Source organism: Podarcis liolepis (assembly GCF_965112155.1).
Source record: "Podarcis liolepis genome assembly, chromosome: 17".
Taxonomy (NCBI): domain Eukaryota; kingdom Metazoa; phylum Chordata; class Lepidosauria; order Squamata; family Lacertidae; genus Podarcis; species Podarcis liolepis.
Genome location: NC_139571.1, coordinates 30,353,457 through 30,425,545, shown reverse-complemented (window position 1 = coordinate 30,425,545; position 72,089 = coordinate 30,353,457). Strand labels below are relative to the sequence as shown.

At 42.7% G+C, this 72,089-nt stretch overlaps 2 protein-coding genes and 1 long non-coding RNA gene across 4 annotated transcripts; 2 read left to right on the top strand and 1 right to left on the bottom strand.

The window, feature by feature from the left end:
* Positions 1–36,743: 36,743 nt before the first annotated feature.
* Positions 36,744–38,845, bottom strand: LOC310696659. The gene is made up of 2 exons (XR_014520678.1): positions 38,728–38,845; positions 36,744–37,647 (listed from the first exon to the last, which is right to left on the bottom strand). It is a non-coding gene; the product is annotated as an uncharacterized lncRNA (long non-coding RNA).
* A 75-nt stretch (positions 38,846–38,920) lies between these two features.
* On the top strand, positions 38,921–43,625 carry LOC310696658 (E3 ubiquitin-protein ligase Topors-like). Its single transcript, XM_083482398.1, has 2 exons — positions 38,921–39,071; positions 41,767–43,625. Exon 2 carries the CDS (start codon positions 41,770–41,772, stop codon positions 43,507–43,509), a length of 1,740 nt encoding a protein of 579 aa, XP_083338524.1. The 5' UTR covers positions 38,921–39,071; positions 41,767–41,769; the 3' UTR covers positions 43,510–43,625.
* Positions 43,626–48,227: 4,602 nt separating this feature from the next.
* Positions 48,228–50,966, top strand: LOC310696657 (uncharacterized protein). Of its 2 annotated transcripts, none has more exons than XM_083482396.1 (2): positions 48,228–48,319; positions 48,570–50,966. In XM_083482396.1, the coding sequence occupies exon 2, from the start codon at positions 48,573–48,575 to the stop codon at positions 50,736–50,738; it is 2,166 nt and encodes a 721-aa protein (XP_083338522.1). In that variant the 5' UTR covers positions 48,228–48,319; positions 48,570–48,572; the 3' UTR covers positions 50,739–50,966. The 2 variants fall into 2 exon arrangements, with proteins under 2 accessions (XP_083338522.1, XP_083338523.1); XM_083482397.1 differs by lacking the exon at positions 48,228–48,319 and adding an exon at positions 48,328–48,350.
* The last annotated feature ends 21,123 nt before the right edge of the window (positions 50,967–72,089 follow it).

Sequence of the window (72,089 nt, the reverse complement as noted above, 5' to 3'; positions counted from 1 at the left end):
CTTATTTCCCGATGATCGTTTTATTTTAGGAATATGGTTTGGACTTAGGTTTTTCATAAATGGTTTTGTGGAAATTGAGGAATGAAATGTAACATCTGTTCTGTTTTATCTGTGTAGAAAGTTCAGAAGAGAAAAGGAAAGCTTGCATAGTTGTGTGACGAAAACACATCCCTGTGGCAATAAGCCTTCAAAGCCCTTGATAAAATAAAAACCAAATTCGTGACAAAAATGTTCACAGCTGGGAAGGGTGAAGAAGCGATAGATTATGCCTTCTTGGTAAGATTAGAACCGACAGTCTGAAAGTGTTTTTCGTACCATAAGCACATCCAATACATCACAGAAATCTGTAAACTGATGTGGGGAAATTATGAAGACTGTGCTAGTAACAGTAAAGGAAGAAAGAGTTGCCTTAGAGAATGTGCCCTGTTGCACCAGAACATCAGCCAATTAACTGATGTATTAAAACCACAGGGGCAGAGGGTTGAGATAACTTAGACTTTACAACGAGTTATTTCTATCCCCTCTTTCATTTTCTGCTTAAATGAGGCTAGCTTCCCATGATTTTGAAAAGTAAGCATGCAATGCTATCTGCCTTGCTCATCACTGCAACTCTTTATGCGTACAAAACAGATGACTAACATTCATGTATGTACTATCTCATCTAGGGATGTTGAAAAATTCTGATGGAACTGGGTGTGTGTGTGTGGAAATTGCTTGTGCTAATTTACTCATCCCTTGTTCAGAATGGAAATGGATGCAGTAAATATGTTCAGTATTTGCTGTGGTTCTTTTCAGTCTGCAAGCAATATGTAATTGATTACGTTTCCCCATTTGCATTGTGCTTCATTCCCGTTGAAATGAATGGTGTGGAATAATGTAATGGTAACATGATTAATTACACAAACTTTCACCATAGCCAATGGTGTCATAATATAAAGATGAAATATAAATAAGGAGAAATAATATGGTTTTCATCAAAAGTGCAGTACAGTGGTACCTTGATTTTAGAACAGCTTGGAAATAGAATGCTGCAAACCTGGAAGGAGGTGTTCCGGTTTGTGAACTTTGCCTTGGAAGCGGAACATATTCCACTTCCTGTTGAGTGTGTTCTGTTTGTAAATTGAGTCCCCCGCTGCTAATCAGAGGCTTCCTGTTGAGTCTGTCATCTATTTAGGACCGAGCACCCACGCAACACAGAGGTGATATTTGGAGCTTTTGTTTTTGCTATTTTTTGCATTTTTGTTTGCGTGGCTATTTCGTTTTTTTTTTTTTTTTACTGTGACTTGTTCTTCATTTCATGGGACTGACTTGTGACTGTGGCTTGTGACTCCATTTTTGTGACTTTTTTGTGACTGTGTGGAACCCAGTTCAGCTACTGATTAATTGATTGTGTGACTGCAGAAATGGATAAAAGCCCTCCATCCAAACAATGACTATCATCAGTGCACGTAAGGGGGGAAAATTATTATTTTTTAATCATCTACAATACTATCTTTTTATTTTATAGTACAGTACAATGATTATTGCTTTCATTTTATGAATCAATGGTCTCGTTGAATAGTCAAAATCATGTTAAATTGCTGTTTTAGGGGTTGTTTTAAAAAATCTGGAATGGATTAATCCATTTTGCCTTACTTTCTATGGGAAAGCATGCCTTGGTTTTAGAACGATTTGGTTTTGAAACAGACTTCCGGAATGGATTAAGTTTGGGAACCAAGGTACTACTGTAGAATGGAAATAGCTATGCATGTGACAATCACAGAACAGAATAGATGTCTTCCTACATCCCTTTGGAAGGGTAATTGATAAGGGTTTTTGGACTCTCTTCACCCAACCACTTAATCCTTACCCTGCCTTTTCCTGCCCAGTTCTAAACTTTCCCATATCCCATTCCTACCCTGGTGGAGTGATATGACTTCACTGTCCCTGAAACCTGCAGCCAGGCCTGCTGCATTGATCCTGCATGATGGATGTATTTGAGGTCCCATTGTGTATCCCCATAACATTGTTCTGGGGCATTGTAGGAAAATACCCCTGGTAGCTGCATGCTACCAGGACAAGATAAGCCTGCCAACAAGCACCAATTTAGGAAGTGTTCAACCAGAAGATACTCTGAGATTTCCTCAAACCTGAAGCTAGCCTTTTTCCACGTCGGGAACTAGCTTGATCTCATCCAAAGGTCTAGTTGTTACTACTGAGTTTTCCTTGAGCTCTGAATGTACTACCATAAATGCTGGGATCCCTTAAGTCTGCTAATAGGGTTAGGTCTCCTAAAACTATTACAGAAGGAACAAAAATCTGGCACTAGCAGAAAAGTCCTTAACAGGGGTAGCAGATCATTGCTAAGGCTCATTTTCTTGGCTGTTATTTATATTAGTGTTTTCAGGAAAGGAAAGCTGATTTCCCCCCCCCCCAGAAAACAGATTAAATGGGGGGAGGGGGTCACATTCTGCTGAATATTCAGACTTTCTCTGACAACCAAAAACGTGGGTATAAGATCTAATCATTTCCTGACCACAAATCAGTTTTAAAAGGAGGAGGAGACTGCCATCTTCTGCATGTTTCTAGCCCAATGGTTTATTTCTGTCCTTTCTATAGCTTTCATTATATCCACCCCTCACTCTTGTCATGTTGTTTCCCTTATGTCTCAGAAAGATAGTTAATCCATCTTTCATGGGAGAAGATTTGTCCTCCTCTTGACTAATCCATGGCATTAAAATCTAATTTGTTAGCTGCTCAGTATTCCTGCCTTTCTGGTTTACAATGAGGATACGATGATGCCTCATTTTCTTTCTTTATTCTGTACTTATGCAAACAATCCATGTGTCAAAGCTCTCCATGTAATTGCATAATAACTAATGTTAAAAGCAAAGGGCAGCTCTGTGGAATGACATGGGTCAATATATTATTTAAACTTATCTATTAATAAAACACAGACTGATATCAAACTTTACCCAGATGAGAGAGTGCTATACTAAGAATGCAAACCTTGTTTGTTAGCAACATTTTTAAAAGTCCCTACTTTGTTTGTTCCACAGAGGATCTCCAATCTCCCCTGCAGAAGATAACCTTGTTTTTGCTAAGCCTGGACTTTATCTAACATGCATTTCTGATATCACTTGATCCCTTCTGCTTTCTGCTGAAGATGCACATATTTGTAGCACTGGCGGAGGAAGAGGAGTGCGGAGGGAGCGCACCACCCCCGGCGGCGCGATCCCCAGGGTGCCATCACAGCTGCCCTCCACCCGTGCTGGGAGCCCCGTCCCCGCAGGTGGCACACCCCACCCCCAGGATGCGCAACAGCCCCGCCCCCGCCTGCTCTCCACCCCCAGTGACGGAACATGAAGCTCCACCACTGATTTGTAGTTGTAGTGTACCAGTATATATATACAGGGCCGGATTTAGGTTTGATGGGGCCCTAAGCTACTGAAGGTAATGGGGCCATTTAAATGTCCAGCTGTCCTTTGTCAACAATTGTCACTGTTTTTTGTGTTGAATATATGGTATATGGTAATTTATGGACCTAATAGGTATCTAAAGCCATTTGTACATGTTGCCATGTAACCAGTCCATACAGAATGTAGGCACTCTATATATAGAAATGAATAAACCAGTGATATTTTAGGGAGCAGGCTAGTGGCAGTGGTGGTGGTGGGGTCCCATTACTTACATCATAGTTGCTGTATATGGGTTTTATTTTATTTGTTTTTTATCTTATATTTTGGAAATGTACATCCGGTTGTTTTTTCCTTTAAATTTTTTTTGGGCCCCCAAGAGAGTGGGGCCCTAAGCTATAGCTTGTTTAGCTTATACGTAAATCCGTCAGTGTACATATGGGCCAAGCTATTAAGATCACTTAAGTATTCAGCATAAGGGACAAGGGAGAAAGAGAGACGACTGATCACTCTGGGTGTTGTCTTGAAGGAGCAGAACTGTGGAGGAAACTGTAGTTGATAATTGCCTTCCAACCAGAGAACAACAGAAACAGCAGTGCTGAAAGGTAACTGTAAATGGGTATTGGTGTTGTGATAACAAGAATAATGTTACACAAATAAGTATACCAAGTTTTCTCATGTCATTTGTATATCACAAAAATAGCATAACAAATGTGGGAAAATATCTACAACGTATGTTTCATTATGTGGTCAATGTATAAGTTCTTGGTTTATGAATTGGTTTAAACAATGAGGAAGAAGAAGAAGAAGGAAAGAAACGGGGAAGGGGGGGGAGTGGCGAGGGGGTGGGGTGGTTATGCTTCTATTATTCTACTTGGGGGGGGGAGGGTTGTGTCAGCATTACTTGTATGGGTTCTCTTCCTTCCTTTTAAACTTTCCTTCCTTACCCATGCCCAATCATCTCCTAAAACCCCTTTCTGTCTGAATCAATCCCTCTGCCAGCTTTTATTATTATAGAATCAAAGCAGCAAAGAATGTTAGAGTTGGACAAGTCCCTGAAATTCATCTGGTCCAATGCGCCGTTATGCAAGAATCTCAAGCTTGTAGCAATTCAAAATTGAGAGGAAGTGTGGGATATAAGATTAATTAATAGGAATAAATAAACAAAACCACGAAAAACAAAATATCTATCTAACTAATGCCACAATAAAATTATGTCACATATAAATGTGGTGTCTATACGAGCATTTGCAAGTTATAGAAAAAAGGAGTGTGTTGTTTATACAGTCTTCTTTCTTTGGATCCTAACCAGTAATGTTCTCATTTGCGGACTGCCTATGCTTTTATCTGTCCTACCAATGTTTACTTTACTGAGGGTTTATGACTAGTCAATTTCATCTGTTACCTGGACTCACCCCCCTTGTGACCGGTAGCTCTGCTTGGCAGATTGTGCTGAACACTGATACAGTCTGTTCTGATGCAGGGGTCTTGCCCAGAGCAAAACGACTTTGTGCATTCATGTGTACCAATGGTGCTCTGAAATGTATTCCTGCTGACATTAAATTCCTCTCCGATTTGGAGAGTTGTGCTTGGAAGCCTGCAGCATACTGCGAAAAGCTCTTCTCTTGAGCTGCGAACAATCTGGAAAGGATAATTTTAGAAGAGCTACACAATTAGCAAGAAGTAATCGTTAGCGCAGAGTTTCCTTGGGGGCAATTCCTCACCTCCCCAAACAAAAAGTGTTTTCAGCATTTGGATTTCAGCTGTCTTTATTTCCCAGGAAGGGTTTGTATGGCTTCAGTTCTCAAACCATTTAACTCCAGAACAGCCTCAGCCATGTTTTCGGGGGTGGTTGGGAATAAAAACTATAAAAGGATCTCGGAAATGACAGCCTAAGGGAGACACACTGACTAATCCTGGCCCTCCATGCTCACATAGGCTTGCAGCTGCAACGGAAGGATCATCCAGACTCCCTTTTGTTCCATGTTTCTAGGCACAGAACTGTACTTCAAAGTGATGTATCCAAGCACTTTATTCCCCTTGGCACTTTCCCCATGTAAACCTGCTCCTTACTGCTGAATCGGAGCAAATGCGTGGAGAAGCAGATTTTATTTATTTATTATTATTAGAATTTATATACCACCCTATACCCGGGGGTCTCAGGGCGGTTCACAGTATAAAATCAAGCTACAAAACCACAAAATACCGTATTTTTTGCTCCATAAGATGCACTTTTCCCCTCTTAAAATCTAAGGGGAAATGTCTGTGTGTCTTATGGAGCGAATGTGTGGTCCCTGGGGCTGGGGGGGGGGCCGGACTTCCCCCGCCAGCCTCGACAAGCTCTGGGAGCAGCGGGAAGGCTGCACGCAGCCTTTCCACTGTTCCCCGAACTGCTCTTTGAGGCTGGCGGTGGCTTTCCCCAAAGAGCAGGTCGGGGAGCAGCAGAAAGGGCTGGCAGTGGGGGAAGCTCGGCTTTTCTCACCGCCAGCCCCACAAGCTCGGGGAGCAGCGGGAAGGCTCCCCGATCTGCTCTTTGGGTTGAGCAACTCTAGGATAGCCCGGGAAGCCTCTGCAGGGCAGTGGGGAGCCTTCATCCTGCTGCCCTGGGGAGGCTTCGCGCGGCTAATCCTGGCTTTTGCGGGAGGTGGGGGAAGGGACAGAGCGAGGCCACATATTTTTTTTCTTTAATCCCCCCCCCCCAAAAAGTAGGTGCATCTTATGGTCAGGTGCACCTTATGGAGCGAGAAGTACGGTACATAGTTAAAATAAAAAGAACAACCCAATAGCCCTCCCCCCCAGAAACACATTTTAAAAGGCATGGGATGTCAGTCAAATGAAGCAAGGAATGTTTTTGCCTGGTGCCTAAACATATGTAATGAAGGCACCAGGTGAACTTCCCTGGGGAGAGCATTCCACAGATGGGGAGCCACTGCAGAGAAGGCCTGTTCTTGTGTTGCCACCCTCCAAACCTCTCAAGGAGGAGGCACACAAAGGAGGGCCTCAGTAGATGATCTCAGGGTCTGCTTAGGTTCATATGGAAAGAGGTGGTCCTTGAGGTATTGTGGTCCTGAGCCATTTAGGACTGTGCGGCTAGCCCCCCCCCCCAAATCTGGCCACACTCTTTAGAGATCTATCACTGGCACTGACATCTGCATACGAAAAGCCTACACTTCAGGAGATACTCTCTTGTAGCCTTCCTTCCCCACAATCAGAAGTCCTGCATAATGGGAGTTTCCTATTGTCTGTGATCATGTATGTGATCTGGTGCTTATGCACATGCTTTCCATATGCAGAAATCTATGTACACTGATGCATAGACATCCAGAGTACACCTCCAGCGGGACGATGGGGGAAGGCCATAATCACATTCCTGCTATCACAACACATGTAGCTTAGACAACTGAACGGGGCTAATATCTGTGCTTAAAACTTTGAGTCTGCTTATATATATAAAATGCCATATGTTTTTCTACTCAGAAAATTGCCTTTTGCAAATCCAGCATCATAATGTTTTTTTTTCCCATTTGCACCTAGCCATGAGTTATGAGATCTTAGCATGATAGCTATGTGTATGTCAAACAAGAGCTCAAATTACATCAGAAAGTTTCTTTGGGGGCCTAAATTGGTGGTTATCTCCTGAAAACACATGAAATTGCTTTTGAGTGGCCAAATTTACTACTCTTTTAGTTATACACACACCTCTAGCAGGATACGACTAAGGTAGAAGCTGCTCTCGTCTCTTTTTATGACTCCATTTCCTAAGGAAGTCATCTTCCATAATTGTTTATTGAATGACCCCAGAATATTTTGTGCGCTGATGAGCTGCTCCACACATTCATTATTGGCTTCCAAAAAACACCCCATTTTCATGTGCCTAGTCCTGATTTATTTCTCTAGGTGCTATCTATTTTATTCTCTCCCTGTGTCATCAGAGCCACACAGGAAATAGCTCTTCAAAAATGACATTTTCTATTCCAGAAGAAATTGCATAATTCCTCCTCCTCCTCCTCCTCCTCCTCCTCCTCCTCCTCCTCTTCTTCTAAATCTTCTCATTTCATTTTAAATACCATCTCAGGAATTCTTCAGTCAGGTAAAGATATACTGTAAGGGCCTTGGACTGTGATACAAAAACAAAATAAGCAATAGGAAACATATCACTAGTACTTTAGGAGGAAATTGTATGCTAAGAGGATTGGTCTGGAGCAAAGGACAAGAAGGTACTCTCCTTCTACATGCACAGGAGCTGGCTAGGCTGAGGATTGGAACACTGGTAACCGAATAGCATCCTTCACCACACCTGAGGACAGCTAGCTAGCTTAAAGAGTACATGAAGGCTGTGTAGCACACACATACAACTTCGCTCCATCCATCACCTCACCAACACTGCCTCATTCTATCTAATGGTAAGGCAGGCCCTGTATACTAAGAACACAAGTCTACATAAACAACCTAATAGTTAGGCACAGTGACCCACACGCTGAAGACTTTGCAATGGTGGTGGTTGGGGTGGAGACCAACAAGATCTTATCTGGAGCCCTCCTAGTCAGAGTCGCCCCCCCCCCCAAAAAAAAACCCCAACCCTTTATTTCACTTCAGGAAGGGAGCTTGGTGAGTTCCTTGATTTGGGAAGTCCAGGACTCCTCTCCCAGCTGGCTCTCCTCTTTCCCCATAAGCACAGGAACATAGGCGGATGCCTGAGTCACATCACTGGTCCACCTAGCTAAGGACTGTTTACACCAACTGGAAACAGCTTTCCATGGATTCAGAAGAGGATAATTTTTCAGCCTTACCTGGAGGTGCTGGGGATTGAACCAAGGACTCCTGCATTGCAAAGCTGATGTTCTCCTGCTGAGCTATGGCCCCATCCCCTATAGATGTCCTCCTGCCCCACTTTAACCTGGTCCCTCTTCCCTATATTATCAGCAGACCATCCTGTATCTCCTTGATTCCAAGCCTTGTTACATCACTGTTTCCTGAAGCTTCAAATGCTGTTTAGAAATCTGTCTCTGCTATGGTAATGATGAGTAATAGCTTGTCTTGGCTGAGGAGCTGGTCTCTCCCCCTCCCAGCCACCCCTCTCCTTTGTGTGCTGCTGAACAGCAATGAATCCTGGTCATGGCTAGTTTGGCTAGACTTGGTGAGATGTGGAAACTAACATCAAGTGCCACCAGCCCCTCATTGGATAGAGAAACTGGGGATATATTTCACCAGAATGTCTCTTAAGGAGATCTCACTATTAGAAGTGGCATTGCTTCTTTATTTTTATTTTTTTTCTAACATTGCCTGGTGACAATTTTGCATTCATAGCAGTACCCTGAACCTAGCGTCATTCCTGGACATTGTGCAGGAAATAGCAGCTGCCAGTAAAAAAAAAAAATAGTGGTGGAGAATATTAGGATAAAATTCTGCAAAATAGACTTCTTCTTTTTAGGGGGTTGATAAACAAGAAAAACCTTGGGGAAATGTCTTCAGAGATATTTTATCTCAATACTAGACTGTAGACTGTGTATTTTTAAAAGGCAATCCTAGTACTGCATTTAGGCTCACTAGTTTGTATTAGATATAGGCTTAGAGTATCAAAAAAGGTCCAAGAAAGAGCCAGTTTGTAAAGCTAAATGTATCTGAAATTTGCTTACATTTTGTTTAATTTAGAATGTGAAACTCTGAGTGCAAAATTCAAAACTACATTTTGAATGAGAACTTTTACTTTGGACTTGCCTGGGAGGCACCAGAGATGGCTTCTTCTAGCTGTTGATGGAAAAGATTATCAGATATTAAGTGTCATTGCATGCCATCCATCAAAAGCTGTCAGTTATGAAATGTCATTAAAGTCAATTAACAAGTACAATCAAATACCAAATACAATTGCATGTTAACTATCAAATAAGGTCAAGTTCTAAATGTCATTTAATACCAGCCATCAAATATTGTCAAGTGTGAAATATCATTGTGCGTCATTTGCGGGGCAAGGCTGAATGGAAGACAAAAGCACATGTTGTTAAATAGGCCATAGCTTGATTCTGGGCTTTTGCATTAAGATAAAGGTAGGTAAAGCTGGATTAGCAAGTCAAAGAGCCATAACAGGTACCCAACAAAGAAATTCTGCTCTGGTTCTTAGGACAGCATCATCTGCATCTTAGAACTTCCTGCTCCCCAGTACCACCTCAACACCAGTGGCGGAACAACATGCTGCAGCCCCCAGAATGGAGAACAGGTGGGGGTGTGGCGCGTGACAAGCGTGGCAGGGGTATGGCACGTGCCGTGGGAGCGTGGAGCGCCGCCCGCAGGGGTGTCCCGGGGTGGCGTGGCATGGTGTGTGCTGTCTGTCCCGGGAGGGTGCGACATGCATCCCAGGGGTAGTGGCAGCGATGGCACCCTTTCGCCAAATGGTACCCGGTGTGGTGTGCTCCCCCACCCCTCTGTATGCCAGTGCTCAACACATTAATGTATTTTCATTGGCCTAAGGGGATAGCTGTGTACTAGCCTCAGTAAATGCCGTATTTTTTGCTCTATAAGACTCACCCCCCCAAAAAAAAGTAAGGAGAAATGCGTGTGCGTCTTATGGAGCAAATGCAGGCTGCGCAGCTATCCCAGAAGCCAGAACAGCAAGAGGGATCACTGCTTTTGCTGTGCAGCGATCCCTCTTGTTGTTCTGGCTTCTGAGAATCAGAATATTTTTTTTCGTGTTTTCCTCCTCCAAAAACTAGGTGCTTCTTATGGTCTGCTGCATCTTATAGAGCAAAAAATACGGTAGTTCTGGAGCATAGCATGGGGCTTGGGCTGCTGGGGTGATTGCCCCAGGCACATTTGGGGGGGGGCGGCGCTGCTCACACTGCCCTCCCCGAGCCAGCCCTGTACTGCTTTGTGAGGGTGGCATGAGAAGGATGCCATGCACCCTTTGAACACAATCCCTCAAGGGTGAGGCCGGGATTATTCCAGCCTCACAAAGCAGCTCGGGGCTGGTGTTGCTTTGGCGGCGAGGGCTGGGTTGGTGTGTGGTGGGCTTTGTTTGCCCTCTGTGCCCCCTCCTGCAAGTACGCCTCAGGAAACAGGACGGCACACTCCGCCACTAAGAGAATTATAAACTTGTGAACATAGGAAGCTGCTTAATTTCAGTAAGGCCATTGATCCATCTGGCTCAGCAATCATAATCATAATTATTCATACCCTGCCCGTCTGACTGGGTTTCCCCAGCCACTCTGGGCAGCTCCCAACAGAATGTTAGAAATGTGATAAAGCATCAAACATGAAAAGGTTCCCTAAAAATGCTTCCCTGACCATTAACCCTGCTGGCTGGGGCTGATGGAAGCTGAACCCAGGCAACATCTGAACAGTCGCAGATTCCCCATGCAGAATTGTTTCTTTATTTGTTTGTTTGTTTGTTTATACCCTGCCCATCCGCCTGGGTCTCCCCAGCCACTCTGGGTGCCTCCCAACAGATTAAAAACAGAATAAAACATCAAACATTAGAAACTTCCCTAAACAGGGCTGCCTTCAGATGTCTTCTAAAAGTCAGATAGTTGTTTATTTCCTTGACATCTGATGGGAGGGCATTCCATAGGTGGGCTCCACTACCAAGAAGGCCCTCTGCCTGGTTTCCAGTAACCTTACTTCTCGCAGTGAGGAAACTGCTAGAAGGCCCTCAGAGCTGGACCTCAGTGTCCGGGCTGAATGATGGGGGTGGAGACGCTCCTTGAGGTATATTGAGCCGAGGCCATTTAGGGCTTTAAAGGTCAGCACCAACATTTTGAATTGTACTCGGAAACGTACTGAGAGCCAATGTAGGTATTTCAGGATTGGTGTTATATGGTCTCGGTGGCCACTTCCAGTCACCAGTCTAGCTGCCGCATTCTGGACTAGTTGTAGTTTCTGGGTCAATATTGTCAACACTGCCAGGAAGTGACTCTCCAGGTTTTCATACATGCCCAAATCTACATGGAGATATTGGGGATTGAACCTGGAGCCTTCCACATTCAAAGCAGATGCACTACCACTGAGCTATAGCCCCCACCCCAAGGATCAATCTGTTGGGATTCGCAGGATACTGGATAAGTCTGCAGGCTTCAACAGGATGATGCAATACTCTGCTGGGTCAGAGTGACTCAGCAGGAGTGTGATTAGTGTAATTGGCTATCACCTGTTTTAAAAAGGAAAGCCTGTTTAACAGGGGTTGTGGTGGTTGTGCTGTAGTGTGGTGGTGCTGTGGTGGAGAGTATTCGTTTGTAAGTACTCTGTATGGACTGTTTCTTTTGTAAATGCCTGTATATAGCTCACATTAAAAAGGACTGCACTGAAAAACCTGGAACTCTTAATGCTTTGCTGAAAACGCCGCGTGGAATACGCGACAGGGTTATGGGCCCAGCACGCTCCCGCTGCGCAAGAGTACAGGTGGCAGTTGTCTAGCCGTGGGTGCTGGAGGTGAGCTGCAGGGATGGAGCAGTCCAGAACTGGCGTGTTGCTGGAGAAGCTGACGGCCACGAACTACAGCACCTGGTCGGTCCGCATGCAACACTTCCTCAAGCGTGAGGGCCTGTGGAAAGTGGTGGAAGAGCCACCGCAGCCCCCTGAGGAGGATGAGGACGACGATGAAAAGCTGGCACTAGCAGAGGCCCAGCTTGAAAAGGATGAGAAAGCGTTGGCTACGATCATCCTTGGAGTGGACGACAGCCAGCTAGTCTACGTAGCTGATAAGGTGACGGCAAGTGAGGCGTGGAATGCGCTCAAGGCTGTCCATGTGCGAGAGACAGCTGGCTCACTGATAACACTGACCAGGAGACTGTACCGGTGTCAGAAGAAACCGGGGGACTCCCTGGTAAACCACCTAAAATTCCTAACAGGCTGTTTCCAGGAGCTAGCCTTAAGAGGGAGGCCTGTGGGGGAAGAGGACAAAGTCTTTATAGTCCTGAGTTCCCTTGATGACAGCTATGATATGCTGGTCAACTCCCTCGAGTCTGTAGAGACTGATAAGCTGACTCTGGAATACGTGACCGGACGGTTGTATGCAGAGGAGGACAGGCGTGCAGAGCGAAAGATGACCTCAGCCCAGCTGTTGGAGCATCCCAGAGGGAACAACAGCCGGGAAGAGCAGAGGTGTCAGGAGCCGGAGAAACAGCCAGGAGGAGCTGCTGCAGACCAGCCGGTGGTCAACAAAGTAAAAAGGTGTTTTTGCTGCAAGTCCAGTGGACATCTGCTGCGGGACTGCCCGAGAAAGCAACAAAAACAGCGGAAGCACAAGTGGCAGCAGAAGGAGTCTACCGCCTGGGTGTCTGCAGATGGTCAAGAAAATGAAGAACTGTGGGTTTTGGACAGTGGAGCTTCTCAAACCTTTTGTAAAAGAAAAGGATTGCTAACTGATGCTAGGGCTTCAAACAAAAAAACATGTAAGTCTTGCTACGGGCCAGAAAGCTAATGTGGTTTGTGAGGGGGAGGTTGTGTTCCCACAGCTGGGACACACATTCAGGAATGTGTTGTGTGTGCCTAGTCTGCAAAACAATCTCCTGAGCATTCCTGACTTGGCAAAAGCAGGCTTTGAAGTAAATTTTGTGGGAGATCAGTGCCAGATAAAGCAAAATGGGGCAGTGTTGGCAAATGCTAGCCTTAGAACTAATATGTATGTACTGCAGTGTGAATCTAAGGTTGCAAATGTGCAAAATGTCCCGACCCATGATATGTGTATTCATCTCCTGCATAGGCGTCTGGCTCATGCTAGCTATAAGGTGCTAAACAAAACATTGGAGTTGTGTGGGGGGATGAAAAACATAAAAAGTTGTGATAATTACTTAGACTGCAATATCTGCAAGGAGGTTAAAAGCAGGGCTTGCCCAGTAGCAAGAGCAAGCCAGAGAGAAACCAAAAAACCACTGGAGTTGATCCATGCTGATGTAACTGGTCCTTTTCCACCTAGTGTCTCCCACAACAAGTATTGTTTAATCCTAGTGGATGATTTTTCTAGATTTGGCTGGGTCTATCCATTAAAGCAAAAGTCTGACGTTGCCCAAACTTTGAAGTTCTGGGTAAGAAGGGTAGAAAGGCAACTTGGTGAAAAGGTGTCCTCTATTCAATCAGATAGGGGAGGGGAGTTTATGGCAAGCTCCCTAAGAAACTGGTTGCGTTCCCAAGGGATTAAACATAGGCTTACCAATGTGGCCACGCCTCAGGAGAACGGAGTAGCAGAGCGTAGAGGAGGTGTCTTGCAGACACAAATGAAAGCATTATTAGCAGATGCAAATCTTCCAATTAAGTACTGGGCTGAAAGTATTAAGACTGCAAATTATATTGGGAATCGCTTGTGGTCAAGGGTACTAGATGACATACCCTATAAAATTCTCTATAACAAAAGTCCCAGTTTGCAACATTTAAGAATCTTTGGGACAAAGGCATGGGTTGACATACCTGTGAAAAACCGAAGAAAAGGTGGGAAAAGGGCACAGCAGTTGCTATTTCTTGGGTATGAAAGTGGTACGAAAGCCTACAGGTTTGAAGATGATAAAAACCTTTTGAGTTATAGTCGATCAGCCAGCTTTAATGAGCAAAGAAATTGGCCCAAGATACATGCAAACCTGCTGCCAGAAAAAGTTTTACTGCCGAGCATACCTGATAAGGCAGTTAAAACAAAGCTAAGAATTGGCAGCTCTCCCAGAGAAACTGAAAGGGAGGAAGTAAAGGTTGAACATTTTTCTCCAACTGCTAGCATGGAGCAGGGGAGAGAAGAAAGTGCAACAGGGACAGGAGGAGGTAAATCTCCAGAGTCAATCCACCCCAAAAGCAGTCCTGAAGGTAGCCCAGGGGGTGAGATTAATGAACCAAGGAGGTCTGCAAGAAGTAATAAAGGTCAACCTCCAGACCGTTATGGGTTCCCAGCCACCATAAACCATGTTTGTGTAACTGAGCCAGAAAACTTTGAAGAAGTGCAAGAGTTACCTACTCTAGAGAAAGAGGCGTGGTTAAAGGCAATGCAGGCAGAGTATAACTCTCTGCCAAACAACAATGTGTTTGTACCTACAGAATTGCCTGAAGGTAAAAAGCCCATAAGCTGTAAGTGGGTTTTTTAAGTGAAAAAGCTGGCTGATGGTAGTTGTCAGAGGAAAGCCAGGTTGGTTGCACGGGGCTTTACACAGAGGAAAATGATACATTATGATGAAGTGTTTGCCCCAACAGCAAAGGCTGAAACAGTAAAATCAGTTTTAGCAATGGCAAGTCTGAGAGGGTTAAAAGTTAATCATTTTGATGTTGCCTCAGCATATTTAAATGCTCCTATTGACGCCGAGGTATATTTACAGCAAATACCAGGTTATGAGCTAGAAAAAGACAGTATGGTGTTAAAACTGCAAAGGGCACTATACGGTTTACACCAAAGTGCACGTCTATGGCATGAATGCATAGACACAACTTTGAAAAAGATGGGATTCAAACAAAGCCTGGCTGATTCCTGTTTATATTCAGCGATGGTGCAAGGAAGTGTTTGTTATTTACTTTTGTATGTTGATGATATCTGTCTAATAACAACTGCACAAAAGCAAGTGTCTTGGTTTATAAACAGCCTAGGTAACAAATACAAACTGAAGTATTTGGGAGAGATTAAGAATTACTTAGGAGTAGAGGTTCAGAGAAATGAAGAGGGTGTTTACTCTCTGAGTCAGAAGGAAAAAATCGAAAAGTTACTGAAGACATATGGAATGGAGAGGGCAAATGAGGTTGACACTCCCATAACTACCCAGTACAAAAATGAACCAGAAGGGCAAAAATGTGAGAATGCAACAGCGTTTCATTCTCTGTTGGGTTCTCTGTTATATTTAAGTTGTTGGACAAGACCCGACATAACATTGGCAGTGCACATGTTAAGCCAAAGAAGTGCAGACCCGGCTCAGAGAGATTGGGTAGCACTTAAAAGAATCCTAAGGTATCTGAAAGGCACAAAAGATTACAAACTGGTGCTGGATACAGGACATGATCAGCAAGTGTATGCATACACTGATGCCAGCTGGGGAGACAGAGAAAATGGAAAGTCTACCACTGGCTATGCCATATATATTGGAAATGCCCTGGTTCAGTGGAAATCCCAGAAACAAACATTTGTTGCCACAAGTACTTGTGAAGCAGAGTACTCAGCCATAAGCGAATGTGTATCACAAATAAAGTGGTTTGCTTGCCTAACAAAAGAGCTTGGAATACCTTCTGAAATGCCAATCACTGTGCTAAGTGACAACATGGCTGCACAACAGCTTGCTAACCAACAGAACTTTAAGAGCAAGAGTAAACATATTGCAATAAGATACGGAAATGTGAAAAATGCTTTGGAAAGAAATGTGTTAAAGGTACAGCACTGTAACACAAAATGTAATGTGGCAGATTTGTATACAAAATGTTTGGATGCTCCTAAATTTCGAGACTTAAGAGAATTATTGGGTCTCAAGCCTTTGACTTAAGGAGGAGTGTTGGGATTCGCAGGATACTGGATAAGTCTGCAGGCTTCAACAGGATGATGCAATACTCTGCTGGGTCAGAGTGACTCAGCAGGAGTGTGATTAGTGTAATTGGCTATCACCTGTTTTAAAAAGGAAAGCCTGTTTAACAGGGGTTGTGGTGGTTGTGCTGTAGTGTGGTGGTGCTGTGGTGGAGAGTATTCGTTTGTAAGTACTCTGTATGGACTGTTTCTTTTGTAAATGCCTGTATATAGCTCACATTAAAAAGGACTGCACTGAAAAACCTGGAACTCTTAATGCTTTGCTGAAAACGCCGCGTGGAATACGTGACACAATCCCCATTACTGAAGTCATTCAGGAGCTTCATCCCACCTGCTTTGGTTTTGCATTCTCACTTTGCTGCTTTCATATCCAAATTTAAATCTATTTAATTCACACACACACACTTCGTTTCCTAACCTAGACTGTATCCATGTCCAGGCTGTGACTGAACACATAACATTATAGCCAGCAGCCAAACATTAACAGCAGAATCAGTGAGAATTTGATCCCTTCCCCCATAGTGCATTTGGCAAGCTCAAAGTGGCGAGAGAAGCAACCTGTCACCACATCACTGAACCCATTGTGGCTTGCCTGTAAAGAATCCTACTGAGCTCTGACAGTCAGCAGTGACTGCCAAGGTCTGCCAGGCCATGTTTCAGAGTAGGAGTGAGGGGAAGAGCCAAGGACCCCACTTGATCAGGGGCGAAGAAGGAAGGAAGGCAGATTATAGAAGGAATGCTGTGGAAGGGGTGCTGCCAGGTTTCAAGGCACCTGGGGAAAATGCCCACTGAGGGAGCTACCACCACTATTCCATTTTCTCCTCCTTCCTTTTATCATCTGGGTTGGAAGGGGGGATGAATGAGTTCCTTTTCTTTTTGATAAGTGAAAAGGAGAGAGGATCGGTGTGCTTGTCCCCACCCCGCACCTGCTGCACAAACAGCTATAGATCCCAGTCTGTTATAACAAATAATCTTCCCCTCTTGCTCTCTCTCCTGGTTTTGTTCCAAGTATTATAGCTGAATTTTTGATTATTTGCTTACACATGCAGCCAGTTAATTAGGGAGGGCACAGCAAATAGCCAGTTGTAATTGGCTTACTTCTTGGGTTTTAAATTTAGCCACCCAAAGACGTGACAATTCAGTGAGAACAGAGCCAAGGAAAGCCAAATTAATCGTATTTATTACCATGAAACAAAACGATTCGAGACCCAAGTGGTCCATTAGGACATTAACAGCATGCTCCCCATTGTCATTTAGTATGTCACCTTGTTAACAGTAATCATCCGTATGAAAAATATGTTATAAATAATTCTCATCTTTATCCTAGAACCACAGTGGAATTAGCATATGCTATCAGACCAATGGCTCAATATTTCACTGTGCGTTTTTCTTAATGCTTCTCAAAGTACATTGAGGGTGTCCATGAAAGATGAAGAAAGTACTTTGGGATAAGTTGGGAGGAAATAATTAAAACCTTGGGGACAATTTACACATTCTACACAAATGCAAGCTGTTAAAAAAAAAAAATAGTTATGAAAGACAGGGCTGCGGGAGCAGGGAGATTACTGATCCTTTCCCAATTCATTGGTTTTCTGAGTCAAAGTGTAGCTACCACTATCTTTAGCCCCATCCTGAGGGATTCAGAATTATGGATATTGGATAATTTTGATTGATATGTGGGTAGAAATTTCCATATTTCTTCCATGTATGGAATGGAAATCAATCAAGCCAATACAGTTGGTATTCATTGTTGCTTTCAATCTGCAAATAATAATAAATTGATTACTGTCCCCCCTCCCCCTCCCCACATTTGCAGTGTGCTTCTTTTGCTTTGAAATGGATGGGGTGGAATAATATAATGACAAATTTACATAATAAATTATAAATTTACAATATTTGGTTTTTGTCACAATCAGGTTTCTTTAGCTGGCAATGGACATCACTTCGCTTATGCCCAGGGCCAGATGTAGGTTTGATGAGGCCCTAAGCTACTGAAGGTAATGGGGCCCTTGATATGTCCAGTTGTCCTTTGTCAACAACAAATTGTTGTGGTTTTTTGTGTTGAATATATGCTATATGGTACCCTATATATAGAAATGAGCAAACCAGTGATATTTTAGGGAGCAGGCTAGCAGGCGGGGCCATTATTTACATCATCGGAGCCTACACAACACAAAACATTGTTGCTGTATGTAGGTTTTATTTTATTTGTTTTTTTATCTTATATTTTGGAAATGTAAAGGTAAAGGGACCCCTGACCATTAGGTCCAGTCGTGGCCGACTCTGGGGTTGTGGCGCTCATCTTGCTTTATTGGCCGAGGGAGGCGGCGTACAGTTTTTTTCCTTTTAAATTTTTTTGGGGCCCCCAAGAGAGTGGGGCCCTAAGCTACAGCTTGTTTAGTTTATACGTAAACCCAGCACTGCTTATGCCAAGATTTGGTCAGCCAGCCCTGCAGTGTCTGGGTGTGTGTGCTCTTACTAAATTCACTGTGTGGGTCCCTGATGGCATGGCACCATTGACTTAAATGATGAAAAATGGCCTGTTTCCTTGACAGGCTTGCCAGGAATCTCATTAATATGCAGGTATATTCTAGCATGCAGCAGTGGTATAGCATGGGTTGTAAGTGCCCAGGGCAAGGCAAATATTGTGTCCTACTAACCCATGGTTCTTGTCAGAGCAGGGTGGTGGCCTCTCAGGAAAATATTAAACACACACACACACACACACACACACACACACACACACACACACGACATCTTCTGCACAGTTACCTAGAAGTAAGCTTCTCTGAACATTGTGGGGGCAGACTTTTGTTTGTTGTTTCATTCCATTGGTGTCATTGGGGTGAGTTTGTCATGTACCACTCCCTTGCTTTTGCCAAAGTTAATGCCCCATGGCTGGAGACTTACTCTTGCTCTCTAATGGAACATGATCTCAGGACTTGAATAAAACATGGACTTCTTGGTTGAGATGCTTTTTAGTTGAAGTGAGCAGAGCCAGTGTCAATGCCACTGCCCCTCCCAATGATGAAAACCTTGCCCTACATTTGTTGCAACTCATAACTCAGGAGGGAAATCTGTCTTGGATTTATTGGCCGGTGTTATCTGTTCCTTGTAAAACTGATGGCGTGGAAGCACATAGCCTATGCCAAAGAATATTCTTTCTGAGCTCCCGTTTTGCATGCACTGGCTAAATCCAGATAAATCCTAATTAGCCAAAATTAGAAAACATTTCTACTGTGCAGCAAGAAGTGGAACAAATTTGAACAGAAGTATTAAAAACATAAGCTGCTTATGGCCACAGGATCCCACCATCTTAAGGTAGAGAAAGAGAGAGACGTCTGAAAGTTTGAGGATTGCTTTTTCTTAAAGCAGAAACTGTAATCAAAGGCCTTCACTGAGGGTTCTGATGAGTTCCTGGGAACTTTATAAATCAGGCATGTAGACTTATCTTGTATTAACTGTAGAGTCCCAGTGCCAGGATACATTAATGTCATCCTATGTCTGGAATTGGTTCTGCTGATCCAAACCAGGTAAAAGTTTTGTTTTGTTTTCCCCATCTCCCCCTTTTCTTCATCACTAGGTTTCATTTACAATGGATGCACATTACTTATTTCATACACGCCTTGTTTATGCGTTTAGCTGAAAATCATGATGTGCTAACACATCCTAGCACAGTGCTCATCCTTGATCAGATGTGTTGTGCCTTTGATTTATGAACATTAGAAATATTATCATTGAATAGCACAAAACTACTTAATCAGCAGCTTAGCAGTTTTCTCTCTGTGTCTTGTGATGGCAGGTATCAGCAGAATTGGTATGTAATCCTGATAGGCATCATCCAGCAATCATTGAGCACTGACGACGAATGAGGAGGAGGCGGAGCTAGCACCACAGCATTAAGCTGCTACACACGCCCCCCGGAGGCACCTGGTTGGCCACCTCCGGTGGGCGTGGGCGCCAGCCAGGTAGGAGGGGGCTAATGCCCCCTACCAGGGGCGGGGCTTGGTCTCCCGCCCACAACCACTCCCCTCTCTTCCAGGGAGGAGAGTCTTTGCTAAGCAAGTGTAGTGGGACACTAGTGGCGCTGTGGTCTAAATCACTGAGCCTCTTGGAACTCACCCCATCTCAGGGATTCGAACCACCGACCTTCTGATCGGCAAGCCCAAGAGGCTCAGTATAGCTATCATCCACCTAGTAACAGTGACTAGGCTGGACTTGGCCCAGCATTAGAAATATCATTGCTATTGTACTCCAAAGTGATGGTGGAAGAAGATATGACAGTCAGCAGCTGCAGAAAAAGTTACAACATGTAACAGACAACTTAGAAGGGTTAAAGTCTAAAACATCATTCTCTGTTATTTGGTTTCCATTTGCAGACCTTCCAAGTGTCCCTATTTTCCAGGGACAGTCTGAGATTTACAGAAGCTGTTCTGGTTTCTGATTTGATCCTGGAATCTCCCGCTTTTCCTCAAGGCGTCCTTATTTTCATCGGAAAAATGTTGGAGGGTATGGGGTTATCCGGCCCCCAAGCCGGATAATAAGGATCTATACAACCTTTAGAAGACATCTGAAGACAGCCTTGTATAGGGATGTTTTAAAATGTTTTATTGTGTTTTTTAATATGTTGGAAGCTGCCCAGAGTGGCTGGGACAAACCAGTCAGGTGGGCAAGGTATAAATAAAAACATTGTTGTTGAATACGATGCCCCTGTTCATCAGAGGAATGTTGGAGGGTATGCATTTGTCAAATTTCTTTTGTGACTAAAGGGAGCAGTCCTTCCACTAGATCTTCATTGTCAATTACCGTTTGCTATTATACCTAAACATGGTTTTTTAATTACTTTAAATGATCTTTGTCAGCCTTCCATATTTCTATTTCTACATCTTCTCTGTGATTGTTTGGATTTTTTCTACTTTCTGTGGATTTACAGTCTCATCACTCCAAGGAGGGATTGTAGAATCATATTGTAGTTGAAGTGTGTAGTGGCAAGGAGCTACCTGATATCCACTTTGGGTGACTGGAAGACCTGTTTCTGAAGGCAATAATAATAATAAAAAAACTCTTGCAAGACGAGAGGCAGATTTTATGACTCAGAAATAAGTCTCATTGATTTAAATTAAGTTTACTTCCAGTTAAGCAAATGTGTATAGATTTAGAACACTGATGTATACATTTAATTAGCATAATTGTATGCACTGGTGGATATAGAGTGATATCTAATATCAGTGATACTCAAAGCAGAACCATTGAAATCCTAGTGCAACTACTCTGGGTACTTCTTAGATGGATATCTAGTAGGTTCTTAGCAGACCTTGGGATCTCGTTAGAACACCATAAGATGGTAAGCCTTGTTGGCTTCTTATGTGCTCATAGCATAAGCAACGCTCCTTGAACTTCCAATGCTTATTCTGCTGCTGCTGAAATATATTATTCACATCTGCTTTGTTTAAGAATCAATTGTCCTTTACAAACCATTCCCATTCATCATAATGTTATCTCCTCTAGCATCTGATTCCATCAACATGCAGCCAATGTAGAAAATAACTGTTGTTTATTTTTCAGATATCTCTGGGATGTGCACGATTTCTTTGAGAGCATCTACTACATGACTAAGCTGCACACCTGTTTTGAACAGATTAAGAGGGGGGGACAGGACCAAAGTTTTGCTGCTAACGTCGCCACATTTGAATTTTAAAATGAAATTGGTTGCAAACTGATTAGCCTGGCTTTCTTTGATGGCTATTGTCTGATTTCTACTTAAGGTCCCCAGGATCCTCTGAGCCTCAGGTTGCGTTTTAGTTTCAGAGACCACCTGGGGGTACTCCTTACCACTAGGGCAAGGGTAGCCTTTTTTCAGTTCATTCTCAGCATACTACTAATAAGGTCCACCCCCCAGTCTGCTGTTCTCTTGCTCTCTTTCATGGTTTGCCACAGGGCTGACCAATCCAAACCTGATGTGGAAATGTGGCAGTCTCCCATACTGTTAATGTTTAGACTTCAGTCGAAGACATACTTGTTCACTTGGGCTTCCCTGGTATGAGAAGTTCTGGTCAAGAAATGTTTGATCACTCAGAAGTAGTCATTGTGAAGTTGTTTGCCACCTGGCCCTTTATTCCACCAATATCTGTTCATGTCACTCAGTCTTCGCCTGGTGCCTGACTGGCTTGTAAGCCCCTCCCTTCCATTCTCAACAAAGATCAAATGTCCATAGCCATTCCTACATCAATTAGCCCCATTGACCTGGATAAGACTGCTCTATGGTAAATGATTGAAGAGCAAGGCCACAAGCATCTGATGAACGAAATAGAGGGCTGACATTTCAGGTTAATAATATTGTGCTGAGTGAACACCTGTGAGGGAGACCCATTACATTCATTTTGATGGGTCGCAGAAAATGCCTTCCCGTGTTTTATTGTAGCTGCACTGAAGCGAAGTATAGAGCAAAAGTGACACAGCTAAATCTCTTGGACAGTAAACAAGCAAAGGCTATTGGTTACCCTCCAGCAGTCATCAAACTGCACTGAAACTAGCAGAAGTTTTGCAACTGACTAAAGCAAGGGTAGGGAACCCAACTGGGCCTCACCAAGATTCTCTATCTTGCCCCCATGCCACACCCCTCTCTAGCTCTTCTTTACACCCTCCTTGAGTGTTTTTTGCTTGGCTGAAATGTGTCCTTCAACTCTGGTTCCTAACTGACATCTACATATTTACCTGCAGTTCAAATGGGGACAGTCCCTAATGGATGTGACTGGGTTAAAATGAGCGTTGTATTATGGGCTGCCTTGGGGAAAATCTTTGCTAGTTTGCATTTCTTAGTGCAGGAAGTATTGCTCTAATGTGTAGGTATCTTTTCTATTCCAATTCATTCAAGAGGTTTCTGGAAGTTTCTGGAAGCTTCTCTGTATGGTAGAAGCTTCATGATTATTTGGGTTATACTTTCAGAGAAGCTGAGTACAGCTGGCTTAAACTGGTTCTCTTATCTCTTCCAATTAATGTCATGCTGACTATAAATATAGGCCAGAAGAAGCCTGGGTTTTACTTTCTTTTCTATCTCTCTTTCTTCTGATGTGGTGCTCTTTAGATGGTATGCTTAGTCACACGTTAATGAAGCTGTCTACACAACAGATAATGTACATCCTCATGAACAGATAATGAACACTATTCCTTGCTTTCACCATCACATTATTTGCGTCATCAGGTGATACTGACTGAAATCAGCACAGAACGTCAGATGCCTAAAGCCTTGTGACTTGAATAGCAACCCTCCTGTCAAGGGAAGACTGGAGTGACTTCATCCATCAAGTGGGAGACAAATCCTTACCAGCGGGCAAATGATGCTCCCATTTCTCCAGGCAGAATAGACTTGGCTCTGGCATCAGAAAACAATTCACTACCTGGAAAATAAAATGTATCCTCAACTTAGGAAGAAGTAGTATGGCACTTCAATGTGTTTTGTTAAACCCATCTGCAGTTTATCGAGATGTACTCCGACCCACATGACAGTTAGGCTAATGAGATCTTGCATCTGAGTGAACATTTGCTGTTAAGCTGTTTTGAAATTTAAATTAAGTACCAAATTCAATCTCTCTGCCTCCTCCTGTCTTCCGTTGTTTATGAGCTCATGGCAATTTCCTGAAAACGGCTCTGCTATGTCTGGGCGTTAGCTCCCATAATGATGATATTCTTTTATCATCAACAGGGCTATGGGAATGGAACAGAGAAGGAGAGAATGAATCCTCATTCATGTGGTAACAGGTGAAAGAACTAAATTAAAAAAATTAAATGGCAGAAGGGATTTCTGAGTCAACAGATTCAGAACCCAATTTGTGGGGAATTTGTGATCCTTGTGCAGTTGGGAGCTTAGCAAATAACTGGGACACCCTGCAGAGATTTAGCTTTTCATGACTCCTTCAACACTAGAAGAGGAGGCGGGAGCATGCTGCTAAACTCCTTGTGGTTGCCTTCCCTCAATCAGATGTTAATTAGGTAAAGCTCTCCAGGAAAAAAAAACAAGATTCTGTGTATTGGGACTTAGCACTTCATAGGCTTGTGGCTTACTGTGTTTTTAAAGAAGATAAATCCATTTTCTAAAACAGAAAAGAAGCATTGAAGAAGAACTCACATATGCCTCATCTTTCTTATTAGATCTAGAGCAGGGGTAGCTAACAGTTGTGCCCTCATTGCAAGATGTGAGGTTACAGGAACCAAGCAGAGGGCCGTCTCAGTAGTCACATCTGCCCTGTAAAACACCATCCCATTAGAGATCAAGGAAATCAACTATCTGACTTTTAGAAGACATCTGAAGGCAGTCCTGTATAGGGAAGCTATAAATGCATGAGGTTTTTTGTGGTTTTATAATTTGTTGGAATGTGTGATGTTTTATTGTGGTGTTATAATTTGTTGGAAGAGTGACTGGGGCAACCTAGTCATATGGGCAACATATAAATCATCATCATCATCATCATCATCATCATCATCATAAATTTTGGGCTGTACAAGTTCCATCAGTTCAAGCCAGCATGGCCAATGGTCTGGAATGATGGGAGTTGCAGTCCAAAACATCTGATGGGCACAACGTTGGCTACCCCTGATCTACAGTGATGAAGATGCTAGCAAGTTATAATAGAAGCATCGTGTTGGCCACTGTGGCAGAGATTGTCTTATTGTGTCCCATAAAAAATAGGAGGGTTCTGATGAACACCATTTCAGATTAACACCATGCCCAAAGGACTGCAGAGCTGCTGGGACTAGCTCCTGGCCGTGCTACATCCACCAACTACACATTTAACAAGTGTGAGAAAAGGCTTTGCTCATGTTCTGACATTCAAGTGTTGAGTTCCTCCATTGTGAAGGTATAGCCTGGGCCAAGAACAATGCCCCCATGCATGGAGGAGCTCCCTATTGATACATTCTCATCTCAAAGCTGTCAAAAGACGCATCTGTGGCAAGGCTAGCCTCCACAGCCCCTTCATGCATGCTTTTTAATGCCTTAAGGTGCTCATCAGCATACAGAAGGTCACAGGTTCAACCACCAAAATCTCCTGGCAGGGCCGGAAGAAGCCCCTACCAGAAATCTTGGAGATCCACTTCCAGTCAATTGAGACTGGAGGTCTGGGATTGAATGCAGCTCTCCATATTTCTCTATATGGTCCTTGGGAGCTCTCTTCTGATCATGTCTCTCTCTTCCTTTTTAAGTTGACCTTGAACATTTTCCTGGAACTTTCTCTGTGACTATAAGAGAACCTACTGACTTTAATAAAAGAAAAGTAAACGAAAGCATAGCTTCTCAAATTCTGCATCAGTTTGCCGACTCACATCTTTTTGTGTCTTAAACCTGTGGATGCACACAGACAACCTTTGCAAGTGTGCACCTGGTTTTCCTACTTTTGCTCTGGGGATTTTGCTTTCTCACTGGTACTGCTAAGAAGGGGTGCGTCCTTTGATGCTCTCCATCCATTCCTTGCAGTGGGACAAATGTTAATGGGGTCTTCCAAATGCAAACACTTTTATCACCATGCCAAGGTAAGAGACTACTGCTTTATGTGACAATGTTTGATGGCTTTGGTGATGTTTTATGTTCTCATCACACAAACTACTTCTCTCTCTCTTTTTTTGTCAGGCTTTGAGGATCAAGTCATTTCATTGAGCTCCAGCTATCTATTTACTTATATAGTGAAAACACACACAGCATTTCCTAAATCCTTTCAGAGAGTGCAGACTTTTTACGGGATACCTATAAATCATTCCAAGTGAGAAGGAAGCACATCAGAGGGGCATCTTGTTCAGCAGGAACAGAGTGCTCCATCTAAGTACCTTGTAGGTAATTTTGGAATTGAATGTAAAGATTGATTTCTAAACTAGCTTCAGGAAAGGCAAATTGATTACAGTGGCACACACTGCAGCAAATTGGCATAATATATATGGGAAGAAAAGGGAAGGCTAAAACATCCTTTTGTGGAAGCATCCATGGGAATTACTAGGAGGGAGAAAGAGACCATTCAGAAATGCCTCCCCATCTATCAATACAAATCACCCACTTAATGTGAACCAGGCCTCCTTCACACCTCCCACAGCAATGCACGTGGTTGCTATTTTCTTGCTAATACAGAGTGAATCATATGGGTCTTTCCTACCTGAACTTCCCTTCCACGTGGCAACTATCAGGTATGAAAGAGTTACCACATTCAGATTACTCTGGCCTTTGTACACAATTCTCAGCCACATCAGACAAGAATGGCTGCTACTACAACAGGTATTGAGACAATGTGATCCTCTGCATTTTGTTGGACTCCCATCACCTCCATCACCCAATGGCCAATGGAAGTTGGAGTCCAGAAACATCTGGAGGACCACAGGTTCCCTGCCCTGTCCAACATATCACTGCCAGTGCATGTTAAGGGAGTCCAGTTCATATCAAATGAAAACTGTACTGATACACACAACAGAATATCTTACAGCAAGAAGGGGGAATATGCAGCCCTCGAGAAATTGCTGGACTATGACTCCCATAAGCCTCCACCAGCAGGGATGATAAGGGATGCAAGTCAATGTCTGGAGGACTACAGGTTCATAGCACGGACCTCCTAGATTCCATTGTGCTGAACTGGGAATGATGAGGATCCTGCACAAGGATCCCATTGCAAGAAGATATTTTGGCTTGCTTTCCTACCAGAGCAAAATCACAACTACACAGGTATGTGGAAAGTTTCTTCACTAGATCTATACCTTCAGGAGGATATCTGGGTTCTTTTGAGGGAGCCTGATGATACTCAGAACACCACCTGATTAAGCAGCTGTGGCAATAGTCCTTGTAAGTCCCGGAAATGCATGTATAGATCCCTCCTAATAAATTTTGTTAGTCTGGTTACATTTGTTGTTGTTGTATGGCTTCATTTGAAATTCCCGAGTGCTTCTCCTGAGCTGGAACCTTTGAGCGGATACCAGCTAGCATGAGCAAGAAATTGGGGGACGGGGAAAAAGTTTGGTATTCTGCTGCACAAATGGGAAAAGAATTTGCAATATAGTATAAACCTCCACCTGACTTCTTTTTACTTAATAAAATGTAATATTTTATGTAGCATAAGCACTTACCTTTAATGATCCCCCCAGCTCATTTGCATTAGGAATAAAAGTCTCCAAACATTAACATATTCTGAATTTCCATGGATGATTCTTAATGGCAAGGGGATCCTCCTTTATAAGACTCCTGATTAAAATCTTCTCTCTTTGCATTGCAATTTTAAGTGTGTAATAATGTACATAACAAAAGTGATACCTAGTGACCAGTTACATGAATCCTTAGGCTACCTTTTTCTTTTGATACACACATAATTCATATTAATATAGATGTATCTCAAAGCTAGAATTGTATTTTGCCTCATGGGCTGCAGCTGGCTCTGAACGCGCTGTTCCACTTCAAAACTGGCAGCCAGAATTAATTTGGGCATCAAGTACTTGCTGATTTCAGCATTTGCAGTATATATTTCTACTGCAAGAATATATTTTAATTATTAACTCTGTTTCAGCACTGGAACATGCTCTGTTCTACTTGAATCTTGCTTTTATGATGCTCACCTATTCTGCTTTCCATAGTATTTTTTTCTTCTTCAAATAAAATTTGCCATGTTGCATTTGACCAGTCTTCACCATCCTAGGGTCCCCAGATGTTTTGGAGTACAGCTGCTGGCTGGGACTGATGGAAGTTGTAGTCCAAACTATCTGAAAGGCACCAGATTGAGGAACGCTGGGCTATACTTTCTTCACGTCCTCCCATTCTTCCCCTGAAATGCTCCCTACCCCAAGGCTGCTCATCTGCTACATTCCATGAGAGTACATTCTTTGTACCTCTGTACACAAAGAGTTGAGCTATACGCTTGTACAGTTATTTGTGTGTAACGTTCAGTGAGCATACAGTCTCTGTACCTATGCTCACAATAATTTAGCTGTAGAAATCTACAAATGGACACTCATGCAATCACTTCTCGGTATATAGAGATAGCTTGTGTATGCATTCACTGTTGTGTGTAAACAAGCCTATTGTCTCAGCATACACATCTGGGAACACACATTTGCTAAGATAATGGTGACTTCAGACTAGTATATTAAGATGCTAGACTTATGGACCACAGCAGTTCAGACTATAGTTAGAGAGTATTTCACATTTTTTAATCCCCCCCCCCAAAAAAAAACCCTCCCCAACCTGGAACATCAAGAGGAAATATTTAAGGTAGTCCTCCCTCTGATGTGATAGTTGCTACAGAGCATTAGATTTTTATTTTTAGATTTTGAGCATTCAAAAATGCCTTCCATTTCATGTCTGAAATGGTTCAATCCAAAATTCTACCATTACACCCTGCCTGTTAGGTAGAATGGCTCTGATACCAAGACAGAAGCAACGGTCCCCTCTGCCCTGTAAATTTCAAGAGCAAAATTAACGTGGCACGTGCATGTTTTATGCTCAGTCTGTGAATCCCTAAATTTAATTTTTCCCTTTAGATAATTCTTTCATCTACTCTGGAGAACTTCCTCTGCTTCTGAAAAATGCCCGAAGAATATACTTCATTTCTCTCTTTTATTATCTCGTTCCTTGATCCTGTAGTCACCCTTGAGGGTTGTTTTATTAATGCAATGCTCTGTAACGGAGGAAGCACTCTTGTATATAATTTTCTGCTCATTATATCATTCAGTGGCCTATGTGGAAAGTAAGGGCCGAGATTGATAATCGACTCTTTAATGAAGAGAAGTCAGCAGAGAATGCAACCTGGAGGAAGTACGAAATAATAGACTTTCCTCCTACCTTGAATTAATTGTTAGAGAATGAAAGGAGCAGTTTGATGTGACTTTCACTGGGAGAATATTGTTCTGTCCATCACGTTTAGGAGTGCTGCAATTACAGGCACCCTCCAAGTGCATGTGCTGATGGTCTGTTAAGTTTTCAGATTAGCAAATGATTTTTCCGTAGCTGCATAATAAGGGTGGTGAAACACGCAAGAAAAGCTCAGTTAACAAAATCAACTTCATAGATGGGTAACCTGACTCCAGACTTCATGGGACAACTGCTCCCACCATCTTTGACTATTGGTAATGCTGGCTGAGGATGTAGTAGTACTAATAATACTTTAGTACCCCCTGAGTCACACAACTGTATGGTTAACACAGCCCCAACAATGAGTGGCTTGTGGCCTGTTCTCTCTTCTCCCTCTCCCTGTCCCATTTCCCATACCTTTCCTGGGTTAAAAACTGTTATAAAGAAAGATGTAACCATATTTGACTGTTGAGTGAAGTCTGGAAGAATTGCTTGTTGACATTTAAGGAAATAAGCAATTCCCTCGGTGGCCTCTGGTTTAAGTATGTGTCTTGCAGATTTAAGAACAGGCTTAGCTGCATCTTTGGAGCCATGGGACATCTGAAGTGTGCTTACTGTGGATAAGGAGGTTTTACTTACCAGCGTTACTCCTTCCTTCTGCTTCACTCAATCTCTCAGCCATTTCCTGGAATCTGGAACACCCCTCCCCACAAATCTGCAATTTAAGTGCCTGGTCGCCTCTACAGGACAGGAAATGGCTCTAAAATGTTTCAGCAATGGTCACATCAAAGGTTGCAGAAAGGTGTGCCTATCAAGTTTTAAACACAAGATAGAAAATGGGCTATAAATTGTTTACCTTGAGCTATATTTTATTTTATTTTATTTTTGCAGTAAAATGTGCAAGCTCAGTGAGAAAAGACCCAAGTTCAAAAATGTCTGTTTCTTTTCATCCAAGTTCTGATCTCTAATTGAAGCTTAGACAGAGCTCTGCAAAAGCCCCATTATACACACAATTTCTAGTTTTTAATGGTCCTGGAAGCTTTGTTCTATGCCTTTCAGGCTCTCAGGCTGATTTGGGAGGGACAGGAGGGATGCAAAATCATCACAGATCATGCTGGTATCCCCAAACAAGTAGGCCACCCCAGTCCAACCACAGAGGCTGCTAACACCCAAATGGTAGTGTTCTCCATAATCTCAAAGCATAATTTCAAGCAGGAGTTATCACAGATGTTGTTTATCACTGTCTCGCTTTTTGTAGTTAAATCTTTATGAGTTTGTTTTTATCTGTATTTTTATTACTACTTATCATGTTGCATAAGCTGCCATAGGGAAGCTATTCATGCATTTATTTTAAAACCATTTGCGTACTAAAAAGGTAAAGGTACCCCTGCCCATACGGGCCAGTCTTGACACACTCTAGGGTTGTGCGCTCATCTCACTCTAGAGGCCAGGAGCCAGCGCTGTCCGCAGACACTTCCGGGTCACGTGGCCAGCGTGACAAAGCTACTCTGGTGAGCCAGAGCCGCACACAGAAACACCGTTTACCTTCCCGCTAGTAAGCGGTCCCTATTTATCTACTTGCACCTGGGGGTGCTTTCAAACTGCTAGGTTGGCAGGCACTGGGACCGAGCAACGGGAGCACACCCCGCCACAGGGATTCGAACCGCCGACCATGCGATCGGCAAGTCCTAGGCACTGAGGTTTTACCCACAGCGCCACCCGCGTCCCTTATTTGCGTACTACCCTTTATCAAAATAGATTCCAGCACCCCAAATTTGGGACATCATTTCTGAGAAAGCCCTCTCCTTTGTGGCTGCGTAACACACTTCCATTAATGAAGGCATGTGGAGTAGGGCCTCAGTAGAAGACGTTCAGATACTGGTGGGTTTGTATAGGTATTTGCTTCCCAATTTTTTTATTGATTTAAAGGTAAGTTGGATCTGGAAACAAATAAACATCCGGTGTAATTATTTCAAGATTGATATAATGTGATCTGATCTAGCTGTTCCAGTTAAAGTTCTGGCAGGCAAATCTTTCACTAATTGAAACTTCCAAGTCACCTTTTTCCTTTCTTTTTTTAATGGCAGGATAAATATTCCTAAATTGAATGAATAAATAACAAGACAAGGTAGGGCAGGCCTTCTATTCACTGCTGGGAATTCAAGGTCATTTCTTAAGTAAGGATGGAGGAGAAATTCAATTCAGTATGCATTTAAAGCCAAATCTATCAAATTCAAATTTTCCAAAATAATATGTGAACCAGAAAACGGCTATCCTGTGAAATTTGCACTTTTCTGAATTTTGCAACGCAATTCTCCAACCAAGCAACGTTTACAAAAATGCATATGTTTGGGGAAAGTGTGCATAAAAATGAAGGCTTTGGTGAAAATAACATGTGGAAATGCATTGTGTTACGGGAAATTGCCTGCAAAAAATGTGTACCTTAGTCAAAACTGCATATTAAAGTGTCTTTATTAGAAGAAATTCACACTATGTCAGGGACCGTGCTGAGGAGGGCTGCAATGAGGAATAATAGTGGGAGCCACCCCCTCCCCATGATCCTGATCCTGAATCTTCCTAGGAGCAGGAGGACAGTATAGATTTGGAACAGTGGTTTGCATAGGGGTATAGTTCAGAAGGCAGAAGCTGGGAAATATAGGATGGGGAACAGCTAGCAGAAGAAACACTAGAAGAGAGAGTTAACAGATTCGCAGCTTCTGGACAGCATTCACGCCCGTTCTCCAAAGACACAGAGAGCTCAGAAAGTGCAGAGGGTACAAACTCAGATTACAAAACGTAGGAATGATGTAGATTAATAGGGATGAAGAGGGGAGTAACCCTTAACTGGGAGCACCGCCATTTCTAGGTAGATGTCTTCTTTATCTCTCACTGTGATTATTAAAGAATCTAACTGGTAAGACGTTCCTTTTGTTTGATTTTCTTATCTACTGCCATGGGGGAGGAATCTGATTCTCCGAAGCCTGACACACTAAAACGTTGGTGAATTTTCATGTCATATAAATGTGAGGAAATAAATCTAAGATTGGAAAAATGAGAGAATCGATATTGACCAATACTTTCATCCCTATCCATAACCAACACCCATGTAAATATGTAAAGTTTTTAGCTCAGGGATGGAGAACCTCAGACCCAGATACCAAATTTAATTTCTGCCCTGGTCTGTTAGCCTGGCCTTTGGGACTCGCCCATACTGTGCCTACTCCCTAGGCCATGCTGTTTACCAGCCTTGCTCTGCATCCTGTTCAAGAGCATTTGTTTGGCTGGAACATATCCTTGAATTGTGTTCATGCCTCCTGCTGTGTGTGTGTGTGTGTGTGTGTGTGTAGAAATTTATTAAGTGTGATTGGAATGTAGCCTATTGTATGGCTATTGTATCATTTGCTTTGCTGACTTAAATTTCAGTCACTGTTTAGAAAAACTGAACGACTTTTAAAGACTGAATTCAGTGGATCTGTTTTCAGCTGCCTGAGACCACATTTTCTAAGGTTAGTGCCAAACCCCAGGAAACAAGGAAGGAAAACAAAACAAAGCACCTTTTTGTCATTCTGCACACTCAGCAATGGACATTTTGCCAAATATTCCGGTATCTTACCCCGTGGCTAAGCAGAAAATAGCTCTGGCTACCCAATGTATATTGCTGCACCATTAGGTTTTGTGACTTACTGAATGAACACCATCCTGAGGCAGTAGCATAATGTTTGCTAAGGCTGCTTTCTCACTCCGGCTTGGATTATCTGCACTAGTTCAAGTAGCAAGTAATGTCGCCTCTGTTAGATTTCATTTATGACACCAGTTCAAACGACACTTAATGGCAAGCTTTTATTTAGCTGGGCAAAATGCTCCAGCTGAAGCCTTGTTAAAAACAACACACTGCTGTCGTTCTTGAGAGCAAAATATTTGTCTGTGCTGTTTGCCGCCAGCTAATTAACAACCGACTTGAAATTCTCAGCCTTGGAAATGTTCATGTTTATCATTCAGACTCTAAAGTGCTGGCTCTCTTCATTTATTGTAGTAGCAGTGCTGACATGACTCCCCAACCCCTCCTCCCAAGCCACAAAACAATTTCAAGCAAAAGGCTTAATTGGGAAGAACACAAAGACACTCTCTTTACCATCAGGGCTACTCCAGTCAAATCAAGCTCCAGAGCAGCAGTCACAAACAAAAATAATTAGACTTAGAAGTTCCCAAAACAGTAATTGAAGATTGTCAAGAGCAGGGATGGGAAAAATCTGTCAAATTTGGTCTCACTCAGTTTCCCACTTGTGGGTTCATGTATCCTCATTTCCACATCAGTTTGTGATTTTCTTGTTATAAAAAAATAGAACTCCTCATGAAAATTTATCTTTTTTAAGCATAAATTGCTTTGCAAAAATATCATCATTATTATTATTCATTAAATTTGTATACCACCCTATACCCACAGGTCCCAGTTCTTACAAGAACTGTCCCCATATATAAATTTTGTATGTTATATTCACCATTATACACCTTTTAAGGCTTACTTTACCCTTGTGTATAAATGTTTCTACATATTACTTGGCTGTAGAACTGCATTGCATGAGTCAGAGGATGTCTGTGTTTGAGGGTGCACATTGTTTTGCAAAATGAAAATTAAAGAGATTTGCCTTTAGATGTGAACTGAATCAATTCCCCCCCATCCCTATTCAAGGGGGGATCCCCGTCCCCATAGAGGAACTGTGTTGATGTACAAGAGGATTTTTAAAAAAAACAAGGTGTAGGTTATTTTTCTGTACCTGTTTATTGAATTACCAAGCCTTTTGTATAAAAGCAGTAGCATTTTATGCTATTGAGAAGGAACTTGTTGGAGCATTAATTACCCAGCAGGGCTTTAAACATTTCCCAACATTGGAAAGGAGTGAAAAAATAGAATAGTGGTTTAAAAACAGAGAGACTTGTGGAACTTTACAGACTTCCTTTGTCTGATTTATCAAGGCATAGGCTTTAGCGGCTAGACCTCACCTGAGATGCATGAAGTGTTATTCTCAGCAGGTATGCACAAAGGGGGGGGATCATAAATGGGATAGACGGTAGGTAGGTAGGTAGGTAGGTAGGTAGGTAGGTAGGTAGGTAGATATCTGTCTTTCTATCTATTATATCTGCCAACTGCAAATAACACTTCATGCATTTGACAAAGTAGATCCTAGCTCCATTAAAGCTTATGCCATAATCAATCAATCAATCAATCAATCAATGGTGACACAAGACTCTGTTCTTTTTCTTGCAACAGATTCACATTGCTGCTATGGAATTTACTGCTGATAAGAATTGCTCAGGGATGGTACACATGTTAAAGCTGTCATACAGGTGCTGATGTTCTCAAGACAACCAATTCCTCTCCTGCCCAATTCTGGAAACATTTAACATGCAGAACTGTGCCATGATGCAGTGGGACTCCATACACCCTCCAGTGACCACTGGAAAAATGGGTGTGGAGCAGTGCTATTTTTCTCGAAAAAGAGGTGCTGGAACTCGCCATGAATGCCTCCCTTGTTCTCTTATAATGGCAATGGAACCCACCTGAGAGGTGCTGGAACTGAGATCCGGCTGACAAAAAGCCCTCATTTGGAGAATCACAATTATGATGTGATGGCAGAGCACAATATGTGGTTTTGACTTATGACCAGAATGAGGGCCAGAAGCCTCAGCATTCCTATGGCAAGTATGTAATGTGTTTTGGCCCTGAGCGATTCAGATGCGTAATTGGTTTAGCAATGCTATGTGTAGTGGCTATTCTACATTGCAAAATAGCTATGCAAACTGGATCTCTGAACCATGCCGACAGTTTTCAACACCCCATAGCTATTCCCCTTCCTGAAAATAATCAGGACCACTCACATGAATAGCTTATTGCTCAGTTAGTCAGCATGGTATTCTCCATATACTGTAAGTTCCCATCGTTCAGCCCAAACACCGAGATCCAGCTCCAAGGGCCTTCTGGTGGTTCCCTCACTGTGAGAAGCAAAGTTACAGGGAATCACACAGAGGGCCTTCTCGGTAGTGGTGCCCTCCCTGTGGAACGCCCTCTTATCAGATGTCAGGGAGATAAAGAACTACATAACTTTTAGAAGGCATCTGAAGGCAGCTTCATTGTATTAGTTTTAAATGTTTGATGTTTTACTATGTTTTATATATGCTGTAAGCTGCCCAGAGTTTCTGGGGAAACCCAGCCAGATGGGCGGGGTATAGATAATAAAATTATTATCATTATTATTATTCATTGGTGATGCTGGTTGCGGCTGATGGGAGCTGGAGTTCAAAAACATCCGGATGGCACCATGTTGGCTGCCCGCACTTATCTTATTTATTTTATTTAATAAAAATTTTATACCACTTTGTTTTAAAGGAAATCTCAAAGTACTTTTTGGCATAACTTCTATGTAGTGGCATATTCAAGCAGCCACTGGTCCACTGTTAGAATCTGGAGTTGGGCCTCAGGACTGATTCAGTTGTGCCTGAGATGGTACACCACACCTGTGTCCACCAATGCTGTCACTGATAGACATATTTCAAGATTGCTGGAATACTGTGTAATAACTTGCCATCTTTCCCAAACAGCTTCTCATCTTCCAAACTTGGAGTTTGGCTGAAATACAATACTCTCTCATATAAAAGAAAATTCCATCAAACTAATTGGGGCTTATTTCGAGACAAGCAAGCATTGGATTTCCCTGTCTGTGTTCAAACTTGAAATGTTCCTGTTCTGTTTGAACAAATGAATGAAAATATGCAATTTATGGCCACTAGTCCCATCACTTCCTGGCAAATAGAAGAGGAAGAAATGGAGGCAGTGAGAGATTTTACTCTCTTGGGCTCCATGATCACTGCAGATGGTGACAGCAGTCACAAAATTAAAAGATGCCTGCTTCTTGGGAGAAAAGCAATGACAAACCTAGACATCATCTTAAAAAACAGAGACATCACCTTGCCAACAAAGGTCCGTATAGTTAAAGCTATGGTTTTCCCAGTAGTGATGTATGGAAGTGAGAGCTGGACCATAAAGAAGGCTGATCGCTGAAGAATTGATGCTTTTGAATTATGGTGCTGGAGGAGACTCTTGAGAGTCCCATGGACTGCAAGAAGATCAAACCTCTCCATTCTGAAGGAAATCAGCCCTGAGTGCTCACTGGAAGGACAGATCCTGAAGCTGAGGCTTCAATATTTTGGCCACCTCATGAGAAGAGAAGACTCCCTGGAAAAGACCCTGATGTTGGGAAAGATGGAGGGCACAAGGAGAAGGGGAAGACAGAGGACGAGATGGTTGGACAGTGTTCTCGAAGCTACCAGCATGAGTTTGACCAAACTGCGGGAGGCAGTGGAAGACAGGAGTGCCTGGCATGCTCTGGTCCATGGGGTCACGAAGAGTCGGACACGACTAAACGACTAAACAACAACAACAAATTGCAGGTTAGCCATCTTTATTTCCACTGCACATCTACTGTCTTGTAATGGCATCTGTTGACTGCTGCATGTCTGCTACTTCCAAATGTTATTTGCCACACGGCGGGCATCATATTGCTAACCATGTTGCTATCAAGAGCTTCTCATTATTTGCTATATGACGAGCTGCGATTGTGGGCTTGGGAGAGCACATCTTTCTTTGGACTCTGTCCTGGAAAACATTGAGGCTTCTGTCTCAGTGATGTCTATGCTGGCTTGGCCATGTACACAGAACAGAAGATGGCAGGATCTCCAAGGATATGCTCTGCAGGAAGCTGGCTTCAGGCACTAGGCCTGTTGGCAGACCAACTCTGTCTACAAACATGGCATGAAGGCTGACAACATTAACCTCACTGTATGGAATCCCTTGCCAGATGATCACAGTGCCTGGAGACAGACAGGTTGTGTATCCACAGCAGTGACCAGAGGAGGAATAACTGCCAGGAGGACCTGTAGCAGCAAAATTGGACACCTTCATCTGCCCCACGTGCAATACAACATGCCTTCCATTGTTGTCTCCCAACAACAGCAGCAATTGCTGTTGTCCCATTGCCAACAGCAACAGCAATATGTCAAGTGCTATATATTCTACATCAGATACTTTCAAATATTGCATCTTTATTGTCAAATACCATCAAATATTGATTGGTGGCCTTTCGGTCACCTTGGGGGAAAGTAGGGCAGCTGAGATTACTCGTTCACTTGCCGTGTACTTTGATGGTTCCTCCATCAATGGCAGCTTGTGAACCTTTAATGGTTTCAAATGTTCACTCTGCATGTGGCAGGAAATAGCCTTTGCTCAAATTCCCATGATTTGTTTCACCTCAGAGTCTGAATATACACTATTCCAAAGTTTGCTTTGAATTGTCATTTCATCATGTAGGCAAAATTCTCTACCAGTTTGAAAGTCAGCGATAATAGAAACTGCCAGGCTCCACTGGCGCCAGCATATTGCTTTTCATTTCAGTGCTTCTGCTCACATCCCATGTTGTGAAAGTCAACTTCAGGTTTCTGTGTCAGGTTTTTGCATGATGTGAGGTGCCAAATCATTTATTGCTAAGCTTTTAAACTGAGATTCTTGTGGGTTTCCCCTCCCCCACCTCCGCCTATGCTGACAAGTAGAGATGGACAAAATATTTCCATGCTGCATATGTTGGTTGGTTTCATCCCAGTTTCTAGGAAGGCTCACATGTTACCTTTAACAAGTGTGCAATCTCTGTACATGTGTACACTAATAGTTGAGCTATACACCAATGCAGTTCATCACACGTAATGCACTTAAGATAATGTTTGAATCCAGATGTTCTTCTTCTATGTTGACTATTCCAACAGACAGGTGTCTAGGGAGCTCTCTTCCAGATCCCTTCTCTGCTGTTACAGAACATGTAATATGTTCTCCCTGACTTCAGAAATGGCTTTGGTGTTATGAAACTCCTCTGAGAGCTACAGACTCGGGAGTCCCATTCAGGAATCAATATTTTTTCTTTAGAAGTTGGGAAAACCTAAAGTGGGTGGAACAATGAAGACAAGCTTCGCTTTGTATGTTTCTTTGTATGAATTCTGCAAGCTGAATTTTCCTTAAGACATGTGAAACTTCACAACTTCTTAAAATTGTGTGTTGGTCTTTCCTCCATTAATAAAACAAGTAAATAAACTCTGGTTTCCTGGTGTCCTGTATGGAGTCATTGCTGAAAGAATTCATTAATCTGAATGACTAAAGTTATCAAATACTAACTCTTTTGGTATTATAAACATAATTGATTGAACTAAGGAAGAAATTAAGCTCTGGCTTTGGAATCTTATTCTTTTAATAATGAAATGGCATAAAAATGTCTAAATTTAAGAACCAGGCAGATATGAGTTTCATTAGGACTGTGGCAGGTACATTGCCTCTCAAATGCCTCTCTTGTGATTCCATTATTAATTTGATCAAGTAGAAATAAATTTTTTTCTAACAAGGTTCAGAGGTTAGAAATATCAAGTCTACACAGAGGGAAATCATATTAAGCTGTTCCATGGAATGACTGCCTGAAAAAAAGGTGTCCTATTTTCATCTACCAGTTTTCTCTGAAAGCATAAAGATCACAAGGTGATTTATGGCACCAAAGATACCAATTAAACCACAATTACCACCAACCATTTCTTAGATAGTACTTGTATATTCTTTGTACACACCAGTAACGTTGCTAGATCCAGTTCGGGAGCAAGCTATTTGATACACTATTGACACACCTGAAGGATATGTTCTGAGTACGGACACTAATTAGGTCTGCACCCCCAGCAAGTTACACTTTCTATGAAAAGAAAAATGGTATCTATTATATGGGTAGTTGAGATATATACTACAGTGATACCTCGGGTTAAGAACTTAATTTGTTTCGGAGGTTCGTTCTTAACCTGAAACCGTTCTTAACCTGAAGCACCACTTTAGCTAATGGGGCCTCCTGCTGCCACCGCTCTGCTGCCACACAATTTCTGTTCTCATCCTTAAGCAAAGTTCTTAACCCCAGGTACTATTTCTGGGTTAGCAAAGTCTGTAACCTGAAGTGTCTGTAACCTGAAGCATTTGTAACCTGAGGTACCACTGTATCTGAAGATATGCATCTCATCCCATGAAGCATATTTCCTCCAATTCATCTTTAGGCTGTTTGTTGTTATAACTAGAATAGCCGCTTGATGTCATCTTTTCATAGGTAAGGCCCAACAGCAGAGGCAGCATTATGAGCCGGGCCTTTTTGAGTCTATGATTATGACATCATTAAAATTCCCTGCCAGAATGTTGCTTATCCCAAGCTGTTCAAGAGACATGGCTCCTTAAGGGAAAGGCAGAGACATGAGGAGAAAAGGAGGCTGGAGACGACCTCAGAGTGGAGTGAAAAAGAGATACTAGGCAAGAAGGAAACAAAAATTTAGCACATATCTCTAGGTAAGACTTTTGCAGACTCGTTGGTTGGGCTTAGCTCTGTTTTTCTTTGTGAATCTGGTGATCCTAAGAACTGGTATAATAAAGTGGTTAAAGATGTGAAATTGGAAGAAAGGTCTTGTATGAGTGTTGCCTCAGCCCTGAATATCTGAAGTGGCCTTGGCCAAGTCTTTGTCTTCCAGTTCATTCCCACACTTGCAGCACATCCAAGCACAGTCTCGCTTAAAGAGGAATGCCGTCATTCAAAGGAGATGTCATTAGACACCAGGCCATGCTCAATGAGCAATGGTCATATCTGGTGAGCCAGCCCAAACTGGGCATAAGCCCTCCTCATCACCAAGACTTCCTGGACCCAGGGGCATACGAAGGGTATGTGTGGAGGGGGCGGGCCACCCTGGGTACCACTATGGGGGGGTGGCAAGATTGCCCACTACCTCCCCCCAGTTGTAGAGCGGCCAAGGATTTGCACACAGTCAGCACATGAAGTCCGTATGAGCTGCCACTCGCGTGCTTTCCATACGGGCTGCTGCTCGCACATGCCATCCATACGGGTGTCCGTACAGGCTGCCTCTCACACAGCGACTGTATGGGCTGCCATGTATGCACAGTCCGTATGGGATGCTACACATGTGCAGTCCATACAGGATGCCATGCGTGTGCAGTCCGTACAGACGGCGTGCATGCGCTGCCGGGTGGTTCGTTCCACCCCTCGGCGTCCCGCCCTGGGTGCCAGAGAGGGTTCCTCTGCCACTGCCTGGACCTCCAGCAGCAGCTTTGAATCAAGGAGTATTCCCAAGTTACAGATCTGTTCCTTTTAACAGGATATAGCCTTAGTTCCCAAGCATGACAACTGCCTATTCACATCACCTCCTTTTGGTTGACAGAGCATATTGGATGCTCCCTTGAAAGTTCAGGTCTGTGAATGTAAAGACTGCAAGAAATCAAAAGTGAAATTGAAATCTATTGGTTCCAGTAATGTCATTGCAACTGGTGCATGGTGAGCTTTGTGTGAATTGGCTGGTAGCATAAAACCACTGCAAATGGCCAATTATATTCAGTTTCAGTGGCATGATAAAAACTGTACTGAGCAGCTGGTAATTATTACCTGTCTCCATTTTGAGTACTTTGCAGTGGCAGCCATTCTCTGGATCATATGATTGGGGGTCTTATGTTATGCTTTGAGAAGAGAGGCAAAGGTTCTGTGAGTCAATTAAATAAATAATAAATAATTGGTTTTTATAACAAGTTTAACAAGAAGGAAGAGGGGAATGAAATCCGAGGGAAACACACATCAGCTCACATTAATAAGACAACAGCCACCAATGCATCCATCTCAGTTTAAACCTATGTCAATATATGCCATCCAAATGTTCTGATAGATATCCAGATGAAATCGACAATTTTTAAGAAATATGTTAAAATGTAGTAATAGTAGGATAGAAGAGCTGGAAATAATGCCAATATATTCCGCATCTGGCAACCAATGTGTCATATTCAAATCGTACATGGGTAGACAAGTCTAAAAAGCCCAGGACACAAATTTTCACAGCCCTCTAGCAACTAGGAGGCTTAGTTTGGTCAATATTGAATATAAATTTCCAGAGTTAACACTAAATACATTGCTTCTGGTAAATGAGCCACCATAGCTGCTAGAGGGCAGTGAAAATTTGTGTTCTGGACTTTTCAGAATCATCTACTCATGTACTATATGAAACCAAAAGGTCTCCTTTCAGCTCTCCTATCCCACTGTAAAGGTGAGTGGTAAGACCAGGGGTCAGCAACCTTTTCCAGCTGTGGGCCCGTCCGCCGTCCCTCAGACCATGTGGTGGGCTGGACTATTTTTTTTTGGGGGGGGGAGGAAATGAAAGGATTCCTATGCCCCACAAATAACCCAGAGATGCATTTTAAATAAAAGGACACATTCTACTCATGCAAAAACACTGTGATTCCTGGACTGTCCATGGGCCAGATTAAGAAGGTGATTGGGCCACATCCGGCCCCTGGGCCTTAGGTTGCCTACCCCTGGGTAAGACCCTCAAACCATTGCATAATAAATGGTGCATGTTTGTTTTCCCATGCTTGAAGCATAAATTTCTTGGCAGCTATAAGGACTTGCAAAATCCACTTTTGTTGCCCTGCCACTAGTCCCCATACCATGTAGGTATAATTTTAAAGTAAACAAATATAAAGGATTTTTCCACTTTGAAATTAATGCGGATAATAACTGAGTCATTCCTTATGGTGGGCGGGGCAGAATGGCCTTCTAAATGTTGCTAGACTCCAATTCCCAACTCAACCCCAACCAACATAGCCAATGCTCAGGGATGATGGGAGTTGTAGGCCAATACCACATAAAGGGCTTCCCCCATCGCTCCCTTAAGATATAGCTTTAGCAGAGCAAATGGCTACTTCTGCTATGACATCAGAAGTCAATATATGAGGCTAAATTGCCTGACGGAGTTGCATTTTATTTTAGTTTGAAAAAGCATCGTAAATGTGCAAGAGACAGCACCATTTCAATTCAGATCAGTTTTATTGTTGAATCCATCAAGGTTATCACACACCCAAAAATAAAACCAAAATAGCACATTTCTTCATAATTAGGTCCTGTGTCAATTTTTTTCTTAAGGGACAGTTTTCTCAATGACTTTCTCTTTTTTTGATTGCCTGAGCTCGTCTTTTTCTCCTTATTTATTAGATTATGGCATCATCCAGTGAAGAGCCTACTTCTGACAACAGCTTTTCATCTGTGAATGGCTCAGGGAATGAGAACAGTGCCCAAGGAACAGATGGACCTTCTGACTCAAGGTGTCCTATCTGCCTGGAAAGAATAAGGAATGTGGCCTTCTTAAATCCCTGCTTCCATAGATTCTGTTTTGTTTGCATCCTGGAGTGGTCAGAAAGGAAAGCAGAATGCCCACTCTGTAAACAACATTTCCACTCTTTCTTTCACACCATAAATTCCGACACTGATTTTGAAGAGTACATTATTCCCTTTGAAAATGCATCCTATGGCCTGTGTGGGGAGAGGTCAGCAATTGATCACCGGCCTGAGTCGCTGCCAGACAATGGGATCTTGTATGAAGGATACTCCGAAGGTAGGATGAGAACACTTGATGAGCTGATGAGACAGCTTGGAATAAGGAGGTCATCCCATCCAGGAGGCATCTCCCTTGGGCAAATCCGAGAACAGGTTACAATTAAGTTCAGGAGGGGCCTTTATCGGTCTGGAGCACGTGTCAGGAACGTCCAGAGTGGAGGTTTTTATAGGGATATATCAGCTGATTTTTTCCACAGGAACCCTGTCCGTCTTAACAGGTTGGTTCCCTGGTTGAAGCGTGAACTGAGAGTCCTTTGTGGTACACATGCATCCTTGATCAACAACATACAGCATATCATATTGAACAACATAACTATCTTTGATCTGGACAGCCAAGCTTTTGCTGACATTGTGCAGCCTCATTTACTCCACTACACCAATCATTTCTTGCACGAATTCATCAATTTTGCTCGCTCCCCTTTCAACATTAAGGCCTATGACTGGAGAGCTACTTATGACATTCCCTTTCCTATCCATGATGATGGGTTCCAGTCCAATTCATCATTTACTACATCATCTTCAGAAGAGGAGGAGGAGGAGGAGGAGGAAACGGAAGACTCTGATGAGAATGAGGGGGAAGATAGAGAATCAGTGACAAGTAATGAGGAAGGAACTTGGGATGATGAAATACAAGGAGCAACCAGTTCCAGTTCCAGCCAGACACTCGATGAGTTTTTTCTTCCTTTTGGGTCCTCAGATGGAGCACTTGTAAGAAGTCAGGACAACATGCACGTTTTTTTCCAAGCTGATGCACATTTAGGGTCACACAATAGGCACTGCCCATTACACGAACGTGTCCTCAATGAGATAGAAGAGAGTATGCCATTGCTATGCAAGGCCATCCCCAATTGTATGGAGAGTGCACATCAAACTATAGATGATATTGATGAAGAAGAAGAGCCAGTAAGCAAGCAGAATGCCTTAAACAGTCACAGCTTTGGTGGCAGCACTCATAGTGCAAGTATAGCTATCTCTAATGTTGGCCAGACTGCTAGCAGTAATCGAGTGTTTGATGCTTTGCAGGTTCCATCTCAAGAGCAAGAGGCAGATAGCACGGATCAGACACCATCGCAACAAAAGGACATGGTTAGCACCAAGCTGATCCATCACAAAGGAGAGGAGATCATTGTTATTGAGGTGCTTCAACCCAAAGCAGAAGACATTTTGGTTATTGAGCACATAGAGTTGAAAACAAGAGAAACTAATGACACTGGTCAGATGGCATGGCAAGATGAAGAAAAGGGTAGCTCTACAGAACTGCACTCCTCTGCAGAAGACACACCAAGTGGTTCTGATACCAAGAGGAAGGGTGGATTTTTTTCATTTATCAGAAGACCTTGATTTACACACCAGGAAAATCAGTCCAATAACCCTCAAGGGAACTTATTAAGTTGTTCTCTTAATGGGGTTATACATGTTATGCTCAAACCAATAAATTCGTATATATGAAAAAAAAATATGTGTTGAATGAATGATAAAATAAACCTGGTGTTGAGTCTGAAGCAAAACACTGATAACCAAAATACTTACCGGTACCTAAACAATTACAGGAGACAATGTCTAGGGAGCAAAAAAGTATGATGAATAGAAATTTGACAGGATCTTCATTAATTAGTTATTTATTAGAGAGTGGAGCTACTATCATGTTTAAACCACACAAGTAAATTATTTTGAGGGACAGCAGAGGACAGCTATTTTGGGGTGAATTATGAACCCCACATAAACAATTTTTATTAAATTACTGTATAAATGTTTAATAATAATAATAATAATAATAATAATAATAATAATAATTTATTTCTACCCCACCCACTCTGGGCAGCTTCCAACAGAAGGTTAAAAATACATTAAAACACCAGTCATTAAAAACCCTAAACAGAGCTGCTTTTAGATGTCTTCTAAATGTCATATAGTTGTTTATTTCTTTGACATCTGATGGGAGGGTGTTCCACAGGACACCATTACTGAGAAGGCCCTCTGCCTGGTTCCCTGTAACTTCGCTTCTCGTAGTGAGGGAATCAAGACTATTACTCTCTGTTTTATGTGGGTTCATCAGAAACTACACCGAACAGGAACAATCTACCCTGCACAACCTCGTAGGGTGTAGCCAACATGATGTCCTTCAAATGCCGTTCCCATCAGCCCCAGCCAGCATGGCCAATGGTCAAGAATGATGGGAGTTATAGTCTAGCACCTTAATTTAGTAAAACCTGGCATGGACCAGTGTTTTAATGCTGACTTAGGCTCCTTTTGCATTTGTGGCTCTTTTAAAGGTTGGCCTAAATGTTCCCCAAACAGGGTTGTGTTATTTTTCCAACTCTATTCATTATTTTCATTGCCATGATCCTACACTTTGTCGAAGGGAAACTCCCCACTGGGGTAGAAATCATATATTGAACAGATGGAAAACTCTTCAATCTGAGCAGGCTGAAAGCAAAGAGTAAGGTTACTGTAACTTCCATCATAAAGCTTCAGTATGCTGATGACAATGTAGTGTGTGCACGCTCAGAGGATGACCTCCAAACCATCCTAAATATCTTCGCAGAAGCTTACGAAAAGCTTGGCCTGTTGCTCAACATCCAAAAAACCAACATCCAAAGTACAAAATAACCCCTCTGCAGCGCCACAAATCCAACTCAGTGGTGTAACGTTGGACAATGTTGATCACTTCTCCTACCTAGGCAGTTATCTTTCCACAAGGGTCAACACTGATGCCGAAATCCAGCATCGCCTGAGCTCTGCAAGTGTAGCTTTCTCCTGATTGAAGTGCAGAGTGTTTGAGGACCAGGAAATTCGCAGGGAAACCAAAATGCTTGTTTACAAAGCTATTGTACTACTAACCTTAATGTATGCTTGTGAAACATGGACCACTTACAAATGCCATCTCCAACTTCTCAAAAGATTGCATCAACAGTGTCTCTGAAAAATCTTACACATCACCTGGGAAGACAGGTGAACTGATATCAGTGTATTGGAAGAAGCAAAGTGTTGAAGCAATGATTCTTCTACATCCACTTTGATGGACTGGTCATGTTGTGTGGATGCCTGATTATCGTCTTCCAAAGCAACTACTCTATTCCGAACTTAAAAATGGAAAGCTTAATGCTGGTGGTCAACAAAAGAGGTTTAAAGACTGTCTCAAGGCAAATCTAAAAAAATGTAGTATATACACTGACAACTGGGAAACACTGGCCTGTGAGCTCTCCAGTTGGAGAACAGCCTTTACCAAAGGTGTCATGGACTCTGAAGGCACTTGAACTCAGAACGGAAGGGGAAGAGGAAGGCATGCTTGGCAAATCCACACCATGATCAACTCCCACCCGGGAACAAATGTCCCCACTGTGGAAGGACATGTGGGTCCAGAATTGGCCTCCACAGTCACTTACGGACTCATTGTTAAAACCGTGTTTATAGAAGACAATCTTACTCGGCTATGAGTGTTGGAAGAAGAAGAAGAAGAAGAAGAAGAAGAAGAAGAAGAAGAAGAAGAAGAAGACTGTGTGCAGTTGTTTCTAGGAATAAAATAAGAGTTCTGGTGGGTCAGACCCTCAATCTGTATACTCCAGCATCCTATATATCTCGCAGCAGTCAGCCAGATTCCCAAAGGAAGCCCAAAAGCAGAAGAAGGCAATGAACCTATTATGTTGCTGCTCTCACCATCTGATAGTCCATAGTGTAGCATGCTGCTTCTAGACCTAGAGGTTACATGCAACCATGGCTAGATATAGTCATTGCAGATATATTTTCTTTGGTTAGGAAGGAAATATGAAACTGGTTTTATGCCATGTTTTCTCAGCTGACCTGGAGATGCTGGAAATTGAACCTGGAACCTTCTGCATGCAACACAGAGTATAAAAGGCAACTGAATGTGTTGGCTCTCCAGCACTGTTCTATACGTGTACAAATGTACACATATATATGCATAATACAATTGGTATGCTGCACAATATTTTGCAGAAGTAAAATAAAAACAGGGTCCAGCCCTAAAGAGCTTTTCATCAAAATAGATCTGTTAATGGATGAAACCTGAGAAACAGGAAGAAGGGGTGCTGCTTTTAAAGTGCTGCTTTTAACCCATGGATTATAAAGCCTTAAATTGCTTGAGACCAGATTACCTGGAAGATTGCCTTATTCTTCCTACTGTTTGCCTGCTGAATCTTAAGGTCCCCTTCAGAGGCCTTTCATCTCCCTGAAAATGCTTCCCTGACCATTGACCCTGCTGGCTGGGGCTGATGGAAGCTGAACCCAGGCAACATCTGAACAGTCACAGATTCCCCATGCAGAATTGTTTGTTTATTTGTGTGTGTGTTTGTTTATACCCCGCCCATTCCTGGGTCTCCCCAGCTACTCTGGGAGGCTCCCAACAGATTAAAAACAGAATAAAACATCAAACATTAGAAACTTCCCTAAACAGGGCTGCCTTCAGGTGCCTTCTAAAAGTCAGATAGTTGTTTATTTCCTTGACATCTGATGGGACGGCATTCCACAGGGTGGGCGCCACCAGCAAAAAGGCCCTCTGCCTGGTTCCCTGTAACCTCACATCTCGCAGTGAGGGAACTGCCAGAAGGCCCTCAGAGCTGGACCTCAGTGTTCAGGCTGAATGGTGGGGGTGAAGATGCTCCTTCAGGTATACTGGGCCAAGGCTGCTTAGGGCTTTAAACGTCAGCACCAACATTTTGAATAGTGTGTGGAAACATACTCCCTGCTGCAAGGAAGGGGCTTCCAAAGCAGCACCCAAAAGTTTGAATTCTCCACTTACCAGCTGGTGAGCATAGGATTTAATTCTGTGGGGTGCTGCTATCTCATAACGTAAGCAGAAACCCATATTCAAAAATATCAGATAAATCTCTTCCTCCCTTCCCTTAGCTTCCCCCTTGAAAATTTTCATTTACCCCACCCCCAGATAGTCCAAAAGGAGGACTTATGCTTAGCTTTAGAGTGCTGAGAGAGGCCAATGACTTTTCAAATTATCCTGTAATCTGTGCTTTAAACCATTTTTTTCAGCTGAGACACTTGGACCTACACTGTAACCCAAATCCAGAAGTATCATTTTAGGGTGACATAAGATCTGCATGCCACAAGCATTGTTGTTTGTTAAAGTTACAAGGTCTGTCCCCAAATAACCATGGCAGCTTTGAAATTTAGTCAGATGACTGTATTTCTTAAACCTACTTATTATGAGGGAAATCAGGTGGATCATGAATATCCATCATAGCTGAAGCAGGAATAGTCTGTTGAAGGCACATTTGGGGGGAAATGATCTTGTCTCTGAGAGCCAGTATGCTAAGTAGTAACCACTTTCACCAAATGCAAACAGGGTGTCGTGTTTCATAGAATCATAGAGTTGAAATAGACCACAAGGGCCATTGAGTCCAACCCCCTGCCAAGCAGGAAACACCATCAGAGCACTCCTGACATATTTAATTAAATTGATTTAATTAAATTGGTTTAATTAAATTAAGTTGGTTTAATTAAACCAACTGACAAGCTTTGGAGTTTTCAACCCTAGGAGTAACAGATTGGCACCTTCTTCCCAGACAATCTTCTAAAACAAGCCAGATGAGAGTTGCTGAAGAATGGCTCCTTTCCCAAGTTATTTGATAGCGCTGGAAGGCCAAGATCAGGTGGAAGGAGCCCACAATTGTCATGACCTTTTCCTGCACCAGCATCACCTCTCCTGGGGTCTGAAGCAACATGGCACAGGCAAGAACTGAAATACAAAACAGGCACTTCAAGCATGAAGACTTCCAGTAGTGGACGGCATGGTGGAGTGGCTGCGTTCACCTGACCTCCTGAGTTACTGGTGCTTACTGGCAAGCTGTATGAAGGTTAGTGCAGTGCAAACACAATGGCAGGAGTGTCAGGTTGGCTGTGGCCCAAACATGCTAGCAATAAGTTAAACAGGGGTCCTAATAGGTACGACTGCAATTCTGTTCATAGTTCAGATGTTTAAAGCCCACCACCTTCAATGGGTTCATAAGCACCATATTATGCAAGGGTTGAAAAAAAGAATCCTTTGTCCGCCTACATAGTGAGCTCACAGCTAGAATGTTCAGTGTGTTCTGTTTACTCAAATTGAACGTTGTCTCCATGGGAAAGAGAACAATCAGCTGAAACCAAGTACCTTCTTAGAAATAATAACTTGGAAGAGGTGAGCAGAAGTGAATTGGGGGCAATGGAAGGTGGGGGATATAGGGAAGAAGTGCATTTTTTGACTTGCTTAGTGCAAAGCAGCATTCTTCAACCCGATGCCCTCCATTTCCCCCCTCATTTATTTTTGATCCAGCCCAATTTATTCCTTAGTCTAGGTTCCAACAGCATTGGGGAACGATCAGATTTCTACAGTAGGGGGAGTATGTGTTCTGCTGCCTAAGTTAAGTCTTCTGTGTGCTTTCTTTCAGATCATGAGACCCCCGAATAAGGAATGTAAGCCAAGAACTGGCCTTAGACCCTCAAGTGGGGGTTCTTTAGGTAGGAGAATGCCAACAGATACAGCTAAAAACTCAAAATGTGCCATGTGCTTGGAAAGAATCCGAGACCCAACTTACTTGAACCCTTGCAATCACAGGTTCTGCTTTGACTGTATCCAGAAGTGGTCAAGGAAGAAAGTGATATGCCCACTGTGCAAGGAGCATTTCTATTCTTTTTTCCACACTGTAAACACCAGAGGTGCATTGTGTGAATATGTTCTGCCTTTGAAGGGCGCCTCCCTTTCTGGTTGTGGGGAAGGTCACACATCAGCTTCCACCCAAAGACCTGCATCGCCCCCTGACAATGGCATATTGGATGAGGAAGTTAAAGGAACACAGTCACAGAGAGAGAAGGATCTTTACCAGCTCATGAAACAGTTCACAGTCACAAAGAAACACGCTAATATAGAAGTCATCAGCCTTGGGAAATTTAAAACCCAAGCTGTAATTCATTTCAGGAAAGCTCTATACCGTGCTGGCATCCAGGTCCAAACCACTAAAAATCCAGAGTTCAACCGAACTCCTTCAGCAGAATTATTCAGAAGAAACCCAAGATGCTTTGACAGATTGATTCCATGGCTAAAACGAGAATTAAAAGTATTGTGTGGCAATCAGAGGCCACTGATTCATACCTTACTGAACTTTATCCTCAACAACATGACTCAGCATGATCTGCAGAGCAAGGACTTTGAGGACCTGCTACGGCCTCACTTGCGTCAATTCACAGCCCACTTCCTTCATGAGTTCATCAGTTTTGTGCAGTCCCCCTTCAACCTGAAGAAGTACGACTGGAATGCCTCATATGCCTGTCCTGCTTTCACGCAGGAAGATTCTAACTCTTCTGTCTCTTCCGCATCTTCAGATGTTGAGCATGATAATGAAGAGGCACCCAAAACTGATGGTGAAGTAGAGGACAGGAACATAGGATGCTTACATTCTACTTCACAGAAAGATCTAACTGATGTGTTTGCTGGAACAGACGGAATATCCCACGCGAATGATGAAGGAAACGATTTAGAGGACTTGTCCAACAGTGATACTGAAAAAGGGAGACAGACACCAGACAGTTTTATGAAGATCAAGATCGGTAAAAAAACACAACCAGTTGGATCATTATCTCACCCCCAGTCTCATCAATGCAGAGAGGAAGATGAGGGTATGGGGGAACTGCGTCCTGTCCACACCCAAAGCTCAAAGCACACTGAAGTCTCTAAGAATTCTCCAAATGTCTTAGGATCTGGAGATTACAATGCATTTAGCTTTAATGATGATGATGTTGTTAGCCTGGTGGCTGTGCACAACTCTGCAAAGGAAGAAGCAACCAAATGGAAAGATCTGGATTTCCCCATAGATCACTCGAAAAGCTCATCTTCAGAGAGGCACGCAACATTGTCTCCAGGCCGAAAGGGTATCTTTAAAAAGTGCACTTTGAGGGATATGGAATACAATTTTGAAGAAGGCTATTCTTCCCCCAAGGAAAAACATGGAGGAAGAGGAAGAGCAAGGCATCCACATGAAGGAAGGCACCATTCAAACTATTCCAGGGACAAGAGGCTTAGAAGAGAGCCCAGAAAGTCCAAATCAAGAGATATGAGCTTACTATTAAGGAGCAGCCTGCCATTAAGAAGCGAGGGCTTTGTGGCTAGAGACATAAGCAAGTCCAAGTCTCAGAGTTCAACTCACTTTAGAAAACAAAGGAGCAAAGACTATGATTATTTGAGAAGCAGGGTCCCCAGTGAGCCAGGCTGGAGATACCTTTACTATAGACAAGACTGCGAGAGATACAGGTACGATGACCCATTGTATTGCAAGGGTGTGCCAGCCAGAGTATACAGTCAAACCTTCCTGCCGAGCTCCAGAGAGAGATCATATTTTCCTCCAGAACGCAGAATCTCTCAAGAAAGTTTCACTAAAGGCTGGTATGATTGTTCAGAGAGATGCAGGAGCGCAGGAAGACCCAGAGGCAGGTTTGCTGTAGTAGGGCAGGAGAGAGGGCCCTACGATAAACTCGGCGGGAAAAGGAGGCACAAATTGCATCACGTGGAGTCTTCCCATTCAAGGGGAGGGCCAAAGTATTTCCCAAAGGATCTGAATAGCTAAAGGCATCTTTGCAGATCTCAGGGCAACACCAATAGCCCAAAAGAAAGCTATGAAGGGAAGGCTGCAGAAGTAACAGCTGAACATTAACAAGGACAAATACATAAAATAGCGGGAGGCAACAGCCTCATTAAAAGAGAGGCAGAAAAGAGAAGCCTAAATGGAAAACAATGTGTTGTTATTCTCCAATCTTGCCTTATTGGAACAAAATAAATCTCTCATATATATGTACTCATGTGTGCATGTTGTTCCATGTCCATCACAAACCTTCTCAGGATTTGGGGGCAGATAATTTTTTAAAAATAAACCACACATAAAACAAAAATATCAAATTAAATTGCAATGAACATATGCTTGCTTAAAACTGTCAATTGTACTCCATTTGGAAAGTGTTAGGCTCAAGTTTTCTTGGAAAAGGGTCTTCCTTGTAGTGGGGCAGTCTCTGGCCCTCTAATCATGTGTGACTTGGAATCACAGGACGGGAACATGGGGTCATCCACCTTTCCATCCCTTCTATGTTCCACACTTTGGTTTGAGTGGTCTTCTGAGGGTCACATGTCACTGGTGGGTGGAACCAGAGGTAAAGTGGGTGGAGCAATGAATACAGAATTTTGCTTGTGTACAGTAGGCTGTATTGGACACCCCTCTCTATCTTCCAGGCTTCCAGGCAAGCAAGAGGCATTATCAAAGTTCAAGGAAACATTCCATCCGGACAAAAGCATTTGTGTGGCAAAGCAGGGTCAGTGAGAGGCGTGGCCTGGGGTGAATTCTGAGGACCTGATTGAGAGGTGTGGAGGGCCATATTTGGCTCTTGGACCTATTGTTCCTATCTTTAAGCGTTCTGTTTTCAGGAGCAGCTAACCAGATCATTGGGGAAGCTTGCAAAGAATGGATGGCTTTTGCCCCCCAAACCTGATAGTCACAAGTGTGTTTTCTCCTGTAGATATAAAAGTTCCACTTTGCTACCATGGTTCACATCCACCAAAGCTAAGTGGAACTTCCATATGCAGAAAACAAATAACTCTGAATACAGAGGCACACGCTGGGTGTAAGGAGTCAGAGAAGCAGCTGTGTTACTGCTTAGCACCACTCAGCAAGGGTATTCCATCATTTTCCCATTCAGCAAAAGTGGCATGGGTTGTATTGCTGGGGTGAGTTTATCATGTGGCTGAAAGCCAAGGGTACCCATATCTTCATGTTGTGATAGCTTTCACTTAAAGTTGTATTTGGGGGAAACTGCCAAAGGTCCCACTTTCAATTTCTAGCATTTGTAGGTAGAGATGGGGGTGGGGAGATTCAGTCTAAAATCCTGGAGAGACCCTGTCAATCAATGTGGACAGGACTGCACCAGATTGATCAAGCAGAAGGCAGCTTCCTATGTTCCTTTGTAATGTAGGTACCATGATGTTTCCTGGTCAACTGTTTCCCCCTAAAGTGGTGTTTGCTCCATTCGCCTGAGTTAGGCTGATTTCAAGCAGAATGTTTATGAGAACAGAACTTTGTGGATTTTGATAACTAGTTCTCATGATGCATATAATTCGAATTAGCGATTGGCAGTTTCTTTTCGAGCATTATCATTAAACCCATCAATTTTTAATCAAGAAATGTTCACTTTATTCCCTGTGTAATTCTGAGATAACAGTAAGGAGAGCAGGATTCAGCATAGTTCCTCTGCTAACTAATGTGCTTTTCTTAATCATCTGTAATTAACTTTTAACAGCTACTACTTTAATTTTAAATTAAAGGCTTATTTGTAGCAGTCCATTTGACATGTAAACATTTTCTCACTTCAATGGCCCTCCATCTCAATGAACTTTACATTAAACTCCCTGTTGCTAAAGTATTCAAACCTAGGTGACAAAGCTAGAAACTCCTCCTTCTGGAGTCCTCTTCAGACGTTCAAGGCTCAAGACATGAAAGGGAGAGTAGAGGAGAGTCTACTTCCACCACCAGTTTCATCACCTTTTGTTTGGAACCCTGGGAAGATCAAGATTCTACATTGTGCTGAGAACATCCAGGGGAAGAGATGGCCCCTTGCTACAGGTCAAGGACACTATCTCCTAGAGCAGTGTTTCTCAACCTGTGGGTCCCCAGATGTTGTTGGACTACAACTCCCATCATACCTAGCCAGTATGACCAGTGGTCAGGGATGATGGGAGTTGTAGTCCAACAACATCTGGGGCCCCACAGGTTGAGAACCTCTGTCCTAGAGGCTGAGTCCTTTTTGGGGGGCCTTTTTGGGAGGGAGCCAGTCCCCCCAATGTTCAAAGGGGGCAGAGGAGGCCAAGAATGGAGCTGGGACCAGTGTGGCTTCAGTGGCCAGCTCCTTCTCCTCCTGCTCCTGCCACAGAGAGGAAGGAGTGGGGAAGCAGTTCCTCGCTTGGTGGTGACAGCAGCAGGACGAGCTGGTGACCACTGAAACCATGCTGTTGATGTGTTTGGCTCCTCCCCCTGGCTCTCCAATGTCCTGACATCATGTGTGCAATGTCGGGACGCCATGCACATGATGTCACACATGTGATGTCAGTCCCCCCCATTCTTCCTCAGAAGTTGGTGCCTCTGCTGCAGATGTTCAGCCCTCTATCTCAAAGGTGATGGCAGGGACAAGGACTGAGGGAGTGGAACTAATGTGCTCATCTCCCTTATGCATTTCTAATAACTTGAAGATTGAATGCCCAAACTGGACTTCATTCCCACACACAGAGGGGGGAAACACCTGATCATACTGTGATACCCGCAACTTTCCTGCAATGTGTCATATAAATTAACTACTATACTTGTAGTAGATGGTCCCATTTGTCCTCCACCACTACATTCTGATTGCCAGGGGTGTCCTATGTGATTTTGTTGATGGATATCATTTCAGTAGAAGGGGTTATCCAGTTGTTGTGGAGGCACAATGGAGGTGGACCACTGTTGCTTTGGGGCAAGGTAGTGAGGAGGTAGTTGCAGTGCAAACACGTGGGCAAGAGCACTGGAATGGCTCTACTAGTTTGCTTGCATTGCACTGACCTCCCTGCCCCACTCCATATCCAAAGCAGCGTACTATTTTTTTTAATAAAAAAAATAAGCATTAATATAGTACATAAAAAATCAAAATCAAGTAAAATGTAATGGGATCGAAAAACACCAATCTAAGACTCCAGCTAAGAATCTTATTCATTTATTAATGGATTTGCTAGCTTGCAAGCAATCAACAAAAATAAAAATATTTCGGCAAAATGAACACGTATTATTTTAATGAATAATTAGCCTCAAATAAAACCTTCACCATCTGTTCCACTTGCGGATTAGGACAGCTAAGAGAAATATATTTCAGAAGTAGATTGGCTAATTAGGTAAAGTGACTGGGAAACAGGGGATTTACTTGCTATTTTCAGAGGTGCCAAAGGATTAACAGTCGGTTTAGAGGGAGGATTGGCTTCCCTTAAATGAATTTGATGCTACTTTTGCATTATTTATGGAAAATAAATACAAACTTGGCTCTCTTCTTAAAAAAGAAAGGTCTTAACATGATTCCACCCGCCCCATAAATAAATAAACAAACAAATAAACAACCCTCTTTGAGATATAACAGTTCTGTGGCTGGCAGCATGTCTGTTTTCAGTGCCAGGCTCAATACTTTGCAACCAATGCTATTTTTTTCTGAGGAAAGAGGTGTCAGAACTCCCTTGTTCTCCTATAATGGCAATGGTGCCCACCTGAGAGGTGCTATACCTGAGTTCCAGTGAGTTCTAGCTGAAATAAAGCCCTGATAGCATCCATGTTGTCTTGGGCTGCTGGGATGGGATTTATACTGATTGCAGGAAGGTCTGTGGTGGAGCTGGGGTATAAGAAGGACATTAATAGCAGGGTATGCACACATACTCATGTTTCTCCACTTTACACCCTTTTACACCATTGCCTCTGAACACAAGAACAGAGCTTATCTTGTTGCGGTAAATTAATTGCAAAATGCAACTTTGCCGGGTGCGAGGCTGAGTGGTTTTCTCTCTTCTACTAGTGCCGCTAACAAAAACATAAAATAAAGCTGTCTGATTTCAGCTCAGCTCTGCAGCTTCTTTTTTCTTTTTAAGAAAAAAAGAAGATTTAATTGAAATGTTCTTCTTAAATGTACAACTGTTTCACCTCAAAACTTAAATACATTTCAGAGCTTCCCAGAGCACTGAATACACCAACAGGCACACAAACACAGAACTCATTTGTACGACCATTCACATCAACATCTGAATGATAATAGAGGTTGATGAAAACATTTTGATGTAGAAAAGTAAAGCAAATGGAGTGATAAAGAGAATTAAATGCAGCCAAATTAAGCGGCATCAAATCCATGCCATTAAAACTGAATAGAGGCTGGCTAAATTGTAGTGAATGGTACATATCAAAGGAAAGGAGTATGACTTCCCCCTCACTTTAATTAAAAATAAAAGAGTTCCAGAGTTAAACTGAATTTTAATTCTGTTCATTAGTATTGGCTGCCTAGTGACTCACTTTCAAGTATTCCAGGAAACCTTGGAGGAATTCCTCTGCCGAAGCTTAAGGAACAGCTTGACACAAACTAGGCACCTCATTGAGTCATAGGGATGGATGGACCCATCAGTTTTGATTTCTTTCAGTCATGAAGGAACACATCCCACGTCCAGAGGGTACTACACCCAGTTCCTCATACCATAATATATGTTGATAAGGCGTATGGTCCACTAGACTTCCATAAGTCATCAGTGCAACCAAGATGTGATTGTTCAATGGCTCTTTAAAGTCCAGGTTTCACAAGGAGATTGTTGGGTGTGTTCTTTATATATACACCATGGAAGCTTCAGTCAAGTGGCTAAGCTCACCATGTGAAACAGTTGCTCAGCAGACTTCACTTTTACTTGGCACACACAAACATACACTCTATATACAGTTATAAGTTGGCAGCCCTCTCTGATTCCAGAGAGGGTTCTCTGCTTTCAGGTTCTTGCTCTTTCAAAGTTGACAGTAAGTCCTGAGTTCAGCTGCTTTCAAAGTATTTGCAGTTCCTTGCAAAGTGCTCCATTTTCTTCTAATCAGTCCTCTCTGCTCAGATCTCCCACATTTTATCAGCACTGAATGCTGTAACTTTAAGCTCCTTATCTACAAAGGGGCTGCATGTGAATTCTGCCCAGCCACAGAGATAAGATAGCTACCAGATTCAGACAGTTGCATTGTGGGGAATGAGTCCGCACTACCCACTCATATGGAATCAACCCATTAAACACTTTCCTTAACAGAGGTAAGGTCTCTCTTCAACATTCTTTGGAGAGACCTGCTGGTGACTCATTTGAAGCTGAAATTATCTACTTGCAAAGAATTTGTAATCCAGTATCTGTTAAGGGATGACATACCCAAAACTACTGAGATTGTTTCAGGATATTTAGCCAAGATTTTTAAAGTCAAATTTAAAACTACTTAATTTTACTTAATGGTGGATACTGAATCTTTTATACATTTTTTGTGTTTAATATGTCTGAATTACCAAAGTTTTATGGATGTTTCTCTCTCTCTCTCTCTCTCTCTCTCTCTCTCTCTCTCTCATTATTATTATTTTATTGTCTGAATTATGCCAGTAAAGGCTGAATGAATGAACAGAAGCAAAATGAGGATATAAACCTGTGTTTGGATTGTATCATTTCTAATCAGAAAACTAGCATGTGAGGGAGAAGGCTAGAATAGAAGTGTTTTTCATCCTTTGCTCCTTCATCATCCATAGCCAGCATGGCCAATGGTCAAGGATGATGGGAGCTGAGCCCCAAAAATGCCTGGGGACTTGAGGTTGAAGAACACTGGAAAGAAACCTTTTTTTCTGAAACCTAGTTTTATACTAGTGAGACTTTTCTTTATGGAGGAGCAGCATCTCATGAGAGATCAAGAACTCCCTTCTTTCCCCCTGCGACTACAGCCTTCCACAGGGAGGTGAGGCATCAAACCTCTTCACTGTGTTACCTGTATATAGTAGTGGTTGTGTTGTTGCTTTTTTAGTTCTGTATTTCATAATGAATTTTTTATTTATTTCTTTAACGCATTGAGAGATGTGCCAATTTACCATGAAAATAACTTTTGCTTGCAGCTAACTCATAGGCAGCACTGGATGGGATTGAGGAAAGAGGCAACTCTCGACAGTGAGTGGATGCATGGAGAGGAGATCAAGCCTTCAAAGATTATTCGACAGGGAAGGCTTTCCAAAACCTTCTGTTTACCTGCAAGCAATCTCTGTACATATAATTTGTGTCTGTTTTGTTTCTCCAAACTGAAGTTGCCAGTTTATCTCTGTAAGACAGCTGTGTGGGAAATAAAGCAACAACACCCGTTCCACCAAAGTAAATTTCCCCACATTGCATCATGGGAGGACCTAAGCCTGGCTGGAACAACTTGTGACCTACAGAGATGGATCCAGACCATCAGCCATCTCCCATAGACTGCCAGATGCCTGACAGCCATTTGTTTCCAGGCGCCAACAACACTGAGGTGTTTATTGGGCTCCTTGTAGATCACTATACATTAGGATTGCCACACAAGCAGTGTACAGGAGGAAATGACCAGGAAAATCCATATGTACAGCAACCCATGTCAGAATGCGAATTTCCTAAAAAATATGGGCCATAGATTATTTAATAGCCATAGGCCTGGGAAAAGAGGAATGTTTTTGTCTGGTGTCTAAAGACATGTAATGAACCTTTCTGAGGAGAACATTCCACAATGGGGAGCCACCACAGAAAAGCTCTCTTGTTGCCACCCTCTGAACCTCTCCGGGAGCGGAGAGAAAGAGAAGGGTCTCAGATGACAAGCGTAAGGTCTCCCTCTCAGGAACTGGTAGTGATCCTGGTAATATGAAGCCAGTGAAGCAGGCCTGTCCAACCAACAGCTACTGTCTTGAGCACAAATATTGTATAGAAATAAACCAGTTTGAGTATGGCTATCCTAGACTGCTTTTCTTCTTCTTCCTTCTGGGGAAATGTCTTTCTTAGATTATATTTATTAATTTTACCCTAAATCATAATTTTCTCTCTCTAGGCAAATCCTTCTGGATTTTTCTTCTGTGTTTCACTGTGTTATGATTTCTCTTTGCTCTTTTCTTGGTTTTGATCTAATCTCATTAACCAGCCCCATTCTGCTATCGGTGTCTCTCAACGTTCTGCTTTCAAATATATTTTCTTCCCTTCAGTTTCATTATTTCTTCATTTGTATCGATTTTAGGTGAGGTATATTGAGTTGCATTGTTGTATGTTTAAATTCCACCTCTTTCTTCTTCTGTCCTTCAAAATGTGTAAGTACCACCTGATTGCTATTTCATCATGGTTGTCTCACCATAAACCGAAGATCAATATGCAGAAAACTGAACAGATTCATTTTTCTTCCTAAACCTTCTCTGTCTTCTTCTGTCTGACTATAGTGCTTCTCTCTGCCATATTCTCTGCAGCAAGTCTGCAGTTCTGCAATTATTTTTGACAACACTTTCTTTTGCTCCTTATTTCTGCTCTTGTTAAAAATGTATCAACTTTTCCTTCCTCATAATTCCAATAGCCATTCCTTTTGAAGCATTGATTCTGCTACGGCTGCAAACATAATGTGTGTGCATGGGGAGCAGACAAGTATGATTCTACCAAAATATTCAATGCCCTTGCTAGGCTTGAGCTGGCAAAGGAGGAGGGTGGAAAAATGCAGTTCATTCTTCTATTCATTTCCTGCATTTATTTATTTATTTAAAAAAGGTTCCACTCCCATTAGAAATATTTGAATTTCTGGGCATGCTGGTAGCCTGGGGGGGGGGGGGCTTTGGAGCTTTCAGGGTTATAACACATCCACTTCGGCAGATGTCCTCTGGCATATAGCTCCGAGGATGACTTCCTGGGGATATAAGTCTGTATTCAGGGCAGAGTTGGGACAAGCAGCCATCCCCAAATGCCACCTCATTTGCAGGTAGAGAACTGGGTGCGGCTGCTTTGGTTCCATTTTGGGGGCCAAGAGTTGATCCCTAAAATGGTATGTGGGCAGGCAAGGGAGTTTATGCTAAGTATCTTCTCAGACATACTCTGGGCAGGAAGATAGTAGCAGTCTGAACTCTGCTGTTGCTGTTGTGTTACCTGAAGGCCAGAGTAAGGAATCTCTTTGCCACCATATAAGCTCTTCCTTCCCCACCCCTCCAAATTTTGTGCCATCCTCTTCCCTCCCGCCTCAGGATTCAGCCAAGCTGCCCCCACCCAAATCATGAGACTATCAAAAGAAAAATGGGGGAGACCCAGTCCTAATTCAGTCTCTTATTATTTGTAGAACTGATTGTTTGAGTATTCTTTCATTTAGTGTTCTTGTTTATTCTCTTAAGCCTTTAATATCTGTCTCAATGGGATTCTCCTGTTCACTTCATTTTCTTTTCCTTATGGGTTGATTGTCTTTCCCCTTTATATATTGATTTGTATTGACTGTCTACCTTATCAAATTCCATCTGGCTTTTCCTTTTCTTTTTCTTTTTTGCAAAGGGCCCAAGCCTGCAATCCCAACCCCACTTATCTGGGAGCAAGCTCTATTGAATTCAGTAGGGCTCACTTCTGAACAGACACAATTAGGGTTGTGCTGTTCATTCTTATGACTTTGTATCTCTGTTTTCTTCTCCTCTGTATCTCTGCTCTTGAAATCTGAAGGTTCTTTTTCATCCTCACCTCTCACGTGCTGCTATTTGGATCACTTCTTTTTATCTCTGTTCTGTATGCCCAGAACATCCTTTCAGCATTGATCCAACTGGTCTCTTCCTTTATTTGAGAAGTTACTGGGGAAACTCATATTTTAACCCTTGCTTTTCTTTCATGCTTATCATGATTAATGTTTGACAGCTACAATCTCTCTTCCCTCTAAATTCCCTTTCCTTGTATGTTGTGTTTTATTAGATTGTATGTCTGTTGGCAGAGCCATGTCTCTTTAATTTTTGTATGGTTCTAATACGCATTGCATTGCAGAAGGATTTCAATGAAGATGGTTGACAATGCTCCATTTGTCCTACGTGCAAGGGGTGGGAGGGAGGGGGAAAACACCTCAAATAAAGAGGAGAAATAAGAGAAATGGCTCTGCTGTTTACTGATGCAAAACTCTTTTTTGTAGTTCAATGTGTTTCAAGGAAAAACACTCATTTGAGAGCAGTGGAATGAGCCATGGCATTTAAACCACAGTAGAATCTGAGTTCTGTGGAATCTAGCAGTTGACAGATACCCTAGGGCCTGCAGTTCTCTGGGGATGCTTAGCAGAGCCAAAGAGTTTCATCCAGGCTTAATTCACTAGGTTGACCAAGGCAGTTTCAGTCCCAAACCCAAACCAAATTGATGAAATGTTATAACTGATTTTAATACTGTATTCTTACTGCTGTATTAGCTGGCTTTAGGACCTTGTTGTTAAGGACGGGTAAGGCATCTAATTAAATAATGATACTAACAAAGTTTTTATTCATTTGTTGCAGTGTTGCATTTCTATCTTAATAGCAGTGCTGAATTTCACACGTGCAAAAGAGCGGCCTGTTTTTCCTTCTTAAAGTACATTTTAAAGACTGGGTTTAACCCTTTGGCAAGTCACTGTATGTCCAGGAATATGGTCACACCCACACCACAGATTTAAAACACACATATACCATTTTAAGAGTCATTGTTTTCCCCCAAAGAATCCTGGGAACTGATGTTAAGAGTTGTTCAAAGGCCCTTAACTAAATTACAGTTCCCAGGATTCTCTGGGTGAAGCCATTGCTCTTTGGGTATTTTAAAAGCGTGGTGTGGATGTGACCATATTCTAGCTGTCTTGAGCAAATTGGATAATGGTAGGTTTGCTTGTCTGGATAGCGAGTAGTGTATGAGAGAATATAAAAGTGTCTGGGCACCTACAGTCTAAATTCACTCCAAAATATGGATGTGTAGACTCCTCAGAGAAATTTAAGCAGGGGAATTGACAAAGGGGATTGGAATTCATTGGGCTTCCTTTGAAATTCCTTTGACATTTTGCCTGCACAGAAACTTCTGTGCTCCCTTCATATTTAACTTTAGGTGAAATCCAGTGACAACCTAAGGATGCAGAACCCCTCTGAGAAATTTTGCTCATTTTATTGAAACTCGCTGAGCTTTCCCCGAGGGACAACCTCCAAATTTGCCTTGAAGTTAGCTTAAGGTAGAAGTTTCCTTAAAGTAGAGCTACTTTGTGAGGAAGGACATGCTATGCTAAATAAATAAACAGAACAGTGACAACTCTGCTCAGAATCTTCGTTACAAGTTTTTAGGCAATTATGAAAGTTAGATCCACAGTCAGCAAATATTCATTTAGTTTATGCATGCCATCCAAGAATATAAAGAACTAATTGTCAGGTCGAATAGAACCTGTCTTCTTCCTGGATTTTTCAAAAACTAGTAACCTCTGTATGCATTATTTGCCTACGGCTTTCATGAAGAACTAATTCCTGATGCTATTTTTCAGATGTATATGGAAGACACTTCTGTCTCATTAAGAGTCACTATAAACTGGATTCTCATTTTTTTAAAAAAGGCCTAAAATTTCATGAAATGCTGATTCACTTTGAACTACGGATTCACAATGCTATAAAATATTTATACTCTCCCTCTTGTTGGCATTAAATTTTTCAGTAAGGTTAAGGTCATGAATCACGATAGGGCTTTTAATGAAACAAAATTGTTCTGCCGGTTGAACTTTTATATTAATTCGTCTTGTTCCATAGTGCAAAATCTTCTACACCATACTGATATCTCTAACACCAAAATCCCTAGTTTTAGGAATAGGATGCCAAACCTTTTATCTGCTGCTGTGCTAAAACGTGCCCTCCAATTTCTTGGAAGTTTTCTTCTTCCATGAAGGCTTTGCAAATGTGTGTGAGAGCCAGTGTGGTGTAGTGGTTAAGAGCAGTAGTCTCGTAATCTGGGGAACTGGGTTCGCATCTCCGCTCCTCCACATGCAGCTGCTGGGTGACCTTGGGCCAGGCACACTTCTTTGAAGTCTCTCAGCCCCACTCACCTCACAGAGTGTTTGTTGTGGGGGAGGAAGGGAAAGGAGAATGTTAGCCGCTTTGAGACTCCTTAAAGGGAGTGAAAGGCGGGATATCAAATCCAAACTCCTCCTCCTCCTCCTCCTCCTCCTCCTCCTCCTCCTCCTCCTCTTCTTCTTCTTCTTCACACATACCTCACATGAAGTTGCTCTAGAGCTTCTTTAGAATTTTAGTTCTCATTGTGGGGAGGCCAAGGGTGGCATGTGTGTTTTTCTTCCCATTAAACCTTTGGTTCTCCAGAAGTTCCTGAATTACCACCTCCATCATCCCTGGCCATTGGCCACACTTGCTGAGGCTGATAGGAGTTGTAGTTCAGCAACATCTAGAAGTCCAGAGCTTTCCCATGCAGGCATTAAACATTTTCCCGATGCGCTGATGCCCATGCTTGCTGATCTCATAAAAGGCCCTTGAGAGGTGTTGCCTCATGAAGTATCCTCTTTAGCTTTAACTGAAGTGTGAGAAGACAGGGACCCTTGCATAATAGGAACAGCTTGGTTCTTGTCTAGAGGGAAAAAAGAGCTAACGAGAAAGACATGTATTGTTGGTTTGTCCCTTTCTTATCTGCTAGTAGAAGCAAAATCTATTGTTAAGAAGAGAAGGCAAGAGATGGATGTCTGTCTCTAACCAGCGTATGCCATATATCTATTTTCTAACACTATCCAAGTAAAGAAGAGCAGTTTTGTTGGCACATTTTAACATTTTACTCTCCAAAATCCTAGACGGAAGATTTGCTGATGTTCCCTTCAAGTATAGGTGCCGTCCTTGGGTCCATTTAGTGCTTGAAACAGTCTCTTCATGTTTTTCTACTGTAGATTCTATGAAGGGGTGACAGAATGCATCATTTATCCCCTTATGAAATAGTTTCCTGATTGGGCCTTAGAGATCCTTTTGAATATCTTCATTAAAGGGTCTGATAAATTCATTAAAGAAGAGGAGGCAGTATATGTGAATTTTGTAATATCTCCTAGACCTTATGATTCTCAGCTCCTAGCTCCTTTTCACCTTTGTTCTTCAGAGGCTGTGATTTTGTATCTTTTAAAATTTCTGGCTCTTTCTTTATGGTTGGTTGCCTGCAATAAATATTTGATCCATTGATCCTAGGGGAAATTGTATTGCAAGAATGTGTATTTGACAAAATTGCATAATAATGCATAATAATGTGTTTGTTCTCACAAAAATGTTGAAGAAGTTTCATGAGATCTTTAAACACACACACACACACACACACACACACACTGAAGACAAGAACAACTTCAGAGCAGAAAAATGTGAAGAGGTCAGACACAAACAATGGCAGATTTAGCCATCCTTATTTAATGGACACAAATGTCACTCTGAATATTCAGTTGATATCTGTGCAGAAATAGACAACTTCAACCTGCCACTAGATGCCTCTGTTTTCCACTTGGATAGTTCTACTATCAACAAGACTGGCTTACTAACTGTGACAATGTCCCCATAAATCAAAAGCTTGGCCAGACAAATAGGAATGCACAGTCTGCTGGTTGCTTCTGAGGCGATTGTTAAAAATGTCCCACATTAGAACCCATCTATCAATTTCATTGTAATGGTATTAATGATCTTCTGGTTTCAGACAAGGAAGTCACCTAGCAAATAATCACATAAACATGTGTAGTGCAGCCAGAGGTCAGAAAGTATATGGGAACATGAACTCACTGGATGCCTGCTTCCAGAGTACATTTCCTTTGTTTTCCATTCACTTCTTTTTAAGATAAACATGTTGAGGGGGGTGTATGTTGTGTGATTAATGTAGATAGCAGCCAGTCATTGTGCACATTCACTAGGCCTTGTGGAGAATGTGCACATAATCCTTTCCATTTTTGTACATGCTGTAGGGAATGTGCAGATGTCAAGTGCATTTTTTATTATTATTATTCTCTGGGCAATTTGCACATCCTCCAGTCAGCATGCATATTCTCCAGTGGACCCTCTCCATTCCCTATTCCCTAGGGCCATAGGACCAGGTGAGATGCTAACCCTCAGAGCCCAGATAAGTTCATGCAGGACAACTCAGGAGGACAGGGAAGTGCATTGAAGCACCTGAATGAATCAGTGCCTGACTGAGTGCCATGAAGAGGTGGAGTCTCCAACTCCACTACGGTGGTACCTCGGGTTAAGAACTTAATTCGTTCTGGAGGTCCATTCTTAACCTGAAACTATTCTTAACCTGAGGTACCACTTTAGCTAATGGGGCCTCCCGCTGCCGCTGCGCGATTTCTGTTCTCATCCTGAAGCAAAGTTCTTAACCCGAGGTACTATTTCTGGATCAGCGGAGTCTGTAACCTGAAGCGTCTGTAACCTGAAGCATCTGTAACCTGAGGTACCACTGTATAAGCTCCCTGAGAGAGCTGTTTCACCGCTGAAGCAACAGTTACAAAATCCAGCCTTTCTGAATTGGGGAAATGGACATTCTCTCTCACACAACTGGAATCCTGAGCAGGAATAGATAAGGCTTCTTAGGCTCGGTTTTTCACCTAGGTGGTGGTTGGTCTCCCAGCACTGGAAAAGGACTCTGACCCCCACTCCAAATAAGTAGCACCAGCTACTTATTTGAAGCAGCATCAGCTTTCTGACTGACACATGGCAGCTGCTGCTGAAAATGTCTCATAATATGAAATAGAACTTAGACTGTGTTTGGATGTCAAAACATCATTCCATAGTGATCAATAACGTCTATCCATTTAGTTATTTATTTTATAGATTTATAAATTACTTCATAGCCAAAGTTACCAGAAAGAGAAAAGAGTATAATAAATTGACTAGGCCACCCTTTGGGGAAAGCTTCCTTTAAAAAATGTTTTCAGTAGCTGCCTAAAAATCAGAATGCTATGTGCCTGCCTAATTTCAGCTAGTAGCCCATTCCAGAGTGCTGTAGCTACAGCTCTAAAAACACAGTTTCTAAGCTCTGGGGCATGCGGTACTCTAAGCAGTGCCCATCTGAGGAGGATAGTTGTGTTGGATAGAGAGGTTTGGAAGAGGAATCTCTTACTCTCTCATATCAGACTTTAAACACAATGCTCCAGGCACATTTAAACTAGATTAAATTTGCATCTGCCCTCATCCACCTTTAAATAAACATTCCCCACAAAAATACTTAGCTAGGATAAATCACAGACACTTAGCTTTGCAAATAAGTGTATGGTTCACCCACAGAGTTTCCTGAAGTCGCATCAAACAAGTCTCCATCTGCTAGCAGTAAAACGAAGAAGATGGTTCCAAATGACTTTAAAAGAAAAGCACTTGGTTTCCTTACAAAAAGGTTCATGCAGTCTTTGGGGTGGCAGATGCAGGCTATAAAATCTCATGTTAGGGAGATTCAGTCTGCTTGCAGGGAGCCATGGCGGCATGTCTTCTTGCTTGTTCCAGGAAGCCTGAAAAGGGGCAGAGTAGAGGCTGCTGAGAGGCACACCCAAGTGCAACTTGAGCTCTAACCTCTTTCATGCACACAAGTCAGTGTGTCAATAACAGTACATTACGACAAGTTGCTGCGCAGGAATATACGAGGCAAGGCACTCCCTAGGCAATCTGCCCCCATATAGTTGTTTGTTGTTGTTGTTTAGTCGTTTAGTCATGCCCGACTCTTCGTGACCCCATGGACCAGAGCACGCCAGGCACTCCTGTTTTCCACTGCCTCCCGCAGTTTGGTCAAACTCATGCTGGTAGCTTCGAGAACACTTTCCAACCATCTCGTCCTCTGTCGTCCCCTTCTCCTTGTGCCCTCAATGGAGAAGGGAATGACAGAGAACTAGATGGTTGGATAGTGTTCTCGAAGCTACCAGCATGAGTTTGACCAAACTATATAGTTTAAGGCTTTATAAATGCTATGATAGGGTTGCTGTATTTAAAAAAAGTGAAAATCCAGACACCAAAGTTGTTGAACTCTTCTTTTTTTGTGGCCACATCATAACGCTGCTTGAAAATCCCCCTCCCTGGCTGTGCACTGGTGACTGACTCGCCTCCTGCAGCCCCCATCGACTCGACAACCAGAGCGAGAGCCTCGGCTACCTCTCCTCACACTATCCCTTTTTTCCTCTCCCCCTCAAACCCTCTCACCGCCCCTGGCCTGCTCCCTGCCTTCCTCTGCTCGGTTTGCTCAATGGCATGGCCTGGCGCAAAGCAGGCGCTGCCTTCCCTGGGTTCTACTTTAGCATCCTGCCTGGGAGCCTCCTGCCCCTCGGTTTCCCTGCAGCCGCAGCCGCCACTACTGCGGGGGAGCATGTACTGCTCCAACCGCTGCCTCTGAGAGGCAAGTGCAAAAGCTGAGCTGAGGCCCTGCGCACCTTCGCTCTCCCTCAGCCTGGCGAAGCCTGTCTCTTGCCTCAGTCACCCACTGGTAGAGGAACAACAGGGGTGGGTGGGGAGTGTTAGGGTGTGAAACCTAAGACGCTGGCAAGTTAGCAATGTCATGTAACTTTAAGTAGTCAAGCTCGTTAAGTTGTTAAGTTGCTCAGTATATAAAGAGTGTTTGTTTTCTCTGTGTGTGGGGCGTGAAGCAAAAATGTCTGAAAGCTCCGGAGGTGTTTCTGTTATCTTTCTGCAATAAACCTGTCTTTGGAAAGACAGGCTTCCCTGTGTCGTTATTTCTTTGCTGCTGAGACTTTGAAGCTTGTACTGCAACAAGAATCTCTGCACTGGACTTAATTAATACTCTGCAAAGAGAGCTGTTGCTGGTGGCGCAGCGGAAGCGTTTACTGGACCAGTACACAAAAACTCTCTTAGGTTATGGATCCGTCTACGTTTCTACAGCTGTATTGTGTGCAGAGAAAGTGAAAGCAGCTTTCGGATGAGAGAAGACTGGCTTGGTCGTAAATCCAGCTCTTAAAGGAACTGAGAGGCTTCAGAGGAGGCTGGAGGCGTCTGAAAAGTGAGTAAGACAAATCCCAAGGGGAAAGAGAAGCAAGGGCACACAGAGGGAGTAGCAGCAGACCCCAAGAATGGCAGTGGAAAATTTCCAGGTTCCCTTTACAAAGTTGAACTCTGCTAATTACGTGCAGTGGTCTAAGAGGGCTCAAGTCTGGTTGGAAGCCAAAGAAGTGTGGGCTGACTATGTCCAGAGGCGAAAGCCGTTTGTGGCTGTTGCAGCAGATGCCACAGCAGAGCAACAGGCTGCTGCACATGCTCAGAACAGGGAACATGATAAAATGGACACTAAAGCTAGATGCATGTTGATGGTATCGATAGACGATTCCCAATTACCTCATGTGGAAAATTTAAGGACTGCATTTGAAATTTGGGAAGCTCTTAGGCGAATTCACCATAGAGCCACGCCCGGAGAGAAGGTGAACATTATACGTGCTTTGTATGAGTTGAAATTGAAGCCAGGGGATAGTGTGGTTGAACACACGTCACAGATGACTGAGTATTTCAACCAACTGTCTTCTTTAGGTGTGAATTTCCCTGAAAATATTAAAGTTTATACTCTGCTTAGCAGCCTGCATGCATTGTTTGAAAACTTAGTACTAACTTTACAAGTTTTGCCAGAGGACCAGCTGAATATGAATTATGTGACTGGTAGATTGTGTGAGCAAGAATATCAACATCATCGAAAACGCATTGATAATTCAAATACCCCAAGGGTTGGATGTTCAGATAATTCCCAGCGTGGGGAAACTAGCAGGCAGAGCTGTAAGGAAGCCTCACAAGTGTCTGCTATGGCCAGCAAGTCATGTTTTCGATGTGGCAGCAGGTTTCATTTGATAGCAAAGTGTCCAGAAAAGCAACAGGAATTTCAACAGTCCAAGGCCAGTTTCCGGAGTTACAGGGGAAGACGACGTGAGAACTACAAGAATCAACGATCCAGAGGGGGAGCAGGTGCTGATAAGGGACTATCTGCAATGGCAGCACAACAGAGTCCTAAAAGGAGCCAACAAACCTTGAAGTGGATAATTGACAGTGGAGCAAGTCACAGTTTAGTTCCAGCGACATCTAGTGGCCACTTGATGAACCGCAAGACATTGCCAGTTGCAAAAACCGTGACTATAGCAGACAATAGTAAACGAGAAATGAACCTTAAAGGCACAATTTATGTTAACTGTTTGCAAACTAACCTTCCTGTTTTTGTTCTTCCAGGAATGAAGAATGGACTTTTGAGTGTGTCATGCCTGGTAAAAAGTGGTTTTAAGGTTGAGTTTGAAAATGATGTGTGCACCATTTCGAAACAGGGAAAGGAGCTAGTTAAAATTCCCTGTGAGGATGGGCTTTTTGTTTTGGATGAAGAGCAGTTAGCAGCAGGTAGATGTTCAACAGGTGAAGCGCAAGCTAAGTGTGTAAATAAGGCTCCTCATACAGGTTGTGCACATCTACTACACAGAAGGTTAGCTCATATATGCTTTAAGTATGTAAGCAAGATGCCAGATTTAGCTGAGGGGTGTAACATTAAACCCTGTCCAAATTTTCTGGATTGTTGTGCTTGTAAACATGCTAAGGTTAAGACATGTAACTATCCTAGATCTGATAGAGTAAGCAAGAAACCCTTTGAACTTGTGCACACAGACGTGTGTGGCCCTATGCCAGTCAAATCGCTTGGAGGTGCGAGATTTATGCAAATTTTGGTGGATGACTTTTCAAGGGCTAGTTGGGTTTTCTTTCTGAAAGAAAAATCACAAGCAGCTTCCATCCTGATGGATTGGATTGAAGAAGTTGAATGTAAATTTGACACCAGGGTACGTAAAATACAATCAGATCGTGGCGGGGAATTTGTGAACCACACGCTGGAGACGTGGTTAAAAAGGAAAGGTATAGTTCATAGACTTACCAATCCCTATTCACCACAGGAGAATGCGGTTGCCGAAAGAAAATTTCGAACATTACAGGAAGCCATTGCTGCTTTGCTGTTTGATTCTGGACTTCCACAGCGTTTTTGGGCTGAGGCTGCACTGTATGCGAATTATACTTTTAACAGAGTGTACAATAGCACAGTAGGCAACACTCCTTACTTCATGCTATTTAGAAAAAAAACCAAAAATTGATCATCTAAGAGTTTTTGGATGTCGTGCTTATGTGCTGGTGCCTAGGGCACAACGTAGGAAAGGCGATCCTAGGTCTAAAGAAATGTTTTTCTGTGGTTATCAAGCAAACACAAAAGGTTGGAGATTTGTGAATGTAGAAGGCAATCAAACGAAAGTCACAATCAGCAGAAGTGCGGAATTTTGTGAACAGGATGGTTGGAATAAAATTCATGGGAATCCTGACATACTATTTGATGTGGTGAACAGTAGCAATGAAACTCAGGCCCCAGGGCAGGTATTAGTTCCAGAACAGACTGAGGAATTTGAGTCTGAGGACAAGGGTGAGAAATCGCCTAGTTCACCCAAGTCTGTAAAGTCAGAATCTTCTAGCTCTAAAGGTTCACCTGTACAGCAAGAGAGACGTGTAAAGTCAGAATCAGAAAGTTCTTCAACTACTAGTGACAAACAGGTGACGACTAGTGATTCTGGGTCAGAGGGGGAAACTGAAGGAACATCGCAGGAACTGTTAAGGCGTTCTAAGCGTACCAACAAAGGTAAACCTCCTGAAAGGTACCAAGCTATTAGTGTTTGGGCTGGTTTGGCAAATTGCGAACCTGAAAGTTTTGAGGAAGTTGAGCAATTACCCCAGGAGGAGGCCAGTAAGTGGCGTGAGGCCATGCAAAAGGAGTTGAATTCTATGAAAGAACTGGGTGTGTTTTCCATCACCAAACTGCCAGAAGGTACCAAGGCAGTAAGTTGTAAGTGGGTGTACAGGATAAAGACAACAGCAATGGGGAAACCAGAGTACAAAGCAAGGCTTGTAGCTCGAGGTTTTATGCAAAGAAAGGGGTTACATTATTCCGAAGTCTATGCACCTACTTCAAGGAGTGAAACCCTACGGGCACTATTAGCAGTTGCTGCTCAGAAAGGGTTCAAAGTGAATCAATTTGATGTCTCTACAGCTTATCTTCATTCAGACTTGGCTGAAGAGCTCTATATGGAGCTACCGCCAGGATTGAAAGTTGGTAAATCAAATCAGGTATGGAAACTACATAAATCTATTTATGGACTCAAGCAATCTGCTCATAACTGGAATGAGTGTTTGAATGACGTTTTGGTAGGCATTGGTTTTAGCAGGAGCAAGGCTGACAATTGCTTATATTTCAGAAATTCAGGAGATGCTCAAGAATCTTTGCTTGTTTATGTAGATGACCTGATTTATACTTCAAAGACACAAGAACAAGTAAAAAAACTAGCCAAAGAGTTAAATAAACACTTCAAAGTTAAGAATCTTGGTGAAGTGAAGGTCTATCTTGGTGTTCAGATAGATAGGACCAAAAATGGCAGTTTTCTACTGAATCAAAAAGGCAAGATATTGCAAATGTTGAAAAAGTTTAACATGACGGAGTGTGCAGGTGTTAGAACACCAATGGAAATGGGTTTTGTAAAAGACAATGAGTTCAAGGATAGTGCTGAATTCAAGCGTGCTGAAATCTTTCAGTCAGCACTGGGAAGCTTACTTCATCTTTCGCAATGGAGTAGACCAGATATTGCTTACGCTGTTAACTTACTCAGCAGAGAAGCTTCGAAACCTAGTGTAAATGCATGGAAAGGAATTCAAAGAGTGTTAAGATATTTACAATACACCAAAGATTTTTGCCTTGAATTGTCTTTGGAAGGACAAGCACAGATTACTTGTTGGGCAGATAGTGATTGGGCAAATTTAAAGGATAGAAAATCAGTGTCTGGCTGTGTAATAAAATTTGGTAACTCTCTGATTGGGTGGAGATCCAAGAAACAGAACCTAATTGCTTTGTCGTCAACAGAAGCTGAGTTCTGTGCCTTATCTGAGTTATGTAGAGATCTAGAATTTTACAAATGTTTGGCACAAGAGATGTATGAAAAGGCCATCACTCCAATCACTGTATGGGGTGATAATCAACCGTGTCTTAAGTTAGCACAAAATGGGCAGTTTAAAGGTCGTACAAAACATTTGGATATCCGCTTTCAAAATGTTTGTCAAACGGTAAAAGCAGGAATTGTTAAATTAAATTACTGTCCCAGTCATGAAAATCAAGCTGATGGTTTTACAAAACCGCTTGGGTTTCAGCGGCATGAAAACTTTTGTGAAGAAATGGGTCTGAAGTAATTTTTGTTTTTTGTATTGCCAGCGAGAGGGGGTGTTAGGGTGTGAAACCTAAGATGCTGGCAAGTTAGCAATGTCATGTAACTTTAAGTAGTCAAGCTCGTTAAGTTGTTAAGTTGCTCAGTATATAAAGAGTGTTTGTTTTCTCTGTGTGTGGGGCGTGAAGCAAAAATGTCTGAAAGCTCCGGAGGTGTTTCTGTTATCTTTCTGCAATAAACCTGTCTTTGGAAAGACAGGCTTCCCTGTGTCGTTATTTCTTTGCTGCTGAGACTTTGAAGCTTGTACTGCAACAAGAATCTCTGCACTGGACTTAATTAATACTCTGCAAAGAGAGCTGTTGCTGGTGGCGCAGCGGAAGCGTTTACTGGACCAGTACACAAAAACTCTCTTAGGGAGCACGCCGCCCTCGGAGGCACGATCCCAGTGGGGTGCCATCGCAGCTCCCCCCCCCCCCGTGCTGGGCACCACGCCACTAAAGGCGGTGTGCCACACCCCCAGGACACGCACCACGCTCCCAGGATGCGCACCATGCCCCCCAGGATGCGCACCAGCCACGCCCCCACCTGCTCTCCGCCCCCCCGCCGGAGCTTGAAGCTCCGCCACTGCAGCCACCACCACCTGACATGCACGCTGGCTCCTTTGGGCAAAATTGCCTTCTTTTAGAGCTTACTTTTGCCACTTTTGGAGCTTTTATATATATAAAAAAGTGGCGTTGCCGTACGTCTGAGTTTTCCCAGACATTTTGCCACAAACTGGAAAGTTTCCCTGACACAATTTTCAAGGGCAAAATCCCAGATATATCCAGGAAACCCCAGACGTATGGCAGCCCCATGCTATGAGGAAAACCTTGAACTGTGCCCAGCTAGTGTAGCTCCCACAGAAGCGATGTCATATGGTGTCAACATGATACCCCAGTCAACAACCTATCTCTTGCATTATGGTAATCTCGGTTTCAAATTCAAGGACCACAGTGGCCAAGCTATCTCATTCCAGAAATGGCTGTAGCTGTCCTACAAACCAAAGCTGATAAAAGGAACTCTTAGGCAGGTAGGACTGGAAGCGCTCAAAAGTAGTGTCCCTGGCACCCAACCCACAAACTTTTTGTGACATCATAATATATGTAAGGTCTATGAGTGGCCATTTTGGTCAGCAGACATGAATTTACTTACTGACTAGTTTCATCCTAAGCCAACTGC

What these genes read in the sequence shown, in the direction of transcription:
- LOC310696658 (XM_083482398.1), top strand. Translation starts at nt 41,770, where the DNA reads ATGGCATCATCCAGTGAAGAGCCTACTTCTGACAACAGCTTTTCATCT.
- LOC310696657 (XM_083482396.1), top strand. Translation starts at nt 48,573, where the DNA reads ATGAGACCCCCGAATAAGGAATGTAAGCCAAGAACTGGCCTTAGACCC.